Source organism: Myzus persicae, unplaced genomic scaffold (assembly GCF_001856785.1).
Source record: "Myzus persicae strain clone G006 unplaced genomic scaffold, MPER_G0061.0, whole genome shotgun sequence".
Classification (NCBI taxonomy): Eukaryota; Metazoa; Arthropoda; class Insecta; order Hemiptera; family Aphididae; genus Myzus; species Myzus persicae.
Genome location: NW_019101908.1, coordinates 99,243 through 171,331, shown reverse-complemented (window position 1 = coordinate 171,331; position 72,089 = coordinate 99,243). Strand labels below are relative to the sequence as shown.

General features: G+C 31.1%; 3 protein-coding genes across 7 annotated transcripts in view; 2 read left to right on the top strand and 1 right to left on the bottom strand.

The window, feature by feature from the left end:
- Positions 1-18,006: 18,006 nt before the first annotated feature.
- LOC111030750 (glucose dehydrogenase [FAD, quinone]-like) lies at positions 18,007-46,099 on the top strand. 5 transcript variants are annotated; one of them, XM_022310413.1, is made up of 3 exons: positions 18,007-18,227; positions 43,834-45,313; positions 45,443-46,099. In XM_022310413.1, the coding sequence occupies exons 2-3, from the start codon at positions 43,901-43,903 to the stop codon at positions 45,899-45,901; spliced, it is 1,872 nt and encodes a 623-aa protein (XP_022166105.1). In that variant the 5' UTR covers positions 18,007-18,227; positions 43,834-43,900; the 3' UTR covers positions 45,902-46,099. The 5 variants fall into 5 exon arrangements, with proteins under 5 accessions (XP_022166105.1, XP_022166107.1, XP_022166104.1 ...); XM_022310415.1 differs by lacking the exon at positions 18,007-18,227 and adding an exon at positions 38,386-38,636; XM_022310412.1 differs by lacking the exon at positions 18,007-18,227 and adding an exon at positions 40,905-41,005.
- Positions 46,100-49,130: 3,031 nt separating this feature from the next.
- LOC111030749 (acetylcholine receptor subunit alpha-L1) lies at positions 49,131-62,769 on the bottom strand. The gene is made up of 8 exons (XM_022310411.1): positions 62,321-62,769; positions 59,044-59,088; positions 58,880-58,989; positions 58,600-58,780; positions 55,305-55,765; positions 53,884-54,045; positions 51,530-51,845; positions 49,131-49,594 (listed from the first exon to the last, which is right to left on the bottom strand). The coding sequence occupies exons 1-8, from the start codon at positions 62,648-62,650 to the stop codon at positions 49,400-49,402; spliced, it is 1,800 nt and encodes a 599-aa protein (XP_022166103.1). The 5' UTR covers positions 62,651-62,769; the 3' UTR covers positions 49,131-49,399.
- A 6,060-nt stretch (positions 62,770-68,829) lies between these two features.
- The window catches only part of LOC111030739 (acetylcholine receptor subunit alpha-like 1), a 14,272-nt gene continuing 11,012 nt past the window's right edge, over positions 68,830-72,089 (top strand). The window contains exon 1 of the mRNA XM_022310402.1: positions 68,830-69,477. The gene's annotated coding sequence lies outside the window, so the exon portion shown is untranslated. The remainder of the gene's footprint in view (positions 69,478-72,089) is intronic.

Here is a 72,089-nt window from a genome sequence, read left to right as displayed (position 1 = left end):
ATGCTTGAGAAACGTCGAATAATATTTTTGATTGATTTATTCTGAGTAAAGGCTCGTGGTTTGTATTTCCAACAGACATCTAATATCATAATACGCCACAGGTAGTTATTTTATATTCCTATCAGATGCTCCGAATTTTGAAAAAAGTGGTCAGGTGAAATCAAAATTCAACGGTCACAATATTATTATGGGGGGATGAGGTGACTGAGTGGTCTGACGCGTCCGCTGCGACGCAGCCGGTCGCGGTTCGATCCTCGGCTACCGGGCGGCATTTTTCTCCGGACAAGTCGCGGTGACCGGAGAACAAGTGCTGCCATCCCCCACCCCCGGGGCATGGCAGAAACCTACGGGTGCCCCATTCGAAATTCTGCCAAAAACAAACACACACGTGTTCCCCCCTACCGTTCCAAAAAATATACAATACAAACTACAATACAAATCCTACTACAGCTAATGGCCTCAGTTGCCGAAGCTTAAGTTCAATAAAAAAAAAAAAAAATATTATTATGGCCAGTGGCGTGTGACATAGGTTCTGAGGCAACACCTTAAATATAGGTGGGTGGGCATCGATGGAAAGAAAATAGAACATTTTATTAGTACCCTGCAGATTAATCCAAGCCAAAACATTGAACATTTCATACACATACGATACTATTGTTCATATAGTATATTTTGTCTTCTGTTGTTTTACCGTCACAATGTTAACACGAGAAAATTCACATCAAAAGAGAAACAAATAAAAACCCACAAACTATAACGAAAAGATGAATGACTTCCAAGTGCCAGATACAATCAACTCCACAGTTGCACTTCGATTGGAAAAAATAATGTGACATAGGTACCACCTACACGTCGCGGATAAAGTATCGCGATGCTTGGGATGCGAAGGTATAAAATAATATTTTTGATTGATTTATTCTGCGCGAAATTCGTGTTTTGTATTTCTAACAGACATCGGGAGATAAAATAATAATATATAATATTACTATAAAAGTGTTATATTTCTATCCGATTTGTCTTGTTTAATATTTGAATGAAGCGATAAAAAATCCGTTTAACGTCCCCACCTTAGTGCGAGTGACTTTTTCCATTAAATATATATGGTCGCAAACCGTATATTATATTATAATAATATTATTATTATTATTATTATTATTATTATTATTATTATTATTATGTTCAGTAAAAAACGTATTTAATAAATTATTTTCATTAGAACAAGTAAGTCGTTGTTAAAAAATTAAAAAAATTAATTTATCACTCGTACTTTTAGGTTTCAGTATTGCGAAGTAAGAATGCTTTAAATCCTCATTGTGTCGGTGCGTCCGTTGTGACTTTCGTTGACATGTTTTTCTTCACCATTGTTTATTTTATAAAAATGTGATTTTATGGTACAGTCAAAACTCAAAATTTTCAGAGACATTGTGTTTGATATATTATCATTTTCTCTTTTTTTTTTTTTTCATCGTAGGTAGAATTTATGAAACCCTAAACAATTGTTTTTCTTAAATTGTCCTTCCAGCTACTTTATTTGCCAAACAGCATCCATCGCCTTGTATAGTTAAGATGTTTTTACTATTATTTTATAGGTCTGTACATTTTAACAGATTGAACATGATAATTTCTTAAATCATGTATAATATAGTTAATGATGACATTACTTTGATTTTACATTGACCGACACTGATTACATTTCGTATTTGATTTCGACAAATACGATTAAACAGCAATGATGATTCAAATATAAAAAATTAATCTTTAAAATTAATATAAACACTTTTAAATTTAAAATAACATTTTATCTACACGGGCAATTATTTTGATGGCAAAACCTCGAAGACAATTATTATTTAGACAGTACAAACGTTTTCAAGGAGTTTTAAATAGGCAATTTAAGATAAAACGAATGTAACTATTGAATTATGTATTCACATAAAGAAATCTATTAGTCCATCCAAAAATTAAAAATTCCATCTTCTGGGATAACATTTTTGTTTCATTAATATTATACGAATTTGACTATAACTTATACAATTAATCTATAATCTTTATGATTTTTAGCTAACTATCGTCAGAAGCTAAAATGTACAAACACCGGTACTAATTATAATCAACTAAATCAATGATAAAGCATTGTAAATTTGTAAAATTATAGATAAACATTATAATATACAATAGTATACAATTTTATTATAAATTACAAACAATAATAGCTGTTGTTAGCAACAAGTTGATCTTATAATTATCTTTTTTAAATATGTGAAATATGATTTATACAGAAATATAATATAATATTTTCAAATAATATATTATATTTTTTGTATTCAATAATTATTATTTATTTATTTTACATAATGGCGTTAACATATTTAGTTGCCTAACTTGTAATAAATGGGCGTCATCGTCAATTAGATACACAGTAAAAATGTATTATTTTATTTTTAATAATATGGGTATTACTTTCTAAATAACTAACAAATTACTTTGATATTTATTTTAAAAAAAAAAGAATATAAAAAATTATCTTGGAGAATAATATCACCTACTAAAAGAACTTACCTCCTATATATCCTAATTCATAATTATTCTTAATGTGATGGCAAATGTATTGTGTATTTGTGTTCTACTGTTATTTATAATAACATAATAAATTACGGTTTTGCTTATCAATTCAGTGTTAATATCTGCCAAGTGATAAAATTAATTTCGTATAATTTATGCTTATCAAATTATTGTAATTCCGTGCGGTCGGTATAGGTACAGATATTAAAATTGTTTCATTTGTTTTAAAAATTGTATTAGTTATTTTTACTGCTGAATGTAAATTTATCATAATTTTTTTGACATAAGTAAATCGTTTTTAATTCAAAGTAAGTATACATTTCACAAAATCCTAACTCTATTCAACAATAATACAAAATAATTGTGTATATTTTATATTTGGTAAAACATATTTTCCATTGCTTTAACCGCCATTGGCTGTTACTAAGTAATACTATTTACCTACCCACTACTTACAATAAAGTACTATTCTAATAATAATTATTATGCGTTTCATTGTTTTTAACATAATATAATATTTCTTCGTAAGTTATTACCACATTTAAAACAATTTAGCGTTGTGCATTGCCGTCGTCAGAAATGCATATTGTATACCGCTTAATGTATATACATGCTTACATGCTAGAACGCTAAGTGTGCTACAAAAATCTTTCATAGACATTTAGTAGTAAAGTAACAATTGAATTTCCATTGACACGAGGCATAAGCTCATTCCCACTACCAAATAAAACCTAAGTTTCTTCTAAACAAGTTATTATTAATGCCGATTTTGGTGTGTGGCTTATGAATAATGTGAGACGACGCTAAGCCTCCGTATATCCGTAAAATCACTAAAATCCAATCCATCGAGTCTATCAGACGACAACTGAGGCCTCCGCTTTCATATGTCGCTGAACACAAATTACACAGTTATTAAATACACACACTATTCCCGGAAATCCTACAAAATATTGCTAACAGAGGTCGTCGGAAGGGTCTTAAATCTAATATGATTTATAAAATGTATCAGACAAGAACGAAAATAAAATATGATTAAAAACTGCGTAGTGATGTAAAAATAGGATGTATGCTCAATACATACTTGTTTACCCTTTTTTTCTCCCACATACGACTTATTCATTTAATTTTTTTTTTGTTTTAATAAAAATACCCACGGTGACATATTCCACTGGGAAACAATATAAGTAGACTTATTCTTAATGATTGAGGAATATATAGGTATAATAGAATGTTGGTAAGTTTACAATAATTACTTTAAACGATATAGTATGTTACAAATGTGTGTACACTTTAATGATTTGCAGTTACATATGAATAATAGATTTATTACTTATATTTATTTCGTATACACTCTAGCTTATTACCTTCTGATACACCCTATGCATAATGAATTGACTCGCCCCAATTCAACTGCAGACTTTTTCATCTTCGATGAATGGAGAAAGAAAAAATAGGTTTATAATAGGTTTATTTTTGATCTATATTTCATGATTTAATATTGATTGAGAACTCCGCTAGAAATATTTCAAACACTACGTTTATTGTCTAAAGACACGAAATATTTGACTGGATACTATAACATAGACCATCACGCATGACCACTGTGGGCGCCGGGGAAGTGCTGTTGTCCAGATCCGTTCGATGGCCGATTGGACGGTGTCGTCCGATAAAAAAGTCTATTTAGATATGCTCATAGCAATATATAACTCGATGACGTCTAAACTATAATATAAACATCTGTGTGACTGTGTATACGACGTGATACATATATAGGTATCAATGTTTTTTTTAAGATTGCATGATTGTAAGCGATTAGTTATGAAGAGTGGCTATCATTACAATTGCAGTCGTCGTGGCCATTTTTTTAATGTCGGTACAGGTCGTATTTAAATTATGTAAACGTATAAAAATTAATTAGACATTTCGTATGATTTATTACTATAGGTAGTTCTATATACGCACATTTTTAATGCAATTATTTTAATTTTCTCGTCTCCATAATATTTTGACCTTCATTGCCTATTACTAATAACGGAAATCAGTCACTCTTCCACACCACGCGACCAGTAGACATTATTATAACTTCTGTTTTAAAATGCGTTCCGAGATACCTAGTAACTATTCCGCCTAATGTCTGTTATTTATTATCGTACCCTATGTCATTATCTGCTCCGCTAAGAGTGTCTTACGATGTGGAGTACGTATTTATGCTTTGAAGTATAAAGTAAAAAAAATCATAAAATGGCAGATAGTTGCAAAATATTTATACATATTTTCCGTGGTAGGTTAATAATAATTAAAATCATATCAAATCTGAAGTCGAGTTATATAATGTTACGTTATCTTTATTAAACACAGCGCTGAGTCGTCGCGATCATCAAATGCAGTAGTCGTTAAAAACCGGAACTAACGACGGTCTTAGGATTCATCGGACTTAAGCAAACCTCATTGGATAATTTAATTCAGTTTATAGTACTCTGGACGAGTAGTTATTTTTAAATCCGTCGAGCAAGCGAAATACATATAACCAAGAAATTCGTCTGTCCAAACAGGTGTGCTGCCACTTGCGTTATCTCCGTGTCATTGATGAGGTTCATTATCCCGGTGCGTTTATTTTTTTATTTTTTGTACACAGGTACGGGTTTCTTGAATATTATTCATTGAAAAAACAGCGTGCGTCATCGGTATATTGGTATTGCAGCTGTATGATAATATCAGCTAGTGATTGAAATCAAAACAAACGGAATGTCCATAAGAATGTAACGGTATTTAGTCAACATCGATACTACGGTCATACGATGAACTATTATAGGAGTGCCCATGAACAAAAGTGAGACACGGAGCGACTGCAGCTGGTAGCTAGTTAATCAGATTGTCACGTATTTTTTATTTTTTTTTCTGGTCATCAATTAAATATTCAGTGTCTTCTAGAACTGGCTTATTACTTCCTGATTACTATTTTTGTTGAGGTAGTATCGTTTTTCGCTATAGGTTTGGTCAGTTCTGTATTGCCACCTCTTCGATCTCCCTTGCTGGACATATTATACGACTAAATAGAAATTTAAAAAAAAAAATATAATATACCTAATATTAATTTTTTTTCTTAAATATTATACGCTTGACGGTAGATCACTAAATAATTGTATCCAATACCATAATAACTATTTTATTTTCCGTAACCAACGGTTACAATAAAAATATACAACAAATATTCGATTTCTGACTTTCATATCAAAGTCCCTCCGTGGACTCTAAATTTTAAAAATTATTTATTGTGGCGCTCCTCCATCGTGGTACAAAAGTACCATGGACATTTCAAGTCTCTAGACCATACCAAATATTTTTGGCCGTACGTTGATTGGTCAGCTACGACGTCTTGTTTTTGTCGTGCAGATGAGAAATTATTCATAACTACTCAATGACAGTGCGGACGTCAAACTCGATCTATGCGTCCTTCACTCTTCTCCACGTATAAATTAATACACATTTCAAGTTTCAGGAAGATTTGTCCAGTATAGTTTCGGAGAAGAGATAGCAATCGCAAGTGGCGTCGAACTGCGTTGATACAAGTGCTACACTTCGCTCGGCCCCCAGTTATCGTGTCAAACCACCATGCCCATCGATATGCATCGAGATAAATACTTTGACACTGCCGACGCACCGTTACGGCCAACAAATATGGAAGTATAAAAAAAAATATCCAAATCCATTATTCAAATTATTCAAACAATCGTCATCAATTGTTAAAACGTACGATTTCCAAGATACCTATGCGTCTTATACTCAATGGTGATTACAATATTACGTATTCAGTATTGCCCATTTACGGGCTAGTGCATATAATATTATGACTATAAGGACACGGTGACCGTCGTCGATGGTATGTCGATGGTACAGCTGCAGCAGACCTATAAATTGTTCATAGGTTTCATTTTTTTTATTCGCAAGTACCTACATAACGCATATATTCTTATACTATCGCGTAATATGTTATGATGTGGAATTTTTTCTTCTCTCGATCGTACCTATTATAATGATTCTGTCGTCCCGCGATACCTGTTGATCGCGTGCAATCATATTACATTTGATGAACACTTTCGTTTTTTTATTTATAATACAATATATTCAATTTATCAATATGATATCATAATTATATTATGCGGATTCCAAAAAGGTGAGATTTTACTTTTTGAGGAGTTCGATATTACAGGCGGACAAAAGTACGATCCGAATACTGTTGTGCGTTCGTAGTTAATGACAAGCATTTCATGACAAATCGTTTCAGCATGATTATTTTTTTAAATTTTAATTTCATGAAAGAGAAATCAAAACAAAACCTATAAGAGGGTACATTTTACATATTGAAAATGTAAGCTTCGTTGCGGAGCAAATGTGTGGATAATATTAATATGTTAATATACTGACCGTTTGCAATCATGGAAGTGCAAAACATAACGCGACTGCATGTTTTTTGGATATTATCTGGGTTAAAACGGATTCTCAAAACGTAGGTAGTGTGTGTTTTTATTGGTTTTTTATTAGAAACCCTTTTCAATGATACGCCTAAGACGTATAATTATTTAGCGAAACTCAGAAGTTTTATGATTTTATTACGTTCAAGAGCGTACTATTATAGTGAGCGCGTGACGAATGCATATAAAATAATTGACATCTATTCGCGTTATACACAATACTCCTTCGACGTTTAACATAAAACGATAACATTAAAAAATACACGGTCACGGTAGGTATGATACTTAATACAATAATAATAATAATAAAAGACACATATTATTATCTTTAGGTCCTAATGATGTGGGTCACGAATCACGACCTTTAATAATATTTTAAGCAGTGTGAATACATCACACGTAATCAACATTATTCAATATTTTAATTCTGTGGGGACACATTTTAAAGTAGGAAGGTAGTAACTCCATAGAACCGAAACCCAAGATGATAATCCGAAACGATACATCGAAGTTTTCAAATTAATAGATTCATTGATCGAAATTGATTTTTTTGTTTGGTTTTAGTATATAATACACGACGAATATCGTAATCGCTTATTCCTTAATAATATTTCCAGAGAGGTTAGATTTACATATTAATATGTATTTTATATTGGTGGTATGTTTTTTTCCAAAGTGATTTTAAAAATGTTGCAACAGCAGTGTACACGAAATATTAAAAACAATAATACATAAATGTTTCGATAATTATAACGCATTGTATAATTTGAATTGCAGTCATTGACAAACAACGTGTAAGAATGTATTTTGAAAATGCTAAAGATTTAGTTAAAATAGTGTATAACAATGACTTAACTTCCATCATAAATAACTAACTTTTTAGTTTTTATTTATTCTAAAGTCATAATAATATTACTATATTTCACTTAATGATGGGTTAGAAATTATTTGCTTGTTCATTTTGTGCATTGTGTACATTTTGTTATATCTTTATTGAACATCTTAGTATATTCTGTAAAAATGAAATGCATATTTTATGTTTTACTTTTATATTTTGCATATTACAAATACACTAATAATAATCACTAATAATCACATAAAATATTATTCTTATATTATCAAAAATATTATCAGATTTTACTGTTTAGTCATTAGCCAAAACTATTTACACATTGTACAACGGTTGTATTTTAACATTTTATTCGTTAATATTTTTAATGTTTTGACTCCATCCAAAATAAATGCTGCACTACTAAAACAAGAACATTCAATACAACCACCACTGCAGCGGAGACGGAGACAACGTGTGTAGGCTACCTGCAAATATCAGATACTTACCAAAAGTAGTTCAAACAACGACGATTTTAGGAAAAGCAATCGAAAATAATTATAATAAATTAGAAAACGCGTGAGCCGTTTGATTTTAGTTATTAAATTTTTGAATAGGCTCATTGTTGCGCGATACTCAACGACGGACATCAGACACCAAGAAAGCATCAAACCGTTAAACTATAATGCTTTTGTATTCTTGTTGCCAAAAATCTTATGGTACCAAGAAAGATTTTCGGAAAAGGAATCAAAAATAACAAAAATATTTCAGGAAACCTCGCGGACCGTTTAATTTTTAATTTTCAACGGTTGTAATAATATGTCGTTGAGAAACCTGCCGACCGACATCAGCCATGAAAGCGCCCAACTGTTAAACTATAATATTTTCGTATTCTTGTTGCCGAAAATCCTAAGGTACCAAGAAAGATTTTCGGAAAAGAAATCAAAAACAACAAAAATATTTCAGGAAACGAGCGAGCTGTTTCATTTTAAATTTTCAACGGTTGTAATATGTCGTTGCGAAACCTGCCGACAGACATCAGCCAAGAAAACGTCGAACCGTTAAACTATATTATTTTCGTATTCTTTTTTGCCGAAAATCCTGATGCGATCACGTAACGATGTGGAAGATAATAATGATTTGACCATGCACGTGCGCAAACGTGATTACCACCCAAAACGAAAGCAATAAATATACTGAAAATTGTATAGATAGGCACTACCGGTTCGGAATTGGCCTGCCACGAGGTTGTGTACAACATCAAAATATAATCGTTTCCGGAGTTGTATTGTATACAGGACGATTCACAAAGCACGATTACTCCCATTTTTTTCTTTCTTCAATACCTCAGTACAATTCAAAATCTTAACTTTGGAACTTTTAAATGTACCTATACCTACTCACGAGCTCCACATCTTCAAGTTTTCGAGACGAATTTTTGATGACTACTCGAGGAGTGTCCTGCAGTGGAGTTACACGCCTGGATTTTTCGTGAGAGAACAGCGGGCGTGATTTTTTGCTGTAAATTATTTAGCAGCCGATAATGGTGGTTTGGAAGATATAAAATTAAATATCATTTTATTTTTTGTTATACCATTTTCGAGTGATATTTTTCTCAGTATAAACGTTGTTGAAAACCGAAAGACTATACTCGCACGAATAATTTGGAATTATGTACCTACATCGTCATTTTATTAAATGATTTACAGTAAAAAAGGGAGGTCTCACTTGAAAAACGGAAATTCATATGACGACAGCGCATTCAGCGGAACATTCAAACGTCGAGAGTTCGAAAATATTATGGTCTTTGAGTATGTTGAAAAATTCCAAAAATCAGAATTTGAATGAATCAACTGTTCGAGGAAAAAATGGGTGGGTGGGAATGCTCGGTGAATGAATTACTCTGTGCAGCATAATATTGTAATGGTATTATTACGTTTTACCGAACTCGTACGTCACTCAAACCGCATATTATTAGTATTATTATTATCATTTTAAACCGTTTGTGGATCACAATCGTGTTATTTCCGGCGGTTCGATATCATATTATATTCTATGATAGGTATAGTGGTTATCTATGCGCAATTAGGGACACCCGTAAGTGTCTGTACAGTACCTATTATTATAATAATATAATACAATAATATTATTATTATGGCCGACGGGTAGCCCGGGTAGGTATACATTATAACCTATTCATTGTACATCGCCCGGAAATAATTTGAACGAGCGTTGTGAAAATCGACATACCACAATTTATATATAACGCACAAACAGACATTATCATATTATTGTAATATTTTATATTACACGTGTGCATAATAATATAGTAATGTAACCATAGTGTAACCATTATCGAGGCGATAATATAGCTGTCCAAACAAGAAAACGATACACAGTAAAATATAATTATGAATACCGTTAAAGCCCGACACGAACGATAATAATTTTTTAGGTAGGTACGACAATATTCTTGAACGGGCTTAATCCCAAAATAGTACGTAATCTCCCAGGTACTCTACCGACGACGATATTATCAGGCTCTGGACGCTGTAAAATGATAACAATAATTAGTATGGCCATTTGGTCGGAGGAAGATAATATATTGTTATACATGTATACGCGTTGTATATTCTATAATATGGTCATACTATTATTTCCTCGAAAATAATGGCGAACTAGTTTATCAGATGTCCTTATGCTTCTCACATAATTCCTTATCAGTGTCCGTTCTGATCAATTTATTCTGTGATATTATAACGATGAGTGCACGACAATATAGATAACATTAGGTATTATCAAATCATCTAAATGAGTCACCGACTACACGAAGCGTGATAATAATATGTACCTACCTTACGAATACGCCAGAAACCTAATCGGATCACACCGAGCAGGAAAATAATAGTACAGAATTATTCGAAATTAATTATCCGATGAGCTACTTACTGACTTCCTACAGATGTCCTGACCTTAAGTCACATTACACGCGATTACTAATTCTTTTGGGCATATTATGCTAAAAACACTGCAGTGTAAGTACCACCGTCAAAAGAGTCGATTACATATTATCGGATATGCATGCCCGTTGAATTCGAGTTCCGGCTATAATATTGTGATATTGTTCGTGTGACCAAGGGAAACCACATATTATAGAACATTTATAGGTGGTCACCATTTGATATACATTTGAAATATGATTTTTTTAATCTGAAATGTATTCATGTTGTATTATTCTAAAGTCTAAACCTAAAATTACTATTCCAAAGGTTAGGTTATTAAGGTTCGAAACATTAATATTCGAAAAAGCATTCGAAATCGGACGAATCGTTTTTAATAACCCCGCTGCTGTGTCATTAGAGATATTTAATATTTAGATTAATTATTATACATTTTAATTTTGTTATTTAATTTAAAGTATCGAGTATCACAGATATTCTGCAACGATAACACAACAAGGCTTCGAAGGTTCCCAAGAGTATTTAACTATTTTACATTTTTAATGTTATAATAATATTAATGGGTAAGTACTGCAATTTGTATTATGGCTGCAATACGAATAGCATAATTTTTCCAATGATAATAACAGATTCCATCGTATTTTATACTAATTAGTAATTAACACAATATTTTAATACTTTAATCAGTGAGTGTGTGTTAACTAGACATGAACGCGTTCAATTCTCTAGTAATGAACTTGAACATGACCTCATAGTTTTTATTTTGTATGAAAGTAAACTTTTTTTTTATTCGTTCGTCAACAATTTGACATGCATACGTAGAGCACGTTTATTACTGTACTATTTACATTTATCAATATATTCAATATGTTTATTAGCCATCAAATATTTGCATGTTTTTCTATTTGGTTTTTTGACATTATAGAAGACAATTTGAATTGTTTACATTTATTAATTAGGTAGGTATAGAATAAACGAAATGACCAATGCTATATTTATGTATTTTCAGTTTACATTAATTTATAAATTCAATCATAGATAGAAAATAATTATATGAATATGAATGTATGAAATTGTAGAATTATTGTAAATAATATATTATATCATTACTCGTATACAACTGAGCAATTCTCCGAAGTTATTTTTACAATATTCTTAATTATAAAAATGAATTTATATACTTAACCGTTCATGTGCAGTGTTTTAAATATTTGTACTCTCGAGCAAGACCCGCATGCGATAAGTACCTACCTATTTTAGGCAATACAGAAGGCACGTTTAATTTATTATACTAATAATAATTAATATATTTTTAAAACTGTTCCGCTAGAAAAAAATATATTTCACAATTATTTATATTATATTTTGTTACTGCGGTAGTATAATATCGGTATTATAATATTATATAGAGGTATACTAGGATTTTGACTACGACACAATAATTAATGTTAACAACTCGAACTTGAACTAATTCGATTTTGAATGGAACTTTCCTCATCACTGACTTAAATTTCTTCTAGACATCAATTAAACATAAATGAACAATCTACATTAGACACGCGTAACAAAACGAAAACCTATACAGGCCGATCACACGTAACAATGGTGCCATAATCGATATTAATTTATAATGTGTTTCGGAGGTTTCGGTTTGATTAAGATAGGTGTGGCAAAAATAATTTTCTTAAATATTCTCATCGAACGACTCATCAACTGGGTAGATTTTTAACATATCGATAATCGATGTATTATAAAATCAAAACAAATAGGACAATTTCTTGTCAAAATGTCAAAATAAATAATCATAATTCCAATAAAACATAAGATAATAATACGCACAAACACTAATTGTGGGTACAAGGAAACATCCAAAAATGGCGAGTTAAAAAATTAGTGTACTCGTGTTAGTACTGTTAATAGAATACCAATTGGTAGTAAAAGCGTCATTGAAAAAATTACGAAATAATGCTTCCTCGATCATATTATTAGGTATTAGTACGAAAAGTGTATGATTATAATATAATAATAAATCTAAGGTCCTTAGAATGGTTTTGCCGAAGACTTTATTTTTTATTTTATTTTAACGATATTTGCATATTGTATTTTCGTGTTTTCAAACGAATAAATTATTCAAGTCCCAGAGCACCATTATATACTCAAGTACGAATAATTCACCGAGTATATTATTATGGAATTAATAATATAATTTAAGAATCAACATTCTTTCTTAAAGCCAAAAATAAGCTATTATGGCAAATCAATAATTAAAACAAATATATTGTAATGGATATATTGTTGTATTGTTCAAAAATGGATAGTTATAGTGTATGACATTCATTTTTCTTTAACATTTTGTACATCGATGTACGCTGAAGGCGTGAAGGTTATTCTTAAGATAATTCAATTTATGACTTCTTCATGAAAAAAATGTGTTCAGTAATAAATTATTTAACATATTATAACATTTAATCACATATAATGAATATAAATAGTTTTAAATTGTTAAGTTACCTATGAAGAATAAAATGTGTTATGATATTTTTTTAACATGCAGGTATGTACTAACTTAAAGAAACGTAATAAGAAATACAAATTCGTTAATAATTATTATGCTTAGACTGTAATTATCATGATTTCAACAATGTATTAATAAAGTTGTTTTGTTAATTCATTATTATAAATATGAAATGATTATCTTAAGCTACACACTCATCTCTTGAAAAGTATTAACGTAGATGGAAATACTTTTTTTGGATAAGTGGAAGTTGTTGGAATTCATCAATTTCAAATTCCAAAGCACAATATTTTTAAAATTTCAATTTATGAAAATTCAATTCTGGCTGTATAGTTAGCTTGTTATAACTTTAAATAAATTTGATAACTTATGTAACTAATTGTCAGAAATTCAGATTTGAAATATCGGAAATCTCAAAAAATATTTTACCTCAAAACATGAAATTAGAAAAGTATGACTTCATTAAATAAGCTTTAACTCTTAAAATATTCTAACTTTAAAAAATGATTACATACTTTTAATAATAATAATACAAATAGTCAGACCCGATCAGCCAGAAAACGCCATGTCATTCCTCAAGAGCATCGAAATGGAGAAATAAATTTATGAGAAGCACAAACAAATAGTTATAAGTCCTTAAGTCACTTCCCTCCCTCCTATACTATTGTAATTGAATTGTTAGCATGGTTAGGTTAGGTGATGAATGTTTATTAAAAACTAATAATGGAATTGAATTGTTTTGTGTTTTAAGGAGCTAAAATGTATTTTAAGAAAAATATCTCCTAAAAATACTAGGGTAAATATACAGTTTTATTTTAAGCCTGACTAAAGCAGTATAAACGAAAGAAATCAATTTGTTTTCAAAATCTAAGCACACATCTAAAACCAAGGAAAAAATAAATCAAAACGAAACTTGAAATAAAACCTATTGGGAAAACTTAAAAATGAATGTAGGTAATTGTTATGCTATTCAGGATGTCTTTTAAGTTATAGTCGACAACGAATGACCAGTGTTCAAAACATATTTAAATTATGTAATCACAATATTGTAAAATTTCTTCACAGTCTGCGTGATAATCGATAGACGGCAATATAATACAAACACATACAACCACACGTCATACCATACAGCACGACGGCGTCAAGCAGTCTCAAAAAACATTTTCCAGAAATACACACTTAAGAGGACCGTATAACACATTTCATAGTTCTTGGCGATTTTTCTTACGAAACGAAGTGTGTCTTAAGTTATCCACCTAAATATTGAGGAAAAAAACTACAGTTACGTCTCTATATTGAGTTAGATCTTGTGCATGTTGTCCATTACAACCTCCACTTTTAATCATCGTTATTCTAATGCAACATTCTGCTTTTGCGACTTTCAAATCTATGGAAACTCCAGGTCAACGCAGTTAAGCTGTGTGATGAGGTACGACCCACAACGACCAAGTGTGATGGCGTAAGCATTTTCGATTTAAACCTGTTATGATTATTAGGTACGTCTTATTAGAACTGTAATGGACCTATAAATAATTGGCCCAAAGAAAAACGCTAATGTACTGTACTTAAAATTCGGCTTCAAAATCGTCTACGAGTAAATTCACTCATCAAATATGGTATGGTAGAGTGTTTTCTTCCTCAAGGAACCCGTGGTCAGTACGTGTGAGTGTTCGACGACAAGATAACCGGTATAGTTACTCGTTGGCTGTTGTAGCCATGTACATCATCCATTAATATAAATTGATGAATTAAAAATACTGTTCAATCATATAACATAATATAATTGATACAAACTGAAATATTCTAAAAACAATATTTAATTTGATTTCCCTATAATATGTAGTTTAAGACATCGACAAATTGGTTAAAAATTAAAAAGTAACAAATATTTTTCGGGTAAGTAGTAATTTGTTTTATATGACACTTAACCATAACACGATATTATTATATCGCTAATATTAATAATAATGTAAACGCTAAAAGTTTTTTTCGCTGTATGTTTTAGACGCAATACCTAATAATGCAAGTGAAATCGGTACATTCAAAACGTTTGTTTTTTTTAATATGACTACCTATATTGAATTATCACGAGTGTAACAAGACTTGAAATAATAAATGATTTTTATGACTTTTAACTAGGATTAATATAAATTGTTATAGCATGTAACTTGAATTTAATGGTTTCAACGGTGATTATGCTATTACCATTTACCTAGTAATTCAAGTTTTATTTGCTTTTTAACAGTCCAATGTAATAATTGGTTATTTTTAGTAGTCTTAAGTCATTTAACGGTTTTATAAGAATGTAAATACTTTTGATTGCGACTGTTTGTTAACTACTGTTTGTTTAATACAACATTCCGGAGATCGTTTTATAATTAATTGGTAAACATTTGTCGTGTTGGTGCCTGTTTGTTTAATATTTTAAAATGTCGATTATAAATCTTTTTGAATAGGTTCTTCTTAAATTAAATAAAAACTACGATCAATTTTGATTCATTTCAATTTATTTCAAACGTTGTAAGGGTTGACTGGCATGGCGGGTAGGTGGAAATAACAATTATCAAATTCATTTTTTGAACTAACCAATGACCCCTGTCTTCGTCATAGCATCGATAAATTGTATTCATATGTATATCTTATTTACATGCATGATATTAAAAAATTTTTTTTGATTGAATCTTAGTTCGAGGCACTACACGTTTTGTGCATTATGGTTCAACTGATGTATATTAGGTATCGTCAAATATGAGTATTTTCAAAATTTTTCGTATTCTTCTGTTTACTACTATAAAGCTTTTCCTATTTCCGGTCATTTGTTCTTGAATCGTTGATGTGTTTGGCGTTTCACTGTTCACTCCAAAGCGTATAGGTAAATAATACATTTGTCATTTGCATCTTTTTAAGACAATTTAGGCAACAATTAAAAATATATTATAATATAAGAATTTATAACTTACTAAAATGATACTAACAAAAATACTGTACCAAAGTCCGTACAAAAAATCTCGTAATTTAAAAAAATAGTAATAAAAAAAACCCTAAAATTTCTGATTTTTATAGTTAAATTTTTGAACTAGGTATAGACATCATTTGTTTTAAAACGGTCTGCTAATTATTGAACTTAGCTCGGTGACTTTAATGCCATTGGTTAGTAACACATTACATAAAAATTATATCATAACTTTTAGAGGTGGTTTTTTTATACTTATTATTTTTTACATGAAGTTCGACGGATTTCGTAAATATATCATTTATTTGTTGTTGTTGTATTATTACTTATTATATTAATAATTAAGTAATGGATGTTCGGAAGTCGGATGACTGCCAACCGATCAGGTTATTAAAAATAATTGGGACTTACATGTTTGTAAAACTAAAAATATTACATTTATTTTTGAAATTATTTTATTTTATTTGAATAAAAAAAAAGATTAAAATAGACATAATCAAGTAACTTGTTTTATACTATTACGTTGAACTTATTTCAATCACATATATTTTGTTTTAAATTTTTTTGTAAATTTCTTATAATATTATTTTATTTATAGTAAAAATTATAACGTGGGTCACTTGTTAGTCGTCTATGCAGAATCCATCAGCTTAAGGTCTTCTAAAAACTTACCCACCTTTGACGCCGGGGTCTGCTGCCCTTGGTGAAAACAGAATAGTATGTACATCTACGTCGTAATTATTTTGTTTTGTCAACTTAGTGAGATTTTAAAATTATTATAAAAATAGTTGTTTATTGAACAACACAATATAGGTATTTTATAACTTCTTAATTTACAGACTACAAGTCCATACCTAACTGCTCTGCTAGAACGCAAGTGATATATAATTACAAACAACAATTTACAATCTCAATAAGCACTTCTCTTATAAAAATAGATTGGTGAACTGAGGATACGAAATAACTAGGAAAACATCATAGTGTGTAATCGTCGGAAAAGTCAAGGATTGGCGTGATTTGCTGAAAATAAATTACAATTTTAAAAACTATTATTGTTGAATATGAAAATTGTATACCTGGGTTGGTTATATACTATTATATCTAGGTTGTATCGATTCGTATGATACGCCTAGGAAGTATACGGTTCACACCATCATATAATATAATATGATGAGATTTCAAACACAAATTATATGGTAGGACAACGCGTTATATGTTACAAATATAAAAACATGTACTTTTAATGGAATTTAAAAATACGTTTTTAACGCAAACAAATTGCAGCAACACATACTTAAGGATACAAAAGCGTACAATATCCTCATAGGATTACAAATACATACAACGTACCTACCGATAATGTTGTGTTTTTTTTTTTAAAAAATAGCAACACGCGTACGAAATACAATTAATTTAAATGTTATAGCCGCCGCGCCGTGTGGCTACTGAAATTGCATATTATTTACTATGGTTTATATCATACGCTGGGTATAATTATATTAATATAAATAATTATACATATGTATATACACACAAAATAAAACGTCCGTGAGTTATATAGTTTACGATGCATTATATTTGTCTTGGTGGGATATTAATGAAGAACGAAATGGTGAATTAGATAAGGCCGACACAACTAGCGATTTTTACACACCCATTACAACACATCGTAAAAAAAAATAAATAACTATCACTTCCAGCGACCACGTTATGTTTTTTTATCAAACGTATTCAGTAACGATCGGTTTCACGCACGCGATTCATAGTTCTTTTTTAAAAGTGAAAACTATAATACACGTGTGTTTGAAATTTTTTTACAAGTCCGGGTGGTGATACGCTGTTGTAAAATACATTTCGATATTTTCCAAGCACATTTTATACTTGAATATTTTGATTATTAGTCGAATAACACGCTCCAGGATTCCATTTACAACAGGTAAATTTATGTTTACGCATTTTATTAATATTAAAATCTATAAAAATGTTTTTGTGAATGTGCCGGCTTAGTTCAGATTTTTGTAAAAAAAAAAGAATTTTTTTCGGTAGGTAAAAAGTGTTATGAATCAAAATTATTATTATTATTTAACGAGTCGTGGGATATTACAACTTTCCGGGAACCAATTGTGGATTTCCTAGGAATTAATTAAAAAAATTCTTACCTCTTTAATGTTTATGGTGTGTATACTATATGCAAAATATTTTCAATACATAAGAGGTTTGTTCCAAACTTTTGAAGCATTTCTAATTCTCGTAAATGTTGTTCATTAAATTCTTATTAAAATCACAGTCTCGCGGTTTTTAAGAATAATAAACAAATTTGTTTTATTTTTGTTTGTTAATTTAATATTTGAATTTAAAATGGTCGCAATTTTCAGTAGTACGCATAATTTATATATGACGAACATAAATCAAGAGAAACATAATATTTTTTCAAACCCATTTATATTATACAACGCGTTATAATGTCAGGACTCAGGATACAGTAATAGCTAGTAAAATTGTAAACTGCATTTCAATTCTTATTTTAATTCATTCGTTCTTTTTCTTTTTTTGTTAAGACGAAGATCAGAAAATTCTGTTTTACGATAAAAATAAAAATCATAAAAAATCAGACAACACGTAAAAATTATTTTTCCGTCGCTTAAAACTCGGAGAGGAAAATCACGACATTAATTATTATTTATTGTTATCATACATGACGTCCGTGCAGCTGCATGACATGCAAAATTGTCACACAAAAGACCATATTTTGCAAATCTGCATACCTATTATACACGCACACTAAAAAATATTACATACACCAGCTACCTACATAATATTGAATGTGACTGTATAATCGTTATTTGAAGTAGGCAGTAAATGATGTCAATGGACACCCCCTTCAATCAAACCAGCCAGGTTGGCAGTGTGTCGTTTTTTTCTTCTGTTTTATATTCGTATTTCTTATTGCACCGACGTTTAATATATTGTGTACAGGTTGTAAAATATAATATTACTAATATTCTCTCACTTAATAAAAAAAAGATATTTTAAAAAAAAACTGTAATCGATATAATACTGTGGTACGGTAATGATAAGACAATATATAGGTGGTAGTAATATACGTGTTTACCAGTTTTATTATTATACTTAATTGACATTGTTCCAAAAACTGGATCAAAATATTATTCTTATCCTTTTTTTTTTATTTCCCGTTGGCTTCGCATATTAAATAACAATATTATACTGCTGAATTAAAAGGTACCTTCCTATTTTCCACTCTATAATAATTAAGACTGACATACTGTTGTGGTGACAGTTTTCAAAGTTCATTATGGTAGGTGTAGCATATGATATTATTGTACTGAGCTTCGGAAAAATGTTGCGTTTTCCTCCAATCCTTTTATCGTTTTCAAACGACACGTCTTGTCGATCATATAACGACATTATAAAGTAACTACGAGGACGGATCGAATCGAACAATTAAATCATAGACCGAAACAGTTATATTTTTTATCTCCGAAATTAACCTTAGCCTCCGGGGCCCTTAATAATATTATGTTATTATGAAATCGTATTTGTACACGAGGTACATTATCATGAACTGGACTGCAGTGTAATAGGAATGTATATTTTTCTTTTAGACGTTCGCAGTATAATATTAAATATTGCACAATCCAGGGGAGAAAACTATGACAGTACCTATTTATATCTACTGATAGTTTATCGTTTAAAATATAAAAAAACTACTATTTACACAATAATTTATTGTTATCTATTGAAGTATAGAAAAGTATACATTTATGGTGTTGTTTTCCTAGCGTAATATTATGTCTTAGAAAATAACTAGTTTCGGTCGCCTTCTTTAAGTCTATTGACAGGTTTATTTTGATGAATTCATGCGAAAGTGCACCGAAAAAGTAGCTATGCAATATATCGAGTTTAAATATTAATTTAAATAAATGTACGATACATAATAACTTTCACCGAAAAATGAATTTACTTCTTCAACAATTTTTCTACACATCGTAGATCATAATATTATTATAATTGATGTTCAATAAAAAAATAAATATTCAAAATTATGTATTTAATCATAATAGTAACAAGCTCATATTTAAAAACAAGTAAAGGTTAAAAAAAATTTAGTTGGCCTCAATCTCAATATATCATTGGTCTAATCTCAGGCTTAATATTATTCGCCATTAAATTGAGGGTATTACTCAATTTTATCAAATCGTATTAATTGCATTAAGCAATTATAAGATATGAGACTTTACGAACAAAGACTACATATTTTTTTGCAAAATAGTCTCGATTCATAGATTATTCGTTTAAAATTTCTAATCAGGTATGTAGATGATGATACTAATCACCATAGCATGACAAAATATATAAAGCGTTCTGGAAAAATAAAACCTCATTACTAATATTTGTTTGAAAAATAAACATAAATGTATTTTTTTTTTAAATTATTGTAGAACGTTTTTTAAGTATTTTCTAAAAGTAGTCTGTTTCTTATAGCAAGTTTTAGTTACTGACAGTGGCAAATTATTTAACTGTTTTTTCATTATGCTTTTATTTACCATGCAGGGAAAATAAACTCGTGCAAATGTTGGAGATGTGATGAATGTATTAATTGTACAATGGTGTTGTGTTCTTTATTTTTTTTTTTGCGCCTGTCATCACAGTTTGGAGCAGTTAAAGTGCTTCGATTTTCTTTAACAGCAAATTTTCTGGTAGAAAGGTGGTGCATTCGGGAAATCTACATTTTATATTCAAAATAGTTTTTAAAAGGAACAGGAAAAACAAACCAAAAATTAAGGAAAACTGGAATTGTTACTCTAAACCAGTTTTCAAAAAAATCAATTTTTGTTTTTAGTGCAACTTAAAAAAAATGACCAATGTTACATGAAATATAACAGCTGAAAGTTTGTGTTAGAATTTTCCATACACCATACTATTTTCAAATATTTTGACTTGTATTGAACTATTTATAGGCATATGGAATTTTCGATGGTTATTTGTTTTTATTTTTAAACTAGTGTCGATAAAAATTTTTTTTCTTAGTCAAAAAACTCTAGCGTAAATTCAGAATAATTTTTCATGGGCATTTGAATTTAGAATTTGGCAAATTTCGTTAAAATCACGGAAATGAGCAAATTATTTTAAGTTAGAAATACATACAAAATGTTCTTATTATATCTAAGATTTCAAATTTAACACAAGATTCCTTATAAGCTTATCTACCTTTATCAAAAAAAATAATTTCTACTGGAAAGTCAAATTAAATTTTTATGCATTTGAAGTTGAGATTTTTACAACATTGGATATTCACTTTATTTCTCATGTAGCTATTTTCTTATTTTGTTGTAATTCAAAGAAGAATAACTGTAGACACTTGAAATTTACACCATATGTTTATTTTATCAATTCAAACGTTTGATAAATTTTTCAAAATATTTTGGCTCCTTCTAACCGTAATTTTCAATTTTCATTTTTTTTTCTATAAATATCAATACAATTATATTAGATAAGTCAAAAAATATGAAAATTAAATACAAGGCTCTTGATTTATTATTACGATAGCAGTTAAAAAATATTAAATACACATTAACTTAATTTTTGTTTTATAAGCAATTAAAGTTCATATTTTAACAATATATTTTATCAAATAGAAAATTGAAAAAATGATTTTGTAATTGAAAGCTTATACAATTTGTATAGCTAAGGATTGAATATTTAAAACAAACTCTACGTAAGTAGTTAATTCTGTAACGAAAAAATTTAAAAATAAATATTAACACAGTTTTTTCTGTAGTTGTTTTAAGTTAAAATTTTTATGAAATTACATATTAACACAAAGAATAACGATTTTAGTCATTTCGTTGTATTGGGTTCCAAAACAGCCCAATTTTTCATAAGTAAATTTAATATTTGTTCAGCCACACAGATAATTTGATAATAATACTAAGAATTTATGGATAATATGAATTCAACTTACCGGCTACTGTATTAATAAGAAGTCATAACAATAAACAATCGCATAGACTGACATACCCTCTCCGTTCAGAATCGTTTTTCTTAGACAGTAATATCATATCATTGAATTGAAATTTAATTAAACCTCCTGGACACCTAATGTACAGCAGAGCGACATCTACTTACCCGCTGTTGAGTAATACATTTTTGAAACAAAAACTATTTTTTTAATCTATTTAATAGTTACATTAGCTGTTTTTAGCTACGTTTAAAATTGAAATAATCTATTATTCAACAAATACACAAACAAGTATTATAGAACTCTAATCCATGAAAAAAAAAAATTAATTTTAATATGAAGTATATCATATGCGTGTAAAACGAATAGGTTTTAAAAATACCTGTTAAAATGTGTTAATGCCTAGATAATTGAATTCTAAATACAATTCACAATAATATTGATTTAAATGTTGTGCATTATTTGAATTTCACATAGTTTATATAAATATGTTGTTTTTTAATGCAATTATCCGTCATAGGTATCGGCGGACGGCTATAATATCCTGTGGCTAGTTTGCATTGGTATATTATGTACACATGTACACAACTATCCGTTTTTGAACCCATCGTAGTATAATATTGGTCTAAACATTTTGAGTAATAGTTATAACTATTATATAAAAGGTCACTTTGTGCCTATACCTATTACCCAGTTAGCAAAACAAAACTGGTTCTGTAGTTATGGTCATTATATCATCAGGTGTGCAGAGATAGTTATAATGTTTATGATAATAGCATATACCAACTAGGTATTCGAATAGGTAGGCAGTTTAAAAGCACGACCTGTGATTATTTAGATAAAAACGTCTCTAATATATTTTAATAGCTAATAGATGTTTACTAACGATATATTCTGAATGTTATTGATTATTTTGTATAATATCGTTCCCATGTCCAATCGTCCTGTACTCCGTGGTCGTTTCATAAAACTAAATTCGCGGGTTTGTGGGTTTCTCGCAAATCGTTGAAATTTATTGTAATTTGATTTGATTTTTTCCGAATTCGGAGTATTTCGCAGTGTGACGACGGGTGTGGTACGGGACGCGGTACACTCAAGATTACACGCCCGGCGGCGGCGTTCAACTCGTTCGATGATTTCGACCATAGTATTGTAGATTGTATTAACAGTTAAATATAAAAATATTCTTTTCATTCCATAATATGATCTATTAATTATTATTGTTCTTCCGGTCGGCAGTCACGAAAGCCACTGCCGTGTTAGTGCCACATGCAAACACGTCTCTTACACCGACGATTAAACAATTTCGATAATTCCACTATGAAACTTGTAGGCCATATTGTAGAGACATCGATGCTGCCGAGATTGCGGGACGGCCGTGTTGGCGACTCACGAGCGGTTTAATCGTCTAGAACAATATAAAAATTATTATCATTATTATTAGTACTATAGTAGTATGGCGATCATTCGTGCACGACTATAATTAAACGTGCGTGAAGTTGACCCCCCCCTCCAACTTTAACCCAGGAACTTTAAACCACTATAGAAAAATTGCTCCTTATTTGCTAGAATTTACTATGGAGTTTTTAGAATTTGCATGGTTTTGGTTTCCCCAGAAAATAAAATTTTTTATTTGGGGGGTCAACTTCTCCTCAGCAGCCCACTTTAACCCAGGAACTTAGAATTTCCATGGTCCATCTTCATTCGAACCTGGTATCAAAAATTTATATTTAACTAGGATTTTAAGTTAAGAATATTTACTATTCATTTTAGATTTTTTTATTAACTTAGATTTTTTTATTATTACATTTTTTAATAATTTAAGTTAATTTATTAATAAACATTTTTTTTAAATAATTTAGGCATTTAATTCAGAATATTTGTTATTCAAATTACATTTTGATTATCAAAATAAAGATTTTCGTCCTCAACTTGACTTTTAAAAAGATTTTCAATTCATCGTCTTTTTTATTCCAGATGTATTGTTTTATTAAATATCGAATCATTTTTTTTTTATGTATTCAAATTTAGAATAATTTCTCAAGCATAGGTTTTTATCTAATTAGAATAAAAAAAAACTGAATAAAACTAGAAAATAAGTTAAATAAAAAAATCAATATTTGATAAAAAACTTAAATTAATAAATGTACCTACAGTTTATAAAAAATATTGTTAATTGAATCAAAAAACCTAAATGAGTAAAAAAAAGTCTATAGTTTATAGCATTTGGACCATAAGAACAGTTTTAAAAATAAGCGATTACTAAATTATCTTATAGCACCGAGCACATGGTTCTCATACCAGGGCTCCAGTCTGAGTCAGGATTATAGTAAACTTGAAAGCACTCTTTTATATACACACCGAGTGTTGCTTATATAGAACTGAATAGCAATATTAAATAGAGATCCGTGTAAAAACGTCACGGATCCGTTTTAGTAAAAATCCTGTTTGTATAATATTTGACAAGGAAAACAAATTACGAGTGCCTATTTTTATATATTATATATCTTTGAAAATTGCAAGGTCACGAGACACATCGAACGACCCGTGCATGAAATAAGACATACTTGGAGCTGTCTGGTTTTTTTATTTTCTGGCGAAACACCAGATACCGCACCAAGAAAATATTATAATGAATACAATTATTAACGAATACTAAGTTCTGGTCAAAATACATGATAACTAAAAATAAAATTGAATAGTTTCATTTTCTGAACAGTTTTTAAAAATGGAATTATCTGACTTTTACACCGGTATCTTTAATTAGTATAGTTCATTGTTCGAAATTCGGCATTAAAAGCCGTTTTTTTGTAAACTAAACTTAAACCCAAAAATGTCTTATGTATCATTCATAAGTCGTTTGAGCTAGCAGCTTATTGGTAAAGTTTAGATGACACGCTTTGAATTAAAAATTTTGATATTGTCCTACGCCTACAACAAAGTCAACTGTGCGTTTTGGGGCGAATGATAATAACACGTTTCCACTTAATTCTACGATGGAAAAAAGCACTTTTTCAACCCACCAAGTATTGCAGATACAGCAGAATTCTGATCAAATTTTTTTTGGTTTCCCGTCATTTTTATAGTTTAAAAAAATGTATATATGGATTTTAAAAAAAAACTCAACTGCAATAAAAAAGTATTAAACCAAATAAGATTACCTTTGTGGATTTTTAAAACAGTACCTTATTTGTAGGTAATTATTGTTTATGTCTAGATTTGGCATAAACAATTTGGTCAAACCTTTTTTCACTTTGGCGAAAACGAATAACCCATCCATTTGAGTAATAAACAATATTTAACTATTAATGGTTTTTTATTTCATAAATTGGTTAGCTTACTGTTTATTTTTTTATTTTTGTATTACCCGACTGGCGACTTCACTCGGTCGATTTTTTTCTATTAATTTTATTTTTCTGGACAGATAGCGCAACCACTCCTATTTTCGTATTTGACCTGCCTTAACGTCATCACGATGTGTGTAGGTAGTCCGGTGCAATTGTAACATTTCCCGTTTATTTCTAAGAACACTTTTTAACTTTTTAATTGTAAAATAACACATGCTCTTTATAAATAGGTTTGTTTTGAACCTAAACTTTCATCGGTAAGTCAATTTGACAAAAAAAAAATCAGTTAAAATCATGTTTTTATTTATTCAATCATCTATATTCAAATATAACAAACCATTAACGGTGGTAAAATGTGCCCAACAAAAAGTTGTTAAATGGCAGTAACTACAAACCTTAATACCTCATATAACTTTATTTGTATAGTAACTACAGCTGTGAATATACATGATAGATGCGTACATACATTAAATGGGTAAATAAAAATTATAAATAATACTACTTTAAAAACTTTCAGTTTCGAATGTTTACAACATTATATATTAGTATATTACATATTACCCTCAGCCTCACAATCTTCCCGAATATAAATTATATGTTTGGCTGTTATTAAAATACAGCGAGGCTTCATGAGACCAAAGTTTGCATATAATACATAATTGGATCCACGATTTCTCAACTTTTCTTTTTGAATTAAGTTCTGAGCAAACCGTGCAAAAAGCACCTTATTTATCACTTTTGTCGTTAGCTGTTTTTTTTTTGTGTCTTTGGATTTTTCCTTTATTTGCCTAGCATCAGTATTATATTATAGCTCACTCGACTACATTTCTCTAAAATCTACTCTAGAATATCTTTCCAATGATTATATACTCATTAGTTATATCTTATTACGTATTTAGGTGATTAGAGATTTAGAGATTATTACTAAAAAGGAACATGCAATTTGCCACCTAGGGCAAATTTAAAATTACCAACGTCATCACCTCTAAAATAATTTGTCCAGGCGATTATCATTTTCGCATTTAATTATAAACAATATTATAAATAATAATATTATATAGAAAGGACATTAAGTTCGATAATGTACACCAAAATCGGAGAATAATACAAAAAAAAATGAACCACCAGAAAATAAAAAATCAACTATTAAATATTAATAAGGTACTTATATATATTCAATTTAAGTACTTACAGAATATAATATTATGTATTTTTAATACCACCAAAATACCTGATACTGAGAGTAGCTATTTACAAAAAAAAATATCGATTATAAAAAACAATATTTGGATACTATTACTCGAATAATAATTGTATTCAAATATTATTTACGCAATTGCAATAATAGGTAATAATTATTAAAGCAATGATCGCGGAGCGTCCTAGCATTAGCTATCGACGGCCAAACGACCATAATAGCTTATTATAATAATACATTTCCATCATCGTGTCGTTATTGAGTTACGATGGTAGCAAAAAACATGAAAAACTCATGCTTTTGCATATGCGAAAACGAAACGGGACCGCACCATAAAATAGTTATGATTGTTAAATAACTTGTAATTATTGCCACCGTCACTTATCATAGTTTTCGTACTCTGTCGTAGCAGCATTCATAATATCGTCTGCGACAGTAAATTAGCTAGCTACTATAGTTAAAAGTCAAACTTTTAATTAATTATTTGTAAGTTGTGAACGCTTGTGCAATATGCGAAGCGGCTGTTGTTACACACGCCGAAAATGCATGCGATCAGTAAAATATATGTATTAATCTCGGGGACATGAAACATTTCTCCATGCCTACAGTGTTTTATAATTTTCTACGCTGCACAGTGCAACTTTCAAAATATTTAGAAACGTTTCAAAATTTTTTTATTGTATGATGCTATGCATACGTCGTTTCACGACGCAAGGTGTTGACCTGATTATAATAAACTATTTGACATACCTAAGTTAAATTTAACCTAACATAACCCCAAGGGAAGTATAAAAAAAAAATTAATTTTTCTATATGAAGCGGCCCGAGTGTAAAATATTATGATCTATGATCATAATTATTACTTATTAATAACTATATTTCAATACACGCTTGAAGTGTTTAGAAAAAATGATTCTAACCGTATTAAAAAACATATTATTACTATAAACATAATAATATTAATGATATGTTTAAAATATTTTTTTCGTTGGAGTTTTTGTTGAGTTCATATGTAATACATTCACTAATAATACTATATAATAATTTTAAATGACTGTTAATTTTTATCCTCATTAATACGTTATTAACAATATATATTTAAATATTATTATCATAATACATATGCCAACAATAAAAGTAAAACTTTTAGCCAAATTCTAATTGCAATGAATTATATTTATAATTTATGATGTTCTAATATACCTATTATAAAAAAATTTTAATAATATTTTATTCAAATTACTATTTTTATGTAGGTACTTGAATTTTCATTTTAATATAAATAATTTTAGTATGAAGTGTATGGAAGGGCATCTTAAATATCTTCAAAATGTGATGTAGATATTTTGTATGTTAATAAGATGAAGTACTTGAAATGTTGAAAATAACAGTTCTTAAAAATAATAAATAAATATTAATTAAAACGTTACCTATGTCAGACTGATAATTAAAAATCCTTTCTTATTCTAGGCAATGAAACTGTATATTAAACCCCACGTTTAACACACAGTCAAAGGCATACTAACAGAATGAATAAAATTCAAAAACTTGAAAAATAAATACCACACACCTAATCTACTAATAGAAGCTTACAACCAGACATCCAATCAAATACCAAGTACTAACACCGTCAACTTTCTAAAGGAAATATAATTATACAACATCGTATACGAATTAACTTTGATGTTAAACATTGCAATGTAAATTAGAACTAATACCCCATAGTAGCTGGTGTAACTGAGATCAATAAAAAATAAAAAATAAAAAATAATAATAGTAATAATAACATGATATTAAATGAAATGTGTTAGCCAAAAATTGAACCATCCAACTTTAATTTATTGTACCTAATGTTCAAATAAATTGCTTAAATATCAATAACAAAAAACATATAAAATATAGATACTCGCTTGATATTGACTGACTGACCGTCCCCGCCCACAATCGATTTTCGTTCCTATGCAATGATTTATCGTTGCATTCAAATTTAACACATCCATTATAGAGTGGCCCTTCTACTTGACATCTAAGTAGCTACATAAAGACCAGCGGCCATTTTCCGATCTTTTTTTTAAATTTATAAATGTCTGTCAAAATCCTTGAAAATTGAATGCAAGGTTGGTCGTCAATATACCAATTAAATAAAATTGAAACTACGTATTGTTTGAAATATTTTTTTATGTTCTGTCAAATATGGACATTTTTAAAATTGTAATATTAATATTCAACAGGTTTGAAAGTGTAATACCAGGTTTATCGGACATTTTTTTTTTTAATTCAAAAGTAAAAAAATGAGCCTAAATTCTTATTTTCATAGCTAAGACTTGGAAATTAAAAACAAGTTTTTTCATTAGTTGTTCATATTGATACCAACAAATTAATAAAATATAATATAAACGAACATTTTTTTCATAGATATTTTAAGTTCAAGTTTGGACAAAATTGGAGATTTAAACTAAGAATATCTATTTTGGTTATTTTATTGTAACTTCGAAATTGTTAAGTATAATAATATATATAATATTATACACCCCATCACATTTCAAAAATATTTTGATTAATTGTATAGCTATCTATAGTAAGTCGGTACTGTCTCAAAAGTTTATAATAGTAATGTATGTAGATATATTAAGTTGAGTCACTATCACTTGAAAAACTTGACAACTCAATTTTATTATTCTCTTGAGGTTAGGTTAAATTCGAATTAAATAACTTAAAGCGATTTTTTCTCCAACTTCGAGTTATCAAGACTTTACTGTATTGTATGTAATAATTAAATGTTGATAATATAGTAAATCTAACGTTTTCCTTAAAAATGTATTTCACTTGAAGCATTACTAATTACTAATACCTAGGTAGAAAAATAAAATTGCCATAATATTTCTTAGTAATGTCCATTAAGTTACACTTTAATGTTCAATGACCAATCGACACTTCTGTACGTAAGAGTGGTTAGCTACTTTCCGATTTTTTTATAAACGGTTTTCAACGAACAACAAACAATTTATAATAATATATTTCAAAATCAAAATTCTGGTTTAGTCGATTTAAAACTGTTGATGAGCACAAAAATAACTAAATATGAGCTATTCAACAATAATAATGCGTTTGTTTCAAAGAGTTGTGCGTGTGAGATGTATCTAATTACACGGAAAGAATTCTTTAACAAAAATGGTAGGTAAGTGAGAAACTGCGCAATTGTATTTTTTTTTTTAAACATTTGTTTAGCATAAATACATTATCACATTATCAACGACGAGGTTATTGTGGAAGATTAAGTCTTATATTAATTTACATTAAGAATATAAATTACTATACTAAATTAGTTGACCAAGATCGGCTTATTTTATAAACCCGACAACATATTGTGTATTATAATTAGAGTCTTTGCTAATTGCTGAAGGTCGTCGAGGATTTTTCGTAGAGTTTCGGTTTTTTATTGTATTTAATGGGTTTATTGTTGGCAGCCGAGAAATATGCATTTGACTGAGATGTGCATACCCCACTACGGTTATTTAGGTGAATATTCATTGGCCGTGAGGGGTTCGGCCTTTTGATATTTTAACCATAGCAATATGATTTTATGGTTAGTACATTTCCGGCGGGTTGAAAATAAAATGTCCATAATATATTTAAATTCAACAGTTACTACCTATGGAAATTTGAATAACATCATTGAATTAAACTTCTCCGGCCGAACGTTTCAAACCATAACGAATTTGACCCTTTACATTTAACAAATATAAAACAATATACATCATGCACAATTTAATAATACTATATCGGTGACGTTCGGCGCTCCTCTAATAACGACTATGATAATAATAGCGCCACAGTAATAATAGTTACCTATGTTGTGGATCGAAAACGGACAAATCGCGCTATTTAGTCGGTTCGTCGGTCGATGTTTAATGGATTATAATTATAAGGTATTAATATTAATAACGTTTCGTGAGAAAGTCACGTCTGCCTTAGGCCTCTTAAAACTCAAACACGTAAACATAATTCGCACAGCGTATAAGACACGAGAATCTTGTGCGCGCGTACATTACGTCATATTATGGATAATAAAATATAATATGTAACGCAAACGCGTGCCTCGTGTTTACCAAAAAGAACTTACGTTTATCCGTATGTAAAACAAATATTAATAACCAAGTTTATTACAAACGTGCTGCGAGTAGACTGCTTCATCGCTCGTCCATCCGAGACATGAGTTCAAGTCGAACATTTTAACTTTAGACACAATTTCGACGATATAAAACGATGTTTCGAGAACTTGAAATTATATATGTTTACACCCCTCGAGACGATGAGATTTGTTCGTTACTATGTAATAATATATGTTATAACGATGTTATTTGTTTATTAAAAAATATGGGATGGGCTGGGATATTTTTACGAATTTGGCACACTGTGTGTAAAAAACATACGGAGTAGACATAATACAATTATGAGCAATTAAAATATAAGATGATAATTATAATGTACGTATATTGGATAGAGAAATAACAAGTCAACACATAGGTGTAGACATTGTTCTGATCGGTGTGTATAAAAAAAAAACAATTAAAAATTAAAAGTGCGATATATAATACCTAACGATATATTACGTTAAAATAATGCAATAAATGCACAAAAATAATTTCAGATTCCATGTGGAGCGAAAATGAGCATCTATTGATTTACGGCGGTATGTCGGTTTTTTATCATCCTGTTTTTTTTTTGTCCGGCATCGCCTAATAATATGATAATAATATTATGTTGGTGGAGATGAAATTATATTCCTCGATAGTAGGAAAACTGGATTGCAATACGCATACACATTTCATAGTGGGAGTGGTATATTGGTATAATATTATATTTAAAAATTGATTGGCAATAATATATTATGATATGTTGTGTTTATTTTTGCTTTAGTATAAACATTATAATGGCTGGTTGGATTCACATTAGTTTTATGAATTTGCCGAAATAATTATTGATAATAAACTGTTGGTAATGGCTTTAATATGGGGACACAATTTTATCAGCAAATATTGAGGACATGGATAAAGTTATAGACACACAATGGATTCAATCCATGATGGTTGGTATTTTTGTTCCTCTTTACACTTTACTTACATTGTTTTAGTTTTGAATTATACATAACATAGTATTTTCATATTACTTATAGTCAGATACAAATGTAATAAATGGAAAATTTAATACAGAAACACAATATTTACTATGTATTAATGTATTATTGAGTAACTATTTTGATTAAATATTCGTTTTAAATTTTAATTGGGTTGAAGCATGTAAACTCCTTTAGGTACATTAAAACAGATTCATAATAGACAATCAATTGCGATAGAAATAGAACGTTTTGTCAAGCTTTTAGTCGAAGCTTTATTATTGGCAATCATCACAGCAAATACGTTTTATTATCGTTTGGACTTGCATACAATATGATATGCTGATACTTATTAATAAAATTAATTTAAAAAAATATATATAACGTTAACTTTAAATAGTGCGTTTTGATCAAACTCAACATTTAATAAACTAGATACAAGCACAAAACATTTTTTTTTTACTTTTGAATACAAAAATTAAACATTGGATCATTTTTTTTAAAATCTATTTTCTACCATTATTTCGATTTACTTACATCAATATTGAATGCACAGAAAAATAGTCTCTCAAACCCTCTGAAAAATATTTAAAACCCCAATAGCGCGTTATCAACAATGCATTGTGCAGAAATCATTTAATTCACTTTAAACGAATTTGGAAAAAAGTAAAAACAACAAGTATTTTCATATTAATATCACATGGACTATTTATCCTTGAAATACATTAATAAACGTACTAATAATAAGAAAATTATTGACCACTTTGTTCTAAAAATTACCGTTGAACAGTTGTCTAGATTAAATTCAAGGATGATAATTGAGCAGTCCTTTGGTATACAATAGTTTTAAATAAAAATATATTTTTCGAAAAATATAATTGATTTGAATTACTAACTCGAATATTTTAATTATTCATGTTACCTGCTTGTGTTCTACAAAAAGTATTTATTGATTTAATTAAAATAATCTACATTAGACAGTAATTAACCAAGTAGTTAGTAATATTCATACAGGTTAATTGAGTGTTAAACTCATAATTATACTTTAAAAGCGTAAAGAATACTTTTCAATTTAAATCTATGAAATGTCGATGTTTCCTAAGAACAAAAATCATGCATATTTTATTCATTCATGTTAATGTTTTTATTTTTAAATTTATACAATTTTTATTTTACAATATAAGATAATTACCATGACATTATGAAAATACACTCCATTGTTGATTTTCGAATCGATGTCCACATTAAAAAAATCTTCATTACATATTAATTTATCCAGTCATGTACTTACTTGTTCCAGCTCGTCACTCAAACTTTCTGAGTGACAAATATATTCTTATTTCATAACGAAAACCAATTAATTTCAAATACGTAATCTCACAATTAATTATTTTAACATGACGACAGCAGTATATGCGGCACCCGATAGAATAATTAGTGTTTATTTAATAATATTAACCATTATTAATTATTATCATTACGTATTGCGTACCTACCTTAATGATGTTTATTCGTTGATTATTTATTCATATAAATTAACTCCGTTCGGCCTTTTCAATAACGGTAATATATGAGAAATATCACTGAGTTAACAAATTTAACAGAACACATTGGACCTAATATTATTAATTACAAAATATAATAGTGTGGCCTTGGCACAAACTACGGTTGTTGGATGATATGTTGGTCATATTATGGACATCGTTCTAATTGTGGGAAGAATTTTTTTTTTTACAAAATTGAATAAACTTTATTTACAAAGAATTTCCAAAACGTGGTGTTAAATGGGATACCAATGTAAATTCGGTACATCAAACGTGGTGCATCCAAGTGACCTTCAATTATAATCTTCGATGGTTTAGTTGACAACATAGACTGATTCGCTATTCGCTCTTTTTATAAAAACAATTTTGGTTTACATGAATATATATTTTTATTTTTTTTATCGCATTGAATTTTTAGTAACTACACCTATTCTTTTCTTTAGTGGTTTAAAAAATGTAAATATACAACAGGAAAAAAAATGTTCCTACTTCCATAATAATATGGCCACTGAATGCGACAATAAGCATTTTATCAAGAACGTTATCAAATGTCCTAAAATACTTACTTGCCATGACATAAAAATAAAAGTAGATACCTGCATATTATATTAAACGTCTGACACAAAATTTAAGTTGTAAAAGTATTTGTCGGTCTGGAAGTCAATTATATTTCTCCTTTTAAGCAATTAGCTTGTTATAATATGTAAATATTTTTATTTGAATTCATTGTATGTTCCAACATGTTATATACTTATATATTATCAATCATAAATTACTCTACCAATTCAAATGGTTACTTTAAATAGTAAAAATTATACAACTCATAAAATATCAAATTTGAAAATCAACGTGTACTAAAATTATTATTATTTTTTTTTAGACCTGACGTGTTTGGGCTGGGTAAAACTTTTTTTTGAACGGCCGATTTTCGTAATGCTGTCCTTATTTCCATAGAAACGAAAATCAACAATAAAAAAATATATATATATTATATACAATGAAATCCTAACATAATATAAAACTAGACATTTTTCTATTCCAAAAATATATTATATATGACTCCTTGATTTTCCTTTGCAGAGGAAAAATATTTAGAAGGACGATAGGTACTTATAATATGTGCGAATAAATTGTTTATAATGATATTTACAAATCGTACTGATGGATATTATAGAAAAAAAAGTGTTAAGGGGAAATAGAATACAATATTATGAGTTATGACTATGATATTGAAAGGAACCGACGGTGACGCGCTATGGTTTTAAAATAAACTAGTTAGTTAAATTTAAATATTGTTTTTATTTAAGAGAAAACAACCATCGTCATCATATTCACTGGGAGTTCATCTTTTTTTTAAATGTTTTACATCATTGATATGGGTGGTATTTTTTTATTTTATTTACATATAGTAAGGAAAATAAAATAAAATATCAAATTGTAAATAATATTAATAGTAATAGCAACGATCGATTATATAGCTCATGCATCAAATTAATTTGTCCGATCCGAATCGCAGGAGGAAATTTTATTTTATTTTGGTTACATAAGTCATTTTGACTTATGATATTGACGACGCCTTGTTTATTAATACATTTTAAAACAACATGATATAATATTTGCTATGTATTTTATGTATTTATATTGCATTTGTATATAAAAACATGATCATCAAAAACATAGTAGTCCAACCCTCGGCTCTCAAAGCCTTATCTTTTGCCCCCCCCTCTTCAATGTGTAAATTGGAGTGCCAAATACAAAAGGTTGGATCAACATCAACTTATAGTAGGTATATTACAACCACAAGGTTAATTCTGAAGTAAAATTGGTCATACTATATGTAGGTACTTAGTTTGCTATACATAAATGCTTGAAAATTATGTTTTGCTTACTTGATATTTTAGTTGTTAATTTAATATCGCAGTACAATGTACAAAATGTAATGGACGACTGTTATGTGCTAATGAATTGCTATAATGTTGTATTAGGTGCCATGTAGTTTAAAATGTTCTTCCACAGCCGAACGGCCTACGACTAGAGCATTAACATAACTAAAATTATTATAATAGTACATTACTTAGCTTGGGTTAAGAGGACGTCTCACCAGCTGCATGTGTTGAATCCATCTTACAACATAGCAAATTATTTTCATTCAACTGAACCAATTTCGTGTTGTTAACTTTCATAATATTGATTTCAAATAGTTGCCAGAAAGTATTGATTGCACATAATATTTTAACTACCAACTATCACTTAGTATCACTTTATTAATTTAGATTTGTTGAAGTCGAGAGTCGGTTTTGCGAGAAGATAGGTTAAATAATTATCATTAATTTAAAAAATAATCACCACCACACTGTTGTGTTGATACAATCACATTACAATTTTATGTTAAAAATGTATTATTAATTAATGTTTAAATAAAAATTTTTGAATTTTTTTATTATTTAATGTTGATTAAGCTCCTATCCGGGAATGACTTAATATGTCCGAATTGATGTCATCAATGATATGGCAATGACGGACACAAGTCGACACTGATTGATAATGCTATTATAATAGCTGCTAGTTTATAAATATATTCCATAATTGTAACACAACTTTACTATATGAGCATTTTATATGATTCCTAGCTACATAATGACCTAAAGTGGCACAATGTTATTTTGGACTATTTTAATATTGGCCTTGTTTTATTCTAATATTAATTTAATAATCTTGCTGATTAGTAGATAGTAATATTAATACTATTGGAAGAAAATAGGTGTTTCTGTTTTAATCTCTTAAGGTACACTTGTGCCGAGTTGAATGAACGATCACTAAACATTTGATGAATCAAAAGTGAGCTAATGGTTCCAAAAAAACAATGATTTAGTGGCTTATGATTGATCCATTAAATTTTATTGAACCATTAAATTAATTAATTTTTCATGCCAACTGGCATATAATATATTTAGAACTAATTATTTATATTGCTACACGTATACCATCCATAATAGCTATATTTAGGTTTACTATTATAGTAGGTAACTTGAAAATTAAAAATCGTAAAACACTAATGCGTATTATAACTGTCTTACAACGATTCGTTTAATCTATTCGCACAAAGTTGGTTTTAATAAACGCAAATCGATGTAATGGTTTAATTTAGATAGATATGATGATGATAATTTTATTATATTTATACGTAACATTGAATGCCTATTTTTCTTTTAAAGTTTCCATCTTATAAGAACTTATGAAGAACTTTGCACTGAATGTTCAAGTTTTTTAACCCGATAAAAACAATTTATTTTTGAAAATTTAAAATTTAAAAATTCTTTTTAATGTTTATAAAAAGCTCAAAACAAGTCAAAATATTTTTTAAATTGCATCATAATATGTTGAAAATTATCATTTAAGCTTTTGGTGAAAATTCTGCAAAGTATCTACAATAATTAGTTTTTAAATTACAGTAAAAAAAAATAAATAGAATTTGTCAATAACTGGTTTTCCCTGACTCCCTGTTTTATGCTTAATTTAGTTTTGTTTTTCCCCGAAGCTTTTTAAAACTACTAAGAATTTTTACTTTTGACTAACCAAAATACCAACTATATAAAATTTCCTTATGAAGAAAAGATGCTGAAGTTGAAAATCAAAGCTTCTTTACTGCCCCCAAAAAATGATGACATACACAACATAAAGAAATAAACACACATCACGATTAAATCATTAAATTATCTTAATATGGTGAACGAGAAAGTACGCCAAGTAAATAACGACCAGAATTATTCATTTACTCATGATACCTAATAAACCAAGAATTGTTTTTTTTTTTGAGACGATTCGATATTAACCGAGTTCATGATAGAAAAATAATAAATATTTATATATAGGTATATTTCATAAATTTTATAGAGAATACTTGTTCCAAGAATTGAAATGAACATTTGGGTGTTTGATTTTTTTAAGACGTTCAATTTAGTCTAAATTCATTACCACTATCTAATATTATTGACTCTTATACATTCCACTTAAATTTGATTTTAAATTAATTTTTAAAAAAAAGTGTCAAACAGTGTTCGATGGACCAAGGCAACATATTTTTCAATTTAATATTCCACGGCCGTATTCTACACATTAATAATATAATGTGCGCACATTCGAAATAATCACTAAAGATGAGCATCAACGAGTTTCGAGTTAAATTTAAGTTAAAATGTTTATTTTATTTTATTTTATTATTCCAGCCTAACTAGTCACTCTGTTAGGTGTCCGTTAATTTAACTTGTGTCTTATTAACTTTAAAGTTTTTACACTAACGTGAAATCAACGAACTGCAATTACCTCACTTCTAGAAGGAGTCAAGTTAATTTTTTTTTTTTCAAATTGATTTTGTTTTCTTGACAATAAATATTTCAGGTAACGTATGGTGTGAATTATTTGTAACAATATTGTTATTTTTGTGTTGCCGAAAAACTTCAATGAAAACCATATCGAAACTGTGTCAACGCTACCTATAAAATAGTTTTAAGTCGATAAAACGTAATGTAGACTAGGTCGTTACACACAAGAACAAATCATATTATCTAATTTGAATTAACCTATCGATTACACTGCCGATGCTAATCATTATATCATGGCACCGGTGTATACAAGTGGCATGAGTGCAGTCAGATGGAAAATACAATGCATTAGAGAAATTGATAAGGGTTTCGAAACCACGTAAGATTAAAGCGATAAGTGATTTGTGATAACGATTGACACTTAAGCCATCTCGTTTCGATGGTGGGAACGTTTTAAAGTCGAGTTTGAGTGTCCACCAATCACCGGCCGAGTACGACCCCCCCCCTCCCCTCCGAGATTTTTAAAAAGATTTGAAGTCGAAAACCGTGTTTAAGTGTCATCGCCGGTGTAAGACGATACCAGACCGAGCAATTCGCCTTTGGCGGATTGAGTGCTAGTCGCATGTCCAGTGATTTTTCATATGTAATAGGTGTCAAGTCGAAAACCGTGTTAATGTGTTTAGCAAGTCAGTCATCTCAAGTGAAAATCGATTAACGTTTAACTTACTAACTTAGTCACCTAAGCAGGCCATCCGACTATTATAGGATCGTGGACAATATGCAACGGCATGTCAAGGAAGCAACCATCACCTGCGGTGGATTGCGGACGTGACAACGTGTACGTCGATTACTGAAAATAATATCTTATACGAAAAGCCTAAACAGCACATAATATTATAATACATAAAATCGGACCGGGTACTCATACTAATTATATTAATTATATTGCAAAATAATTCGCTTTACTTTTGGTATACGCCATACGGTAATTTGAATTAATTTTTGCCGAAAACATTGCGTATTTGAAAATGAAATCGTGTGTATAAAATATAACAATTTACCTACAATCGTTAAAAGATTCAAGTACCAACTTATTGTATTATTAAGTTGCATTTAACATAATCAATCATTATTTATTATTATTATTATTTATCATTAGCTACATTCAACCAAATTTCAACTTAAAACGTCTACAAAAATAAACGGTGTTTACATATTTTTTACATTTTATGGTCCCAGTGTTAAATACTAATGATGAACCTTGTATTACATTTTTAAGCCATTGAAATGGAACATTTTATAAATTTTTAACTAACAAATAGTTTGCACGTTTTCGTGATTTTTACAAATTTTGTCAACATTTGAATTTCGAATGTTTGTACAAAATAAACTTGTCTATGTATCTTTTTAAATAGTTTAAACTACAAGTTATTGCGAGTTTCTGGTGAATTTTCTATTAAATTTTCAAGTTATCGACCAAGCGAAACATTATACATGGTAATATTTCAATATTTTAATAATTTCACATGGCTCAAAAAAGTCAAAATATTTAGAAATTTACACGATGTGTAAGAATTAAAATTATAAAATATGTTTAGAGAGAAAAATTAATCTATCCAAAATTATGAGTATTTATTAGAGCAGAATGAAGGAATCGTTTAATAAAAAGTCGTTAATTTCTCAACCATTAAACTTCAGGTACTCGTAAAAATATTTGTGAATTTACAATCTTGTATTTTTTTTTAATTCCAACAATAAGAAATAATTTTAAACCTTGTATTGCATTTTCAAAACTTAAGTATGAATATTAAAAATGTTAATAATTATTTGTACTTATTAAAAGTGAAATGTATCTTTAATCTTTTTAATTGGAAGAGATAATATATACAACTATGAGAAACCTTGCATTCAATTTTCAAGGCTTTTTTACTGTGGAAAAAAATGTTTATTTTCAATTTACAAAAAAAAAACTAAAAAAAAAAAATCGAAAATATCAAATGTCTATAATATTATATAGCATATAAATGGTCGAAATAAATTAAAAATATTATAGTGTATAGAAAATGTAAATATAAATCATTGGTTGAAAATGTCAAGTATCTAAGCTTATTGGTTTTTTAGTTACTCCAAAAAAATGTAGTTAATTTTTTCCAAATAGTACTGGTTTTGCATAAAATTTAACTTTTTTTCATATTTTTTTCCCTGGTTATATTGAAATTGCATGTATTTTTTTACTTTGGAAATTTTCTTCCAGAAACCACTGAAACTAATATTGACATTTTTGGTGATACAATAACTTGTTGTCAATAAGTGTTTACGGACAAAAAAATCCAAAATTAACTCATTCATCGATAATCATTATTAAATTATTTATTCCTTGTTAAACTGTAAACTATAAATGGATACCTATTTAAGATTACAACCCAAAGCCAATGGTAGCCAACCGTTTATCATTAAAAAAAAGTTTTTACTTCCTTCGTGAATCTTAAAATTGCTGCTTCTTAGCATCTCTATACAATCTTAGTGTTTATTTACATTGTGAAATGATACTACTGAAAAATTATCTAACTATTATGGTTTATACGTTGATTATCTGTCCGTCAGTTAGTCATTCTTTCATTAACACAATTCAGCACAAAACTGCTCATGTATTGAGAAATTATAATATATTTTATGTAGGTAACAGTTCAAACATAATATTTATAATTATTTATTTAATAATCCATTAGTCATAACGAATAAAAAATCAATTATAATAATTTTAGGAAAGTGAAAATTTAAGCATATTATTATTGTAATTTATAAAACAATCATGAATACGTTTAAGCCACGAGTTGATTTTCTATTTTTAACAGTAATAGTTTTAAACATTTTAACGACTTATATTTATTTTTAATTTGACGATAGTGTAAAAATAATATACACCTATTGGAAAAACTGCACAGTTACATACACAATATTACGAAATTAGTCTACTGAAACATTCTTACTACTGTTTTGTCGTACCATTTATGACCGTTTAGTAATTATGCTTATTGTGATACAGTGTAAAAAATAAATAAAATGAATTTAAACAACTATAAAACAAATAACAAATTGTAACTAGATACCAGTTATCGTCCAGCAACTAAACGAAGGCTCAAACGCACGAGCAGTTCAGTTCAGTTAGTGGCGGTGAGCAACATTAGTGGTTTATCTCTCCTGCAGGTATTCAGTTCGTTTATTCATTACATGGTTATAAATGTTTAGTGATACATATGTATGGTAGTAAATTTGACATGAACGTTGTGTATTAATTGATAATATTGTTTAATGTGTAAGAAGAATAATTGAATTCAACAAAAATGAAATCATGTGAAATATTATAGTATAATATTATGTGAGGTGATCCGTTTAAGTGTCTAGAGGTCTACACTCGTAATTTTGAAAAGTTTTAACTGTTGCTTTTAAACTTTGAATTGTGTCATTGCAAGACGATATTTTTTAAAACTGTTATTGTCATAATTTTTTTGAGTTTTTAATTTATAATTCTAAACACACAATTTTATAGAGTGAGTACTGCGATACATACAAATCGAATTTCAAACAAGTAATTTTTTTTTATTATTAATTATAAGTATTTATTAAAATAGTAAGTGTCAGTACTACTGGAAAATCCTGGAAACGACCTTGGAAGTTTAAAATATTATTGTCAACAATTTTGAAAAAATCGTTATTTTAAAATATGTGTACCACAATATTTGATAATATGTGTTTTTATTTTCTACGATAACTCCAGTTTTTGCCATCCCAATTTATTTAACAGAAAGGCTTTCAGTATAAACATTTTTTTTTTAATGTTAATACTATTATTAAAATAATTATTTGGTATCACCTTGTTACCAACACATTATACCATCTATCCTTTGCTCAAAAACATATTTCATTGTATACGATGGTTATATCATTGAATTCAAAATTAACACATCCCATTCCAGTGTTTACTCAAATGACGAACTACACACTTGACACTGCACAACCGCGTGATTACCTCTGCTTCGCAGTATTTTTCTTTCTGAATAATAATAAATATGTAATTTTAATTATTTAGTACGAATGAATAGTAGAATACTATGAATAAAAATACATTATATAATATGGTAATATGAATACTCAATAGATTTTGTGAAATAACTAATTGATAGTAAATAACACTCTAATTCAATACAATATTCAGCTAGATTTAACATGGCTTAAAAACCAGTTTGTTCCATTAAATTAAAAAAAATATTGAAATATAATAGTTAGGTTAGGTTAATAGTTTAATTTGATTCTAATTTTTTTTTTTGCAATATTTCCTAAAAAAATTCCAACAATTACTATACCAATGAGTGTTTGTCCAAATATTTTGAGGTTAGATAAACACACTATTTTGTAATTTTAGTTAGGCATACAATTGTGAGTGAATAATAAAATAAATTATTGAATAAATAATTTCACTTTAACATAGCAAAACTTTATGGGTACAATAAGTTATAGGTACAGTTTGTTAATAACCATAATACATTTTCTATCAATTTATAAATACTTGTATGTTCTAAACTTTGATTATTTAAAGTATTTATTTTTAGAATTAACGCCAGTCAGCTTTTTATAAAATAGTATAATATACATAGAATTTAAATACAAAGAAAAATTTAAATCCAGCCCGGTTGAAAGAATATTTAAATCAAACAGCTAGTGAACCCTCTTTCTGGATCCGAAGAATATAAATACCACTAAACTTTGCCGCAAGACTAACTAGAAATAATATCAAAAAACAAATATCAGAATATATCACACAGATCATCACAAAATACAAATTAGGACAATTAAAAACAGAATGATGCAACCCCTTTCCCATGGTTTACCAAAATCAACATAAACTTAGAACTTGCAAAAAACAAGAAAAAAAACCACTTCAGAAATGTTTAAAAACCTTTTCAACGATCTCAAAAATAATTTGTTAGGACATATAAACTGGCACCATCAAAAGAGAGCAAGGAGTAAGAATAGCAATTATAGTCGACATAAAAATAAAAACAACATATAAATGACAAACTAAATGTTCAATCTTTACTGCTAAAGCCATCGCCATAATAACAGTTCTTAAACTTATTGAAAATTATTCACATTAAAGTTACATTATTTTTACCGACTCTTTAAGCACCATATACATTATCTTATATATATTGAATACCAACGACATTGTCACCGACATTATAAACCGAGTAAAAAAATTTAAAAAAACAAGAATGTCTAATTCATTTAAACAGCAGGGCATTTGCAAAATAAACGGACAAGCAGTATCAAAAGCCACCAAACAAAAATACAACGCAATATTAGCCTTACAAATAGAGAAAAAAATTTAATAATTAAATAGTTATAATTCATTATTATTGTATCGAATTTATATATTTAATGTTTACATTTGCAAAGTCTATGCTGTCAAAGCTATAATGGACAATCAAATAAATTTAAGTTAAAAAAAACAAAAAAACAATAACAAATAATAAAAACAATATAGTTTACAAGACTAAACTTGAATAAAATAAAATTACTTAACTAACCAAGTTTAGTTCAGCTTCTCCTATTAAGTTAAAAGGAATCTAATTAATAAAGTAATTTAAAAGTTATCGAATGTGTGAATTATAAAGGTTGTATTGATTTAATGTTAGATTTCCATATGTATTACAAATTGTTAGTTTGGCGTTCTCGAAGGTTAAAAATGGTTAATTAGCATTAAAATTATAAATTTAAATATCCAACTGATACCAAGAAATTAATTGTAATATATTATTTAATTTCATTAACACACCATGAAAATACTCCACGATGTCCTCAAAACGAATAATTTCGCTTATTTATAATACTAAGCGTTTTTGGTCGTTTTAGTTTACGTTGACGCATGCAAGTATTGTAGTATTAGGTACATTAATGCGGGCATAGATTACCACAATATTATTCGTTTTATTTTAATTTTCATAACGCTCATATAATTATGTTTATTTTTGCAGGGTGACATTTTACCTTGAATGACTTACAGATCAATTCATATACGCACGAGTTCACACTACGACAGACATGGAGGTATCGGCGTTTTTAGTATTCACCACGTGGCTCATTTCTATTCAGCAGTGTCTGGCATTAAATTTAAACGCACTGTCGTACCTTGGTGAACGTTACCGTACAAATCTTATACAATTTCGAGAAGACCCGTTGTTCGGTAATCGGCCGATACTCGACGAATACGACTTTATCGTGGTCGGATCGGGGGCGTCGGGTGCTACGGTTGCCAGGAGGCTAGCCGAAGTACCGGAATGGAAAATATTACTGCTGGAGGCGGGCAGACAAGAATCGTTGGCCACTTCAGTTCCGGCCATAGCCCATTATTTTCAATTTACAGACTTCAACTGGGCTTTCAAAACCGAAGAGGAACCGAACGCCTGTCAAGGCGTCGTCAACAAAAGATGTCTATGGCCACAAGGTAAAGGTCTCGGTGGCAGTACGATCATCAACAACAACATATACACCAGAGGCAACGTAAGAGACTTCGACCGTTGGGCTGAAGCGGGAAATCCCGGCTGGTCATACCGGGACGTTTTACCGTATTTTTTGAAAAACGAAGACGTGTCTATTCCGGAATTAAAACGATCTCCGTACCACGGTGTGGGTGGACCAATGTCAATAAGTTATTCACCGTTCAAATCGAAACTGGTTGATGCGTTTCTTGAATCCGCGCCACAAGTTGGTTTAAACGTGGTGGACTACAACGACCCAAATAGCCACGTCGGCTTTTCAAGAATCCAAGGTACGATCAACTTTGGAAGACGGGTCACATCGGCCAAAGCGTATCTTCGTGGGAACCTGACGAACTTGCACATCGTCGACGGAGCTTTCGTCACAAAAATACTGATCGATCCAAACACTAAGGTCACGCTGGGCGTGGAATTCGAAAAGAATAACAGGAGACGAAGAGCCCGAGCCAGAAAAGAAGTTATCTTGTCGGCGGGCGCTTTCAACACACCAAAATTATTAATGTTGTCGGGCATCGGGCCTAAGGAACATCTCGAACCACTGGGAATAAACACTATAAGCGACCTGCGCGTTGGTGACAACTTGCAGGAGCATCCTTCATACGCGAATTTGGCGTTTACCGTCAATCAGACAGTGGGATTAATACCCGAACGTTTGTACAAGCAAGGGATACGCGAGCTTTTCAATTTCAACGACGGTACTGGTTGGCTCACGACCATGGGCTGCGAAGGACTCGGATACGTGAAAACAAAATACAACAAGGATCCCGGCGACGTACCAGACATCGAATACATTTTCGTTCCGATGTCTCTGGCCGGCGAAGAAGGATTGGGAAACAGCCTGTTGAGAAGAAGCATGGGAATACCGGACAGTACACATTATGATTTGCACAGAGGCATATTCAACAAGGACGGATGGTCGATATGGACTATGCTCATGTACCCAGAGAGCACAGGACAAGTATGCCGAATATTATTATCCATACGCAAAACCTCATAATTGTTGTTTTATTCTGAGTGTGGCTGTATATCGTATATGCCTTTTAAATACTGTTTTGTTTATTATATTTTTTTTGTCTCGTGATTACAGGTCAGATTAAGGAACGCCAACCCTTATTCGAAACCATTGATAAGAGCTAACTTTTTCGACGCCCCCGTCGACGTGCTGCGTATAGTGGAAGGAATAAAAATGGTCATAGAACTCAACAAGACACCGGCTTTCCAAAAATTGGGCTCCACCATGAGTCTGCGAACGATGCCAGGATGTAGACACCTGACTTACGGATCGGACGCATACTGGGAATGTTGTGTAAAAAGACTGACCATGCAGATGCACCATCAGTGCTGTACCGCGAAGATGGGACCGTCGGTCGACCGAAACGCTGTGGTCAACCCACAACTCATGGTTTACGGTGTCTCTAAGCTAAGGGTCATCGACTGTTCGATCATGCCTTCGATTACTGGAGCTCACACTGTAGCACCAGCATATATGATCGGAGAGAAAGGAGCTGATTTGGTCAAATCGACTTGGCTGAGACCGATTAGTTAAAATTTTGAATGCGATAAGTATTATGCGTATAGTTTGTAACTAAATAAAAAGACTTAAACTAGTTATAGGTTAGTTATGTTGAAATCGATTGTATAAAGTTATAATTATTAGTGTATGATATCATTGTCTGCGATTTGAGTCAATTTCCATTGTTCGTTTGATTAATAATGTAGAAAGCTCAGTTAACGAAACTTGAAACATTGAAGTAATAGATAATTTTAAAACACTTTTGGATATTATACCTATATTAATTTATGATATAAAAATATGTAGATTTATTTAATTTATAGATTAGTGTCGTATACTACATAAATATTGATTGAGTAATAATAATCTATTTTATTAGCGATCATCATACGTCTCACATTTTAATTTTTTTTATACTTATGTAGTTGATGTTCCGCAAAGAAAAAAATAAATGTTAAAAATGTTGCTTTGTTTATAAACATGATGTATTGTACATTTATATTATTATAATTATTGTTGAGCATAATGAAAGTTCTTAAAATAAATTTAAATTAACAATCCAAACACGATATTTTTAAAAATTTAACATATTACTAAGACAAGACACAATATATTGTTGAATTTGTATAATACAATATAACATAAATATTCTGCAATGTAGACCATAACAAAATATGTGTATACATAATATTAATTATATATGTATTTAGTTCCTAAATAGTTTGACAGTAATTATTGGTGACATTGGCATTGTGTAGTTTTAGAAAGTGCTTACTAACAATATTTTAGACTGACAATATATTGACTAGAACTTGAATACATAATAATAATAATAATAATAATAATAATAATATATTGTACATTCGGAATCAGGATATTAACTACAGACAGGAATTAAATTTAAAATAAAAAAAAAAAATTGTTCGTCTCATTCCTTAGCAACAGAACCATCCTAACATCGTGCCAATGATGTCATCGAGTAAATATGCATAATATTAAATTCGTTGAACCACTGTATAGAATGTACAGTGGTTGAAATGTACCGTAAAATCATTTTCAAAACCAGTACTGCAGAATGTTGGATTCTGAGTCGTCGGCGATTCGTTATGAAAACTGTTAAAGCTAAAACGACTTCCTACGACAATTTGTTAAGCTCCTCGGGAGTCGTGCGCGTGTTCTTCAGAATAACTTACAGACCCATAGAGCATACATAATATAATCATTATTATACAATATATGTTACTACTAGATGAGTTCCACTGTAAAATTATTACGGTATTATAACGGTATAGCGATTGTAATCGTCGTTGCCATGTTAGTAAGATGTTATTATATTATGTCTGAAAAAGTGGTACAGAGTGTCTGAGGCGTGCAAAGAAGCTTGGAGGTCAACTGATCCGTTAGTTAACATAGATAGAGAATAATAGTATATAATAGCGGACACTTGCCAAAAAACCGAAGATGGTATAGAAAACGGTTGTTATTTTTTAAAACCAATTTGAAACGACTACGTTTGGCCCGGTGCCTAATTAATAATATTATGGAAATCGATCGAACGAGCGTCGCACACAGGGTCAACATAATATTATACTTTTTACTATTTCACCTAGAAGGATAAGTCACTATATTATTATTATTATTATTATTGTACACGGAACAATTAGCAAAGATAATAATTATTAATACGATTCCTCAAATTATTTATCATGACCTTTCGCCGTACCGCGATAATTACATTTTATTTTTAATTAGATACCTACGATAATACTAGCACATTATGCACCGACTTATGATACGCACGTTATCGCGATAGTAAAGTTATTACCTACTCATTTTTGCTATTTTAAAGTAAATATTTTTTTGGGCAGACAACGACTTTTTTCTGAACGTTTTTCGTAACGTTTTAACATTTTTTATTGTTTCCGTGATAAACCTGCCCCGCAAAACATATTTATAAATCATATATTTTCCTCACATAGGCAAAGTATCAAGTATCGTGCTATTTTAATTGTCTAGCATATGAATAGACTTTAGTTTTAATTTTAAAAAAAATCGTTGCTTCCGTGTATATTTAAAAAAATATAAGTTTAATAATATCTTTAATTGAGAAAGATAGATTAAACAATAATTGTTTTGAATGTTTGTGACGTTATTTCAAAATATTTGGGGAGTTTTCGGTAAATAAATAGTTAAATATTTCCATATTATTCCGATAGTTCTGTTTCTGATAATGATTTAACTCTTACTGACCTTAATGAGCCCTTATACATGAGATCTCACCAAACTTTGTTCTGACTGCCACTGGGTTTTTCCATATTATGTTTACTTAAATACAGTTTTGACAATTTAAACAAAATGTTGATTTAACAAAACTGTTAACGATATTTGAAAACTTGTATAATCTACAGAAAGTGGCGACACTTTACATTTTAAATCCAACGATAAAATACTGATTATCGAGACCTAGGACGAGATCTCATTTTAATCGTTTTCAGTGAGATCTTGTATTAGAGTTATTAATAGAAGATTAATAATAGGAGTTATTAATATAGCTAAATTCCACTTTTTATTAGACATTTATGCGGTAGGAGTGGTACATTCCAGTAAGTTTTTATCACGGTTACGGTTAAAAATATTAATTTCATTGTAAAAATATTTTTGTATCTACCTACGTTTTGTGCTCAATTTATAAATTATACTTCAAGCTGTCGAACGTTGAAGCAGAAATATAATATAATTTGTTTGTTAATGTTATTGGTTTTTAATTTCAAGCTTACAGTTTAAATTATTTTTTTTATTATTAGTACGAAAAAAATATACTTCAAAATCCGTACGTATAAAAACCTGTTGAAATTATAAATTGTTTGCGAATAGTGCACATAAATATTACAACTATAATACCTACCTACCTATATCTTATTCATAAAAAGTATTATTTTATGTTTTGCATAATATGGTTAGTGGTTACTTAGAAATAACAATTTCTTGTTGTGTACAGCGTGTACATTATTATTAATACTTACAACGATTGTATTTTATTTTATGTACAACAATAACATGGAAATATTTTTAAAAACGTATATATAATATTTATTTAAATAAACAAATTATTGCCTACCATAATATTACTACAAACGTTTTAAAAAATAGATAACAAAACCAATACGAAAATGTGAGATTGAATTTAAAATAAAAAAAATTAATGAGTTTTTTTTTTATCTAAATGTAACGTTGTACATTTTTAAAAAGTACTGCGCTATTGAAAAGCGTTTAATGATTTATTTTTAAACACCATATTTTGTTATAATATAATTTTTCCTATAACTGAAATTGGTGCATAATATATTTTAACGGTAAAAAATCCATAGCCTGAAACTTCTGAGACACTTTAACAATAATGTTGTATTAATATTAACCACTCGTTAAAATAACCATCAACCGTTTAACGCCGAGGTCCGTCATTGCAGCTGTATTTTATTGCCATGATAATTTTCGTTTGCACATGAAAATTAAAATCTAATGTCATACGGACTATTCCAAATCGGACGTTGGGGAAAATTGTTTTCTAGCGATGAACGACAGGTCCCGGTCGATTGGCTTCGTGTCGTCGTAGAGCGCCGGTGCTTCGCACAGGATGAGAATTGTACCCATAATGGAAGCGACCGTGAATATCCACAAGAATAGTCTGTCGAGCACCATAGCAACGAAGCCCCAGTCTTGATCTTCCTGTAAGTGGTTGAAGAATTAATTATTTAAATGAACCAAGATATTAAGTGTGATTGGGTACTAATCAAAGTGTAGTGGAACATATGGTTTGCAAATCAAAGAAGCAATTATTAAATGGTGACTTGGATTCCCCCCCCCCCAAAAAAAAAAAAAATTTATTAGCATCCCCAATTATAATACAAATAAGTAACCCAAAATATTTTCTTTAAAGAGGTGACAAATTGTTTCAAAACGATTGAAAATGTTTATCAAGACGTCAGTTTAATAAAGAATTACGTTTTTACTGTTTATATCAAAAGATATAAAGTTTCTATTAAAATATAATTAAAAGTGTTGATTACTTAATATTATAATGAAAATTAAATTGTGTACGTTGGTAATTATATCACGTGAGAACGAGTCGACAGATTAGACTCTTTCCATTGGATTTTTGTATATAAATACAATGGTGCCATTGGTTGCTATGTTGGTGAGTAAAAAGACTAAAAGTACTGGACAGTTTTCAATAAAATGTCATCCCAATAAATTCCTTGCTATTCGTAGGATAATTATACTTCAAAGATTTTGTTATTGCCTTTATACCCACCCAGGTAGCTGAAAAGGAGCTTATACGTGAATATTTTTTCTACTCACGAAAAAAAAATATTGTTTATAGGATCGCCATTGTTTGGTTACTTATCAATTATCATAATACAATTATAATATCAATATTCAAAAGAGTGTTAATCGATATGTAGGAACATGGTATATTATACACTTTTTCACCAAATGTTTGAAAAAAACAAAATCTACGGTATGGGCAACGCCGGGCGGGACAGCTAGTAATTAGGGTGACCATAAAAATAAAATAAAAATACGGGACACTTTATAGTTACTTAACTAAAAAAAAAAAAGGAAATTCTAATTTTAACTAAATATATTAATATATTAATATAAAAAAACAAATTAATTGTATGCTGTATAATAGTTTTTAAATACAAATAACAGCAATTATAATAATTTATTGTCAAGACAAGAATCTAAAAATAATGCTGATAAGTATAGATTAGATGTTCTATTGAATATTGTGATACAAAAATATCGTAGAATAAAAAAAAATAAAAAAAAAATAAATTAACAATGGAGAGAAAAACGGGATTAATACGGGACCTACTTGAAAATACGGGACAAAATGCGTCCCGTATAACTTTTGTCGGGACAACGGGACACAAAGTGGAAAAACGGGACAATCTCGTATAATACGGGACGTATGGTCACCCTAAGCTAGTTCATATAATATATATTACGAATAATATTGTTTGTTGTAAGGTAAGTAACTAATTTTTTATTATTATTATTATTTTGAAATATTCTACATCCTTGTCACGTGTGTTAACATTGCATTCGTGTTGTATTATCACGGAGGTCCAGCATGATATTTGACAAGTTTAACTATTTGTGTTCACTTATGAAAATGTATGATAATGATTTCTTGGACCACGTGCCAAAGCAATATCGTTTCATCGTTATCACGGCGTATTCGTACCGGGTTTTCGGTAATATAAAATATATTATTTCAATATATTATTGGTACGTTTAATGGTACTCGGTATAACTATAAGTAACTTGTCAAACTCCGGTTGGGTATTAATCTGTCAGGGTATAGACAACTTTTTATAGTTAATACCACTCCGCAAAACCAGTATTCGTGTAGGTACATTTATATTATAATTATTATTATAATCCACTTGCGAACAAACAAACTTTGATCGGATGTCAGTCGCGATGTTTGTTTCCCCTCTCGGGCCAACGCGCAACACACAGACGAAAACCATCGATGTAAATTCGTTTACATCATACGCATTCGTTTTTATCGTAACATTATTCTCGCTCTCGCGTGCTTTCACCGGTTTTCACAACAAGACGCGATTATGGTAACAAATCTGTGGTAATTACCGTGTTGTATTCGTCCTGGCGCTGCAAGTGGTGCTGAATGAACTTGACATTGTGGATGGCTTTCTCCAGCTCGAAAGGATACTTCTTCCTGATGGCGGCCGGCACCTCGTTGAGAGTGTCGTCGATGGACGACACGGCCGCGTTCACCAGCCGGCTGGCCGCTCCGGCCGCCGCCGCCGTCCCGTTGCAACCGGTCCGGCCCGTGGCCGCCACGAACCGGCGCAGAGAGTCGGTGGGCGAACGGTGGCCAGGGGGCGGCGAGGCGACAGGCGCCGGCGGCACGTTCAGCGTGGCGCCCACACTGGCCGCGTTCAACCTGTGCGGAGAACAAAAGAAAATCCGTCAGGTGGCGCCCCTCGGTCTGCGCCGTCCGGACGATTATTTTCCGGCGACGGCAAGAGAACCACAACAAAAAAAATATCGTTTTCGTTTCCGGCAAAAGACATTAAAAAAATAAAAAAACGTTAGATTTCATCGTTTCCGCCTACAATTATATTATCATTATACTCCCACCCGCAGTTGTTTCGTTCATCTTTTAAATATCAGGTAGAACGTATGAAATATCAATAACATAATATTATGTCGTGATATATTTGTATTGTAATTATTTTACCCCCATAACGTCTGATAATTGAAAATAGCTAATTCCATTTCAATATTGTCACGAAGAAGCGAAACTTTGTCGAACTTTCGACAATCCGAACCCTTTAAAATTTGTTGGATATTAATTATTAATATACGAAGCCGAATATACTTTAAACAGTTTGACAAAAATCATTTTTCAATTAGGTTGACATCATAATTTATATTATATAATAATAATAAAAATATATTATAATATTATAATCGTGATGTTATCTGATGTAAGTTCAAATGTCTAAAATGTAGGAAAAAAAGTCCAGTAAAAAATAGGATTTCATTCGATTTCGTGAAAATTGAAGTTTAACTCACACCTATAATATTATAAAGTATAGTAATTAGTAATACAATATTGTTCAATCATGACCATCATTTATATACTCAAAATCAAACTTAAGACTATCCAGTTCTATAGTTATATTCGTACTATTTATATTGGTGAATGATTTCCGAAGCTGTTTTTAAAAATGAAAAATGAAAAATATCAAAATGTAAGTTCAAAATTATTTTTTAACATGCTATTGTAACGTTTAACCTATGTATATGGAATGTCAATACGTTTTGGATCAATTTTAAATTAAAGGAAAATTAACTTTTTTTAAATATTTGTGAAAAGAACGATCCATTAGTGTATGATAATGGTGCACGGAACAAGTTTAAAAAAAAATGTTTAGCAAAAACCTTTTTGGAGTATACAAAGGTTCGATTAAGGCAAGTCATCTTGTAACCATATTTTTTGACATTTTTTATAAGGGTGACTTGTTAGGTATAGACTTTTTTTTCTATGATAATCCAAGTTTTATGATTAGGATTAAATTTTAAAGGTTGGACGATTGGATAAGTTAACCATAAATTTGCGATGTACCACTTACAGTTGTGGTAGATTCGGAGTTGCAGTCAGAAACAATGAAGGAAAAAATCCAAGTTGCGGTCCATTAGTTAATATTTGTATTTTTATCTTAACTATTATGTTTCCACATCCGTAGTCAATAAAAATTTAAAATTTGAATAAAAATGAATTAATTTAAATATGTAGCAACCACTAGAAAAAGATTGTATTTGCATAATTAATTAGTCGCACTGGCTATAAATCTATTTTATGCAAATACGTAGTAAATATTCAGCGATCATCTTGTACTTTAAATCATTTATCATAAAATACATCTATTTTTAATCTAAGAATACCTTTATTAAATAGGAATTAAAATGTATTGAATAAAAAAATCGGTAATATTTTCACACATTTGGAAAATAATTTGTTGTTTTTGAAAATACGTGGTCTTTGGCCTTTGCCAACAGTGTTTAGTAATGCATTACGAATTTATATGACTGGACTGCAAATCAATTCATTTGTCTTTAGACGATGATAATATCTAAATTTAACCTTTTTTTCTAAACATTTTTTAAAAGCAAGATTTTAAAATTCAAGCGAATACGAGCACGTCTTGGCATGAACTAAACGTTGGTGCCGACTGGATCTTGGATAAGAGCTAATCGGACAAGAAAAGATATGGACCGCATTCGGGCGATTATAGTTTAACCGACAACTGTAATGGCGTCCGCAATAGTTCATCTACCACAACCTCACACAACGGCCAAATGATCATTCATTCGTCTCATCCAAACACAAACGTCGACGTGAATAACGGTCGGTTGACTTATGAAGGTTTACTAAATATCTTGTGTGTAAGGTCCCGGATAACGCATGCACGTACCTGGCCAAGTTAAGGTTTAATTTTTTGCACGTCTTCATCTGTTTCTGTTTCATTGCTGAATCTGCCAACAGCTGTTCGGGCACCCTCATGAGCAACATTTTCGGCAGTGCTCTGATGAACACCGTCCGCATCCAAGACGGTATCTTGTGCGTGCTCGGTTGTCTGCAGACATGGTGATAAGACAAAAGATGCATATTACACTAAACGTATGTTGTATGACATAATGATATTATGTACAATGAGTTAATAATATTTTTGTTTTAAAGTTCATTAATATTATATTATACAATGAAACCGGACTTAACTGACCCCTCAGATCTTGACAGACAAAATGATTATGTCCCGACAAAAATAAAGGTATACCAGTGCAGTATTTAGACCTACCCGAAATGGACGCATCCTATTGTGGACACGGCCCGTTCTATTTCTTGTTGATACCTATGGACAACTACAATCTTATGTAAGACTCAGGTATAATTATAGTAAAAACGTATGGTTATTGGTTAAGTTGGGTATGTATATACCACGCAATAGCGTCGCTTGACGTGACATTTCGGCTCGCGATTACACATCTAGACACAAAATATGACCGCTGACTATACATATCACATCCGTACCATCGATAACGATAAGGTCAATTACGTATATATTTTGTAATATTATATATGAATGTTCAATTAACTATGTAGTATGTATGCATGTGTAATCCTATATTATGTAATATAATATAATGTATACAAATAATGTATTAAAATTAACTATGAGCTTTTTGCATACGAAATACGATATTTTCATTAAATATGCTTATATAATTTATTCGTATGTGACTTTGACTAAATATTTAAGCCTGTCAACAACCCAACACTTTTGACGATCTCTGGACCGTCTGTTATAAACTGGTATCAATTTAATATAATTTATTTACTCATATATTATTATATAAACAACATAAACAGATTTGTTTTGTGTATAAATATTATCATATTATTATAGGTACATACTGTTATAATACTATAGATTCCCAAAAATACCAATTATTTAATTGCATCGCTATTCCTGGGCCCTATCACATCTCAATAAAAATTGATCATAGTAATTGTATACGTAAAGTTCGTTAACTGTTTGAAAATTGTTGTAAAATAAAAAAATGTATTTGTAAAGAAAACCAAAAAAAAAAAACGTAAGCTGCATACAATAAGTATTTCAAAGTAGGGGCTGAGGACTTTTCTTTAACTCGGTCGTTAGGAAAAAATAGGAAAAAACAAAACATTTGTTTGCAAAGAAATCCATACAAAAGTTAGAACTTATATAAAGCAATTAAACATGTTGGGGGGGGGGGGGGATGAGACGGGATTGTCTGGTGAGATTTTTGTACACCCAAAACAATACAATTTTAATATTATGCTCATATGGTTGCTTACCTGTAATGTATGTTTATGATGATGATGGTGACGACCACGCACAGGGCGACCAACAGCATGGTAAACAACAGGTACTTGCCGAGCAGTGGCAGCGACAGCGACGTCGACGGTATGATCTCGGAGATGAGCAAGAAGAACATGGTCTGGGACAAGAGGATCGTGATGCACAGTGAAATTTTCTCTTTGGAGTCGGCAGGCAGATAGAAGACCAGCACCGACAGGTAAGATATGCCCACGCAGGGCACGATCAGGTTGACGGTGTAGAACAGGGTCCTACGTCTCAGGGTTATGTTGAAGAATATGTCGATGTACGGTTCGGCGCAACACGAGTAGTACTTTTCGTGTCTCTCGGCCGGCACGCCGAGGATGTCCCATTCCACGCTTGGGTAGTACGCTGACAGATCGATGCCCACGTCCACTTTGTTCGTTCCCACCAACTGACCGATGTGCTTGAGGTTTATCTGTTGGTCGTATCAATAAATCGTCATCAGACCATCTCGATGCAAAAAAAAAAAAAACAACAGCGAAACACATTTTTTACCGCATTACTGCGGCAGCTAGTCGTACCTCGGGTTTTCCGGAAAACGTTTTGCGAACATTTTTTACTCCTCTCTAACCTCGCAAAAGAGATTTGAGCCAAAACAATAGTGGTTAATAAAAGGTTGTTATCAAACAAACAGTATTATCGGTGACGTTATTTTCTTTTATTTGAATTATAGTTATAATCTATTCCTGCTCGTTTTTCAAAAATGATACAGATACAAGCGAGACGCGTTGAAAAAAATCGGGTAGATGGGCGTGATACATCATACGTCTGAGAGTTCAAAAACAAAGAGGACCATCCGATTTGTTATTGTACTTCGTGAAATCGGGAAATTGAATTATTCATAACCCTAATGCGGTATAAGGGAACTTAGTCGTTTAAAATTTGAGCGATGAACCTGATACAACTGTATTGGTTCAACAACAATATTATGCTTCACATTTCACACACGCATAACGGGCGGAGACAACACATCGAAAGGAGAAGTAAAAATAATTAAGACTAGTTACCATATATTATTGAAAACAGCTGTGTCATCGTGTTATTAAAAATGTTGTGTTTACGTCAATGGCATGTACCTATATATTATACCTACATAATGTGGTTATATAGTAGGTAGTATTAAATTTAATTATATCATGGAGGATAGCAATCGGCCTAAGGGTTCATCTGGTATTCATAAATTATTGTTAAGGTCGAAATAAAGTATATGGTTTATAATAATTGTACGCATTATAGAATAATAAATAAATAAAATAGCACATTCCTCTTACTATGATTTGATGAATATGGGAAATACAACTAATTATTATAATAATCAAAATAGTTTGTTCTAACTAATAATTTATAAAAAAGTTTGAGATTAATATAATAATCAAGCCGGTGGTTGTTTCATTGCTATAATTTTATAAATAATTATATTATTTTATTTTGATACCGGGATCATGATCATATTAATCAAACCGTTAAAAAAAGTTATACGATTTCAATTTTTATGATTTTGTTATCGACACGCATACATCTCGTTTATAACATTATTTTATGGTTTGGTGCTCATAAATTGTTAATTATTTTAATATTTTATATAGCCTATCGTAAATAAAAAAAAATCTTAATTTGACTATTTTTTTCTTTTTTATAGGGTACGACTTTTAGCATTTGGTCCCAACTATTAATATGTATTGTAATATACCGTTGTTCTAATGTCGTTGGAATAAGTATTTTCATAATATACCAATCATTGAATTGAAGGATGAAAGTATACAAATTCCAAACTGCCCACATAAACTAGGCAAACGAAATCCACTGATATCAAAAAACTGATATAATTTACAGTAAGTAAATCGATCCTATTTAAAAATTAGGATTAAACTATATTAAGTGGATACGGTACATATTACTTTAAATATAACATTTTTTAGTGAAGTTATTAAGGTAAGAACTAAGAATAATCGTGGTGTTCTTCACCAATCAAGGATACATTTTTCGATGAAAATCTCCAGGACTCGAAAACAACGTTCTGATAGCAAGGTAACAATTTTGAAAGGTCACCCATTGAACTTACATTTTGTTGGTACCACCTAGGTCGAGTATCAGATCCCAACCCATAATTATAATTAAACATTTGTAGTATAATCAGTTTTTGAAAATATCTCGGAATTTAGAGTAGGTATTTTTAAATATTACCATGATAATTATAGTGTCAGATGTTGTATGGTAGTACAAAAAATTTTTACTCTCAGAAATTATAAATATTTATGAAAATCTTTTTTATTAAATTATTACGATATTTATTTGTATAAAAAACTCATTAGTGAAGCGAGTAATTGTAATTAAGTATACTACACATTGTCACTAAAACCTATTATACACAGATTTTTTTTTTTACTTTTTTCAGTCAGCCCATTTATAACAGATAATAATTATAACCTACCTTGCCATATCAATAATTATGTATTCAAGTCAATTTATTCAATAACAAAACCTAACTTGACCTAACCAGAATATTGTTGTGTCCATAAGTGTCTGAAATCTTAACCCACTAAATGTATTTTGTGTTGCGACTGCACTACTGCAGTATTCACTTTTTATTATGTTAGGTAGACAGAAATATTTATAATTTAAATAAATATTGTCATCAGCGTATAAAAACGTTTTCAAATAAGAATCTTTGAGCTTTAAAAGTTTAAAATAAGCTATATCTTATTATTATGCAACGAGTGGCAACACGCAATCCTCGTGAATACTGAATATTGTATAATAATAATATTTATATATTTGTAGATGGTTGGCGAATTATCTAAGTTTTTAACTCTACAATGCACAGTGTGATAATAGGAAATCAGATTAAACTGCACTTCGGAGTTCTAACTTAATTTTCAGAATTATTGTCATCAAAGTCGATAAGTCTCGAGCTTATAATAATATGTGTACCATGTGTCCACGAAAACAAGGTACACTATAATTCAGTTATCTATGCATTACTCAGTAGTCGATGCATATATCTTATAGAACTCTATCTCGGGGAGATAGATGATCTGCTACTCTAGTTTCACATCCCACAAACAGAGTTTAAAAAATATATACAAGGAGTAATTTAATTATAAGGTGTACCCTGTTTTCTTGGACACACATAGAACACATATTTTCTCTTAAAATGATCGTAATATATTATTTACGAGTCGGATTCTAATAATAGTTTACTGTTATCGCATACTTACAATCGACGCATTTAATTTCGTTGGTATTTACCTGGTTGCCGTCGTATGACCATGAACCAAACTTCATAAAACACGTTTGCTGATCGAACGGGAAATAGCGAACATCGATTTCACACGACGATTTGAAGATGGCTGGCGGTGTCCACATCACTTTGCCCGAGTGATGAAGCACGGCCTTTGTCATGGTGGTGACCACGTACTCTCCGTCAGCGCTGTCGTATTAAAATGCAACACAAAATAATAATAGTAATATAGCTACGTAGATCAACTCTGAGCAAATTGTATTCGTTATCGACTAGTCTTAGACCAACTTGTTGTAAAGGACGATATCCGGCAGCCAGATGTGCTCGGACGGCACGTACAGCTCTTTGACGCCTCCGTATTCCAGTGGTTCCCAAATGAATTTGTGGTCTGCCCATTCCTAAACGCGATCGATTAAAAACAATTTTCAAGGTAAATATTAGAAACCACTTACGTGCTCCAGCCATACGTTCGTCGTTAAGATCTGATCCTTGAGATTCTAGAATAAACAAAACGTAATAGTTATTAACAACATGTTAGTATTACAGGTACTACTGTTATGTTATTCTCGGACAAATTAGCTGTCATGGTCATTTTTGTCCGAATTATAATATTATTAAAATCACCCATCGACTGTTGACAGTCTGTCGTGCATAATAAATAATAACTTCTCCTCGCGGTAAGGATGAAAAAACGTAACAAGTTTTTTTTTTAACATGTTTATTATTTACAATAACTTGAAATCCCACAGGCCATAACGAACTCTATATTTTATTTTGATGTTTAATTCTAAAACGGGAAATATTGTATAACAGAACGTGTTGACTCAGATTTAACTGAAATGGTTAAATGTTATTGAATTGTGACGAGTTAACCGTTTTAAAAAAATCATTTCTAACAGCGAGCCGAATCCAAACAAACTAGTTTTTTTTTTTTGTATCACTATGACTTATTCATATTATTATTATGCTTACATATTGTACGTTAAATGTACATCCACAAAAAAAAATATATCAATCACATTATATGGCGGTGACTATTAATGCTTATTATAGACATTTACTCAGTTTTTATTAGAGTTATTACATTTTATTATTTGCTATTTGCTAACTATTAGAGCGATTGTGTTGTCAAATTCCAAGCCATGAAGAACGGACGCTGTATTGTTTATTTTTTATTTTTATCATCGCACGCAACGTGATGAGTTCACTGTCGGTGTCCAGTATTCTCAATTTTCGTCGGTTTGATATTTAAGATATATCTGTCAGGTGTATTATAGGAGACTCCTATAATTATACTAAATCGTGTATAAAAGACACACGAAGTTAATTAGATTTCACAGTTATTTATGATGGGAAAATGTGCACGGATATACGGTTTATACATGCTGCAGATTCATCAAGCATGCTCAACCCCGTTTTTCATTTAACATCTAATGATTTCATTAAAATGTTTGAGATTTTTCGTACTACAAAACGACGTAGTGTCCCGTATAATTTGGTCTTAATAAGTGCGTTTAAAAATACAAAGAATCAGATTTTGAATTCCTATAATAGTTGCATTATTGAAGAAAAAACGGAGTGAGCATGCTAGGCGGATTACCCCTTTATCTCCCAAATGGCTTTCGATTTTTATATCCACAGACATAATTTATCCAACCCGAACCACAATGGAAGAGATTTAATATTATTTAGTATTCGTTCTATTCAGTGTAAGTGAACTATAGAAATCCATGAGAGTACCTTGGTTTATACCATGTACCATATCAAAGATTCGTCACAAAGTTCCTAATATCCTTGTTCGATTATATTGTGATGATATCTCTGTCAAAATGGTTTATAATTAGGACAATAGCAACAGTAAAGGTTTATAAAACAATCTTATAAAACAGTGAAACTTCCAATTATATAACAAAGTCAAGAAGAAAAAAGTCGTATTTTAGATCAAATTTACGCTCGGTCAACACCAAGAAATACTTGTCGGAAACATCTGTTTCTGACATTGTCGTTGACAAATATCTATGTTATCACATGACGGGAAATCGAAAATATTGTCAACGAAAATGTCGGAAACACGTGTGTCCGACAAATTTTTTGTCGGTCTGGACGGCGCTTCTAAAAGAAAACATTGTTAAACGGAAGTGTTCTAATATGAAAGTTTAACTGTACCCACTATTATGCGCGGGTAGGTGGTGGGTGCATAGTTCTAATCCGACGTCGCGATTTGTGTTTAATTTTAATGACGATTGCAAATACGCTTGTGCAGGCATTGTTCGTATACCATTATATGTAAATTCGCAGAAGGGCTTCTAAGTATGCACGGCGTTAAATATAGGGTCCTAATTATAATATATGGCATAAGTACCTATGTCACGGTATGGAGTGGCACACCCGTGGTACCCTGCACAACGTCCGCTTCTATTATGTTCATATTGACTTTGAATACGTCTTATGTGTAATTAACTAGCTACCCATTCGAAGCTCTATTTCAAAAAAATCACAGCGATAAGACAGTCGCTTTTTTTTTATCTAAAACGTTTTGTAGCAGTGACTTTGGTAGCGAATAGTGGATAAAATGAAAAATTGTTCAAAGGAGAGTAACTCATTTTATTAGTACGATTTCGGGTTCTGCACTCCCATCAAAAGAATCACTCTGTATGCGTAAGTCGTCACGGACGTGCTTACACTATACCTAGGTCTACCCATAGAGTACGGTAAATCAGTGTGGTCGGTTTTCCGCTAAGCCTATCGTTTATAGTGTCCGGTTACGAGTGAACGACGGCGGCCGAAGCCTTACGACGAGAAGCACACACGCGTGAGATATGACCTGCTAGTTAGAGTACGAGTCCAATTTGGGCGTAGTGATTTTCGTTTTTGTCATACCTCTTACGAAGCTCATTACTTCGATCAGTTGCCGTCGTACGTTATGGTTTTAACGTCGATCGCACGCGTTTTAAACTATTTTATGTATATAGATACCAAACTACTATAATAATATTGATATTACGGGGATTAATGACCTCTTGTGTCTTAAGTTCTTTTGCCAATTTTGATCTCATCTTCCGGATCGCGATGGCATTTCGCCGGAAATTGTTGAGTGTTCAAAATGCAGCTTACCCAGAAGTCGTATATTATTAATTAAGGACATGCAATCAGCATTTGAAAATTATTTTAGTTATACAGTTAAGCCGCGAGTGCAGGATGTAAGGTGGTAAAAGTCTCCTAATGATTTATGAACTTAATATTGTCAGTTTAATTATTTAGCAGTGGTAAACAACAGTCATACGTACTAATATTTTGTCCTCAAATCCGAATTCGTCTAAAAAACACCGAATAATCGGTCACCAACGCGCGGTGACTGCGAACCCGGTCATCACTTCCACTGATCATTACAGGTACCCTGTACTCGAGTCATGAGGACAAACCATCGGGGAGGCGCCCGACCCACGATTACCCACGACAACCCCACTACGACTCACAATATTCCCCCCACAACAGCTCACAGTACACCACTACTTCTACTGCTACTACTACCGTCTACCGCTACGACCATCACTCCATCTACATAATATACATCTACGACTAAAAATAATATCATCACTACTGGCGTGATCTCGGCCCGGCCGCGGAGGTGGGTTGCCGAGATGAACTACGGCACCGGTGTCCGACCCACGTTCGCGCCGGCCGAGATGTGCACGGGGTGGGGTGCGTGTGGGTCGCGCGGTGGCGTACCAACTCGATGAGCTGCGACAGCCTGAGACCCAGCTTGACCAGGACGGTGTCGGTGTTGTTGCTGACCGGCCGGATGAGCCGGTTGTAGTTGCTGAGCAGGTCGTCGTACAACCGCTTGGCGTCCGGGTTGCACAGGCACCCGACGGCCGACAGAAGCAGCAGCGGCAGGGACGACGTCAGCTGCGCGCAACCCCGGCGGCGGCGTCGCCCCCGGAACTTTTTGCTGTTGTAGTTACTGCTACCGGTGCCGGCGTTGTTGTTGTTGTTGTTGTTGTTGTTGTTGTGGCGGATATCGCCGTCGTGGGCCGCGGCGGGGGCGACGGACGGCATCGCGTTCTCCTCGGCGGCGGTCGACTGAATCGATATATAGAGTTATTCGGCCGCGCCGCTGTGGACGACGGCTCGTCGGGTCGCGGATGCTGTGCGTACTGCACACTGTGCAGAGAGAGACCGCGACGGGCGCGCCGAGCGGAGCGGACGACGCGGAGCGCTCCGGCCCGCCGATCTATAAGGCGCCGCGCGCACGCCCCTTCGAGCCCTCACACTGGCGGCGGCGGCGGCCGTCGGACTTGTGCAGCGCGGTGCGGCGGGTCGGCCGATGGGGTCGCGTACGACGCGTCGTCGTCTTCGTTATCTCGCGATGTGGGCGCGCATATTATGTGGGTATACATCACGACCCGAACAAAGCCGTGATCGTTTTATTTTTCCGAGCGCACTTTTTAAAGTCGTTTCGTAAAAGTTGTTCGATTGAAAGCGCTCTCGGCCGCGTCTGGAGTGCGTGTAACGACGGTGTAGTTGTCCGACACGCCCGTTGCGAATCGCGGCGACAGTGTCGTAGGTGTGGTTGGTTGGGGCTGGTCGAAGTGGTTGCGGTTGGCGGTCGGGTGGTCGGAGGTACCCTTTTAGGTCAGAACTTCCGTGATCTGCGAGTCTAGGACAGACCCCCATTGGTTTTTCACGACGCGAAACATCATATAACTACGGTGTATACTTACCTACTCACTGATGAGTTTTGAATAATCGCTCTGACGGTTTATTTTCAATTTTGTGCAAAGCATTATGATATTAGTACTGTATCGGTTATAACAACATTTTTTTTTTAAACATTTTTTTTTGGCTAAAAATTGTACTCGAAACGATTCGTAATTCAATCAACAAAAAAAAAGGAATCCAAGTCCAAATGGTAGTCCTGACTCTTAAGAGATTGTTTTTCGGCAAAATGAATTATTTTGAATATCGGTTAAGTACTCTCGACGTTGTTCTGTGCTGAAGTCAGCAACTCTGATAAAAATGCCTCGATATCGTGACGTTATCACTTTTCAGTCTAGACACTTCAGCTGTTGCCCAGTTTAATTATTTTAACAATTTTTATGCATACCAGATCACCGTTCTATGGGGGCGAAGGGCATCAACACAAAGACAATTAACATTAATTATAAGCACCATAAATAATAAGTGTCGGTAGAGTGGCTGGTCCTCTAGCCACTCCACCTGGATCCATCCATAATACCTATAATGTACGTAGTCTATACTGTCTTATAATATATATTATATTGTACTAAAATATTTCGTTTAACTTAAATTATTTATACTTTAGAGATTACAAATATTACATTATCTTGCTATATCTACATATTTTTGTTTCGACCTGTCGACATCTATGCGAGAATTAATTAACGAAAAGCAATAATGATTGCTATTCATCAAAATATATTACGTAAATATCCCGTCATTATCTTGAGGATATAATAATAGTTCGATTCTGACGTACGTACACATTTTTATTTTTTAGCATCTATACATCAATCTCGATTCTTGACAGCTGTTATGACAGCTACAATTAATTTCAAGAGTCAGGTCAATAATATTAATTACATACACAATTTGTAAATATTTCGACTTGATAAACAAAACGTTTCAGATGATTTCGTTTTTACAAGTATTTCGACATATACTTTAACTCAAATAATACTACATTAATATAAAATATTTAGTTATTACAAAATATATTTAAAAATGTATTGCAATTTTATCAATGCCTGCAGATATAGCTTACCTATAATAATAATTTTTGAAAAATAGTCTTTCTCAATTACCAATATTATCGTTCGTTAGTAAAATTGTCAAACGATTCGAGTATTAGTCGTAGGTGATTGAATTCATTCGCCGTAGTTCCTTGTCTCCGTTTAATCTAGGTATCTTAATTGCAAAAAAGTGCATTTTTCTGTCAAAAGTTCACTAAAAACTATTCTGAGCATTTGAATTATTATTGTAAGACATTTATATTATTCAGTATTCAGATAGTATTTTGAGTTACTTATAAATATTATGTACTTGGTAAACATATGATATTTACCAACATATTATTTACAGATTTATCTTTTCGCATAAATAACTATGTCTAGGTCTTATAAAAACCAATGAATAATGTTAATATATTTATAAAATAGCTATAAAATAATAAAATGCCCTACACGTAGACGTACATTTACAAATGAATGTAAGAGGGTCTGCAGTTTAAATTCATATTATTTAAATGTATTATTATAATGTAATATGCTCATACCAATACCACACTGACTTTCTCGAACCTTCATAGCTTACTACAGAATATGTTATTTACACAAACACTGAAGCACATTATAGTTTGGTGGTTTTTATCAAAATTAATTCGACATTCAAAGTTAAATAAATTAACAGTCGAAAATGTTAGCATAATAATTTTTAATTCGAGTTATATTTACCTACTTTTGGTACAGAAAACTGCAATTAAAGCGGATTATAAAAACGAATTAATATTCATGCGAAATTTAATTATAATTTATAAGTTTAAACCAGAATAGTCATTATGATTTTACGAACGGTCGACTTTCAACTCATATTAAACATAATATTGTATAAATGTTCTCCGCTGATCGCGTGTATAACATGATATTATCTATCCCTGACTTTTTGACCAGTGACCATATTATAATGTCAATATAAGAGCCAATATTGAGAATTTACGAACAAGATAGGTATAGAGAATTCTTGAAACGTTTCTATCATAACCAAATACTATGAAATGCAATATTATTTATGAAATCAGTTATAAATTATAATTAATTATTTAATTATAATTCAAAGTTAGATACACGCTATTAAGTTTTTTTTTAAGCTCATTCAATATTAACTATTCACAAAGTTTAGAGTCCCACAATAACTACGTTGTTTGGATAGATGTATAAATGTCCACGTAGATACTACCGCTCGTAATGTATAATTGATTATAATTATTTAATGTGTTCAATTTTTTTTGAAATATTACTGAATTTAAATAATTTACCGAAAGAAAAGGTGTGCAATAATAATTATTTTCGTGTTTCAACATGATATTATACATGATGTGCAATAATTAATGGATTTTAAATTTAAATATTATACACTTTTAAATTTTCATATAAATACATAATATACTATATTACTGTGTATAAGTAATAATATTATGTTTCACACCGTAACTTTTTTACATACGTCATACATATTTTTAAATTATTTGAAGTACGAAAAAAAAGCATATTTTGCCAGTTTAAGGATTTGTAAGAGAGTGTATTATGTATTTTTTTATTTAACGCATACCTACGAGAACCATATTTTAAACTTGACTTACTAAATATCCTCTCGTTACCAATAACAGATGACTCGCTTTATGAAAAAAAAAAGAGAGCAGGTGGTCTCAAGGGTTTCGTTCGGCTTGCGAAATACTCACCTGAACACGTGCTGTGCTCGACTGTACGATAAATTAGATCACACGATCCACCGATTTCAACTCGTATATAACAAGACATAATATTAATATAAAACTACAATAATAATATACCTGTCCGTGGCCGGTGTTTATACTACCACCGTGGTTGTAAGGTCCCGTTTATTCAAAACACATTAGGTAACAAAATGTTGGTCACACGTTACCCCTATACGAGTTGAATACATTCAACTCTACACGACACGACGAGGTGTGACCTCCAACCTTAAGACCACGCCAATAGTAATATTATTGTTTCGTTATTATTATTAGACTTTGCAATAATCGCAGTCACGATGCGTCGTATACGCACCGGAACGAAGAGTAAAATATAATAACTTTCAAGGTTATAGGAGTACACCAGCTATGGAAACCGGCCGGCATCGGCTTCCGGTCGAAACTGTAATAATTATTGCGATGAAAAACAGCGAAGTTACGCTATGTACCCACACGATTTTATCAGTTCATTAATACCTTACGTCTGTTTGTTTTTTTTTGTTTGTTTACAATATTTCCAACAACCAACGTCATAATATTATTATACCGCGAAGAATACCTTTTTTCACGGTCGTGTGTGTCTCAACGCTAAGATCTAAATAATTAAGATTTATGTATGGCAATCAAATAATTATGTGGTGATATATCCGTATAATCATGAACCAACAAAATAACAATATTTTTTATAACTCCCTATAGTGCATACTGCAGCAGTAAATTCATGTTAATATGTTGAACGCCGATATCTCGAATTTGTCGTAATCTCAAAATCAATAAATTTAACTCTGGATTACATCCCTTCGAAATAATAATTATACCATTACAACTATTAGTAAACTCCATATTATGTGAAACTTTTTTATAACTTGAACTTTTTCCTGTTCCCTTGGTTTTTGACATAACGAGAGTTTATTGTATTGATAACATAATATTTGTTTTGGCTCTGCCGTCGAACGATTAAATAACTATCCTGCAATCGGAAAAACTGTTTATGTTATTTGCATTATTCGTTTTTACATTGTTCTACACAGCTTTAGAACGGCTATTCTCCATTTTAAAATAAGTTTTGCTTAATCTGTTACGTAAATTAATAATTATAAACTAACTTTCTGAAGTACACGCAGCTACTTCAAGACTTACGATTTACTTTTGAATTAATTTTTTTAACATCGATAATCTCCGAGGACCGAGTTATACAAAGGCTCAGCACTATAATTAAACAAACATTAAACTATGCTTGTCAGACAACAACACGTCATTACAAACCATCAATTTTACCAACTCAATAAAATATTTAATAATTTAATACGTAGATGGGTACCTAAACAATTGTAGACACACGCTTGATGTTTTTCTGATTATTTTAAGCCAATGTCAGCTGTACTCAATTCATACTTACCAGTTACCGATTACAAAATTATGAAAATAAAAAACAGATAGTCATCATATAAAAATTAATGATTGTTGAAAAAATATGTTTAGTAATCATTATTCATTATACGGGTTACACTCCATGTTACTTATTACACTACAACAAAATCATTAATGATGAATAATAGTACAATTTTGTCAGATTATAGTATTATATTAGCAGGAAACCAAATACAAAATCATACTCTCCGTTAATTTATTTGTATCTGCAAACAAAATAATATTATACAAAAAAAAAAATTAAATAATTAAATAATATGATACAGTAAAAATATAAATAGGAATGATAATTAAATTAAGAATATTAATTGTTTTATATGCTATAAAAATACATTACTATTATAATAATATGCTTTATGCCTGCAATTCTCAAGTATATAATAGCAAGAAATATGGTATGAAACTCAAGTAAAATTAAAAATAACATAAATAACATTAACTTGAAGAACAAGAAAGCAATACAATTTCAAATAAGTAAACTGATTTGAAGGGTAGATAATAATATACATACAAAATATCTAAATTATTTATGTTATTACATTTTCTAGATTCTAAAGATATATTACAGCCAATTCTGTATTGTAGATAAGGAGAGCTCAGAAGAATTATTAACTCTTCAAATAACAAAACAAAAAACGACGCTTAATACTTAAAATATATTAATAGATTATGTATTAAAAATGAATAGCAAAGGAATGTCAAATTTCCGAAGATCTATACTAGGTGCTTATAATAATTAATTGTAAGAACTGTACAAATTTCGAAAGAAACCAATATTTGATTATTATTATTATAATTATTATCGTCATGTTAATATTAGTAAATTTTAAGACAATTACACGGCTCTTCTGCAGTCGATACTTCGTACAATACGAAATATTTGTTCAGAAAAAGTCCTTCATGAATATCATCAAAATACAAAAAGTGAGTATGATTATTACTTATATAATTTCAATTTACTAATCTGTATGTATTATTTAAATAGTCGAAGAGTAAAGTACAGGATATAAATTTTTTTACCTCCCTGTCAAAAACCGTATTGCCATCCAAAGAACGGCGAGTATATTGTTGCAAAACGTTCAAAGCACAACTTGGTACAGTTTATCAGAATTTAACTGCAGTTTCAAGTTCAATGGCATACAAAAAAAAAGGATTTTCTTAAATCTGAGGGTGAATTTTAGCGAGCAATATCAGTATGATGTCACTCGCAAGTCCCTCCACGGATTTCACAAAAAAAAAAAAAAAATTATTAAAAAAACTATTGAATTCGAAAAAAATACCGTAAAATATTATTGATAATAGATACGCGTTTGGGAAAAAGGCCCGTAATTAGTTTTCCGGTCGTTTCCTCGGGACATAGTATTGTTTCGGATTTCGTAATTATTTGCATCGACACGCGATTCGCTTCGTATACAATTATAATACGGGTCAGGTATATTATCTATTATAAAATTATTCGATCCGATCGTTTCGATGTTTCCGTTATCAGAGCCGCCGTTTCTACGCAATACGATGGGTCATTAACGGACGAAATCCCGGCGCCAAAGGCGTTCGCGTACACTGTTTTTATCGACTTACGCCGCCGCCGCCGCGCTTCGGTCCCGTTCGTGGACGTTCGACCCCGCCCGCACCCCGATCGCGCCGCCGCCGGCACCAGATGAATCGCGTACGGACTGCTGCTCTACTCCAGCCGAGATCAGTGCAACACTCACGCCCCGAACACACACGCGCCAACAGCCAACTCGTGCCCAGACGCCCTGGGTACGAGCCGAACACGGATATCGTAACGGTGACACACGCAACATGATTCACGGGCCGATGTGCACGGTTTGTGTGCGGTTGTCGTCGTTGTCGTAGGCGCTTCGAGATCGCGTCCGGGACGAGGAGGACGACGGCTGCAGAGACGCCGCGGGTTTCCGGTCCAATTGCCGTCTCGAGAAAAAAAGTAAGACAACTGCAATGACTAAAACACGTTTCTAAAAAAAATCGTTCCCAGTCGACGATATTTCGTCGTTCGTCGGTCGCGACGGACGATCGTCTTTTTCGGGAGTACCGGCGGGTTTTTCTCGCCCGCAAAAAGAAGAACAGAAACCGAAACCGAACGCCGCGCGTGCAGCGCGAACGGTTAAGCCGTTGAAAACAAGGTCGATCGATATAATACGCGTTCCGCGTCTCTCTCCTCCCCGTGCAATGGACCATTTGCCTCTTGACGTACCACCACCGCCGCCTGCGTCCCATCAACCCCTATACCGACTACCCCGACCGCCACACCCGGGTTTCCGCTCTGTACTTCCGCCTGCACCGGAAGGGGTGCAGAAGTGTGTGCGCGCCGATTATGATATGGAGTTGTTTTCTTTTTTTTCTCTCTATCTCTGTGTCACACTCTCTCTCTCTCTCTCTCTCTCTCTCGTATTTTTAACATGTATTATTATTATCACTACTACATACATAATATACACAAACATCGCACTCGGCACTCGCGAGGTTTCCATTCGAGCGTTACTATACTATCGCGATACAATATAATACACCTACCTCTATAATTATGGTGTGTGCATTATGATACGCGTGCAACCCTTTGAAACGGGGCTTCCCTTCGCACTAGGCTGCGACGGTGCAGTTTTCGAGTAGGTATTAAAAACAGTACGAAAGCCGAAGTGATCCAGACGTATTGTATATACACATATAATGTGTATACCGGTATATTTTTATAACGTCCTAACGCTATGGCTCCGCGTCCATCGTTATAGAATATTATTATAGTTTGTTTATTAATGGCGCGCCAACACGTTTCGACGACCATTCAGTGTCGACCGTTCTCTTCGGGTTCCATTATATAATTGGGCATTTCTTGTGCCCATACGATCATGTCGACGGCGGTAATAATATTATAATGCCATTGAACTCCGAGCCCGTTGTGTGTACAATCGCTTAATATCGTAGTCCGTGATCAAGACCAATCTGCTAATTAGAGTCAAATTTCTCGCGGTATTTATAATGTATTATCGATGAAACACAATTTTTTTAACCCTATTAAACAGCGTTCAACAATTGACCACTATTATCATACTACCTATAGATACTATAGAGTATTCAAGTAGGTAATTGATTATATTTTGTTTTTCTAATCAACATCATAGCTATATACGAACAAATAAACGCATGATTTAATTTGTATCTATAATTAATATGTTATGGTGGGTCAATTACTTGGTAGTTATACAAGCAAACTCCCGGATACTGGTTGAGTAGGTACTCAGACACAATGTCACCAACGTTCTTCTCAATATAATTTAGTGCTTTTATCTTTAATAAATAGGTACTTACATCAGAGAAATTAGTATTTCTAGTGTTGAATTGATATGTTAAATGGTACGCATACAGTTTTTAGAACATACATTTAAACAAAAAACAAATTCTTTACATACTTAACAGAACAATAAACAAATAAACAAATAAAAAACAATAACAAATAAATTACTAGAATAGGTGTATATTATAAGTAAGAAAATGCATAATAGGTACATAAATTCTTTTAAACGTATTTTTATTTCAGCAAACAACAATGTGTGACACATAGTTCGCAAATACAACCTACCATAACAATTATTATACTCACATAAATTATATTTTAAAAAACGTTTTGGTCACTACTTCATAGTTATACATGTTGAACAATTAGATAAGATATTTAAAAAATGTTTAAAAAAACTAATGAATCTTTATTGGGTCTTTTCAAGATTGGGTGTAAGTTTTTGTTAAGATAGCTTAGTTTTTATTAGCCTTAGTAATTATTATTTTTTTATCCTTACCAAATTTAACTAATTTATAATTATTTTTTACTCATATTTGGCCTTGAACTTTGGTGAAATAAATTAAACAAAACGCACTCAGATGACTTACTTTTACTTTACTTTATGCATTTTAAAATTAAAATATTTGTTCAGTGTACCTACTATACCTTTATCCAAATTATTGTATACAAAATTGTAAAATAATCAAACAAAATATTTTTATAAATATAAATACATATTTCTTTGAATGATGAATGGGATTAGAAAGTAAACAATTATACAATAGAAAAACTATATAAATGGAAACCAATACTTACATAGATATTTAGTTGAAATATAATTTTTTAAATTATGATAAAACAATGATTTGGTGTTCAAAAATTAATAATTTATCTATTTTGTTCTTAAGGCTTTTAGACATGTCGAGGTCGAATCGGTCCTAATAGTATCGATACTATTCGGTTAGGATATATTTTAGTTTTATTGAGAGCCTGACACCGAGTACATACAAGGCAACTGGCTTTAAATCAACAAAATAATGTATTTGACACTGCACCAAGGCATGAGCCTGTAGTACACTATCATCCAAAAAAAATAGCAGCCATAATGAGCATAATATTATATACAGGGCAGGGTGATCTTCAAGCACGCTCGTCCCATTTTTATCTTCAATAATGCTATTTTATTATTCAAAATCTGATTTGTGGAATTATTAAGTATACTTCATGTTTATATTTTCAAATTCTAGAGATTTTTATACTTT

Bases quoted from the DNA above. Each gene is read 5' to 3' on its own strand.
- LOC111030750 (XM_022310413.1), top strand. From the start codon at position 43,901: ATGGAGGTATCGGCGTTTTTAGTATTCACCACGTGGCTCATTTCTATT. The intron at 45,314-45,442 runs GTATGCCGAATA...TCGTGATTACAG, and splicing joins ACCCAGAGAGCACAGGACAA to GTCAGATTAAGGAACGCCAA.
- LOC111030749 (XM_022310411.1), bottom strand. From the start codon at position 62,650: ATGCCGTCCGTCGCCCCCGCCGCGGCCCACGACGGCGATATCCGCCAC. The intron at 59,089-62,320 runs GTACGCCACCGC...TGTTTATTCTAG, and splicing joins TGTCGCAGCTCATCGAGTTG to AATCTCAAGGATCAGATCTT. The intron at 58,781-58,879 runs GTTGGTCTAAGA...TTAATACGACAG, and splicing joins GATATCGTCCTTTACAACAA to CGCTGACGGAGAGTACGTGG.